We start from the raw sequence: 72,089 nt of genomic DNA on the forward strand, positions 1-72,089 counted from the left end.
CGACCGATTTGATGGATCTGGCAATCCCATAGTGCACCTCTGGTTGTTTTCAGACATACTAAGGCCGATGAGCCTCACCAGGCTACAGAAACTTTCATTATTCGGTCGGACCCTGTCGGGTGTGGCCGCTATCTGGTATGCAAAATTAGAAGACGATGTCAAACGAAACTGGGATGAGATGGCCGAGGCCTTCGTTGCGCAGTACTCCTATAACACGCAAATCGAGGTCACAACCCGTGATCTGGAGACAACAAGGCAAGAGCCTAAGGAGAGTTTTTCTGATTTTGTAGCCCGTTGGAGGGCCAAGGCCTCGATGATAACCCTTAGGCCCACTGACAAAGATCAAATTCGGATGATTGTGCGCAATCTCCAGCCCAAGCTTATGTAGAAAATGATCGTTCTCCCCTTCCTCACCTTTTCAGACTTACATGAGATGGGAGTACAGATCGAGGACGCTATGAAGCAAGGCCTTCTTGACCAGGAGAAGGAGCAGCCCAGGAGGGCGTTTTCCCGTAGTTCGAATACGACCACCAGTGGTGATACAGCTGCAAGATCTTCTGAAGTGGGCATGGTTACCACCACCGCATCAAAAACAGCTACCCCATTCACCGGTGCGTTTGGAAGTAGCTCACAAAAAACCAAATATCCGCCTCGGGTCAAGAGGGTTTTTACCCCACTTTATATGCCTTTGTCAAAGGCTCTAGAGGCCTTACTCCGAAAGGGATATCTGAAACCATTGGAACAACGGCCTCTACCCGATCCTCTCCCTCCAAAGCATGACCAGACTAAATATTGTGCGTACCATCAACAAACCGGTCATGACACTGACAGTTGCTTTCGTCTTCGCCACGATATACAAGATCTGTTTGATAACAAGGTCATCGCCGCACCAGCTCAGCAAAGTCTATCGGCACTTGATTAGTAAACTTGTGGGGGATAATGTGATGTGATCAAGGGATGAACCACCTGCGGGCGACACTTAGTTTACTCTAGATGTGGCGCGTGGCACGCACTATTTTGAGCATTTGTGAATACTAGTTTTTGTAGCTTCTGACTTGGGTGTTGAGTCAGTTCTGTGGTTTTGTTTTGAGTCTGTTTCTTTGTTTTGAGTCGGTCTTTTTGATTAAGGGTCTGTCTTGTTGTATCGAGTCAGTCCTGTTTTGTTAGAGTCGGGTGATTCCGGGGGTGTTACTTCGGATATCACTATTTTGTTTTGTGTTTGTCCTTTTGTTTTCTTTTGAGTCTGTTTCTGCCGGGGAGCCAGTTGTGCCAACAGATTTGAATGAAACAGCAGTGATTGTCACACTCTTGTGTTTGCTTCTGCCTTGCGCCATTTGTGCCAGAAAGTTTGAATGAAACAGCAGTACCTTTTGCCTGCTCTTCTGTGCCTTGAATCGTTGTATTGACCTAAGCTTTTCAAAACTTTTTCTAACACTGTGGTGAAAACAAAGAGGAACAAATTCCTCGGGATTTGCAAAAATTTGATCAACTGAGAGAAAGAGAGGCGTGCTAAGCCCTTAATGAATGAGATCATGCTTGTTAATGTGAGTACTGAGAAGGATCCTGGCTTGATCCAGATTGGTTCTACATTGTCTTCAGCGCAAGCGACTAGTCGCTTTCTTAAAAGATTTCAAAAAATGTTTTGCGCGGTCCTGCGAAGACCTGTGTGGAATCGCTCTTGAGATTGTGCAGCCTAGGATCACTCTCAACCTCGAGACTCGACCCCATGCTTTCAAACCTCGAACTCGGACTCAGAAAGTTCAAAGGTCAACCATAATGTGAGGCCTGCGTGGCCAGATTCGAAGTAGCCCTCGAACTAGGGGCAAGAAAAGTCAGATCAAAGAGATCAAGTGTTTTCAAAGGAAGCTAGCGAAGTTAGATCAAAAGCCCTCAAACTAGGGGCAAAACTGTCAGATGTGCTCGAAGAGTTAAAAAAATTGGGATGTTTCTCAAGCTAACAAAGATCGGCAAGAATGCTAAACCCCAGAAGGGAGGAAAGAAGAAGACATTGCTGAAGGACAACCGAGTTCCTATCCACAACACTAGGGGCAAATTCACCCTCCATTGGATGGACTTCTACATCGTCAGCGAACAACAGCCATTCTCTTGGATTCAGATGACTTCAGGATCTCGAAACCATTTGACATGGACAAAGCTGCACTTTTACCCTTGAGAGGCTCGCTGGGTCGAAAACCCGGAAAGGCGACCTAGGCAAAACTTAGAGCAAGAAAAAGAACAAAAAAAAAAAGAAGAAAAGAAGAAAAATGCAAAGAACAAAAAAAAAATGAAGAAAAAGAAATGAAAAATTCTGAAAAAGAATGAACAAAGTAGAAAAAAAATGAAAAGAATTGAAAAGGAAAGAAGAACATAGCTCGCAAGGTTGAAAACCCAAAAAGGCAGCCTTGGCAAAAGTTAGAGCGCAAAAGGAGAGGTTAAATACCCAAGTGTACCTTAATCCCGAACTACGTAAGGCTTGATTCCCATCTTTGGGATACGTAGGCAACTTCATTCTGAAGTCCAGCCGTAAAACACTTCTAATTGATTGTGCTCATGTAATGGTTTTGACCATCTTCGCCTTCTCTGTATCCGAGAATTTGGTTGTGTTCGTCACTCTGAGGACTGACTACAATGCGCTGCAGTGCCATTCAAACAAGGGGCAACTTTCCGTTGCCATTCAATGCGCCGCGGTGCCGTTTAAACAAGGGGCAACTTTCCGTTGCCATGTAGCTCTCTTCAAGCAAGGGACAATTTTCCTTCGGATCTGAAGTTGTGCATCTCAAGAATAGGTTCTGTGCTCGTTGAGTAGTGACCATCTGCAAAAACAGTTTTTGAGAATTTTTACTGAGGTTGACTAATTTTCTCGAAAAATTATTCCATTTTTCCAAAACTGGACCATTTCTTAGACCCAAAAAGGAAAATGTTCAGTGCTCATAACCTACCTTGCATGATTTCAAATCAGAAAATCGAACAAGCATGTTAATCTAACTCTCATGTCGGTCAAAATTGTTTTGGTCAAAAACCAAAACAAAAAAATTGGTCAAAATGATGAACTAGGGGCTGTAGACACCCCATTTTTGACCGTTCTCAAGACTTGGACGTCATCGTTTGAACACTCGGTGATCATCCTTGTTCGTGTTCGCCTTGAGTTCCCGGAGGTCTCGGCTACGCGCCCTGCCTCAAGATCTCTCGACTCGACTGTTTTGTGTCTGGTTTTGCACCAAACACTTGTTGTTTTGCTTCTGAGGGTGGGAAGTAGTTTGTAGGCCATCCCCACACCTCACCGGCCATGGCTTGAGGCCACCGGCCTTGTTTCCTTGCCACCGGCCATTGGTGATAGCCGGTCGGCACTATTGATGGTCGGTCGGCATTGTGTTTGGTCGGCCGGCCACTGTTTCTGATCAATCGGCCACTTGTCCTGACTGAGACCTTTTCTTTAGGGAGCTTGACCCTTTTGAACCTTTTTTTAGCTTCTCCAAGAAGCTTGACCCTTTTTTAGCTTCTCCAAGAAGCTTGACCTTTTTGAACCTTTTTTTTAAGCTTCTCCAAGAAGCTTGACCTTTTTTAGCTTCTCCAAGAAGCTTGACCCTTTCGACCCTTTTTTTAGCTTCTCCAAGAAGCTTGACCTTTTTTAGCTTCTCCAAGAAGCTTGACCCCTTTTTTTAAAGCTTCTTGAAGAAGCTTGAACCTCTTGACCCCTTTGCCTAGCTTCTCCAAGAAGCTTGGCCCTTTTGCTCCAAGCTTCTAAGAGAAGCTTGGCCTTTTTGCTCAAAGCTTCCAAGAGAAGCTTTGCCCCCTTGGTTTCTCTATAAAAAGAGAGCCTCTCCTCCCCTTTAGGAGGTTAGAAAAATCAGATATATATGATATATATATCACTCCCTCTCTATATCTCCCTCTCTCTCTACATTTGGGTGGGTTAGAGGGTCCAAAAAGGTCTAGTTTTTGGCCATTTGAACTACAACTCTTGGCCTAACACCTCCATCATCAACCTAAGGAGCTTGGAAGCCATTTTCAGAGGCTAAGGGACTATTTTTTGGGATCAAGGGGCTGCTGTCCCCTTTTGGCTACAAAGGTAACCCCTTTTCCCTCTTTATTTTCCGTTTTTGCACACACTTTTAGCCTATCTTGCTTGCTGTTTTGAGCTTCGTGTATAACATAAAAAAGTTCTGTTTTTTTGTGTTTAAGATACTTCATTAAGACCACTTTTGTGTTTGGGGTCGTTTACCCCCTCTTAGGCCTTGTTTGGCCCCATTTTGTGCTATTTTTGGTGAGTTTCGGGACCACCTTGTTTGGGCCTCCTCACCACTGAAATCTTGAGGGATTTCAGTGGTGAGGATGGTGGTTTAAGGTCCTAAGAAGGAGAGGGCCATCCCCTCTCCTTGTTGTCTTCAAAAAGTGCCATTTTAGCCTCGTGAGTGAGCACCATTTTTAAGTTCATGTTGGCCATGTCTTAAATGTTATTTGTGCCTATTTTTCCATGATATAGCACTGTTTTTAATTGGTTTAGACACACCATGCATGCTTAGCATACTTGTCTTGTAATGCCATGAAATTGCCTTAACATGCTTTGTGCTTTGAGAATTGTTTCTAGCATGGTTTTGGCTTAGCTTTGTGAAGCTTTTATGCATATTTTGGCATGATTTAGGTCTGATTTTGGTTATTTGGATCATCCATGAGTTGCTTTGTATAGCTACCATGCAATCTAGCTTGTATGCTTTGAGTGTTGGCTCCTTTACCATGCTCTATTTGCATCATTTCAGTGGTTTGGCACCATTAGCTATGATATTTCAGTCCTTTCTCTATGCTTGTATGCTTGCATTTGATGCCTCTTTAATGCTTTAAAAGGTTGGTGTTTCATGCCCCATGTTTCGACCTTTGTGTATGCTTCCTTGTGTAGGCCATTTAGATGCCATCTAAGTGTGTTTTGGGCCTTGTCTCGACCTACATTGGGACTGTTTTGAGTCCCCTCAGCCCTTTGGGACTTGCTTCATATAGCCATGGTTTAAGCCCCTTGGCTTGTCTTGAGTCTTGAACATAATTGCATGCCTTGCTTGCATTGATAGGTTGACTTGGCATCATCCCTCATGTATTTTTCAGAGTTTAATGTGCTTGCCATTTGTCCATAATAGTCTCTTTTAAATGTGTTTAAAAGTTGCTACTTTGCGCTTAAGTGTTGGACCATGTGTGCATGCATGTTTGTATGAACATTCGCCCTCATTTCCATAGCATTTGACCACTGTTTTGAGCTTATTTGAGAGCTGCCCAAATTAGCCTAAGTCCACCTTTTGCATGTTGCTCAAATGTTGTTACATTAGTTCATGCCTTGCATGCTTGTTTGCTTAGGTTGTGTGCCTAATGTACATTACTTGCTAGCATGCTCATATTGCATATTTAGCTCACATGCCTAGGTTGTATTCCATTCGCATGCATGCTTGGCCTCTTGAAATGCTTGTGATAGAGGTTGAGTCCCATTGGTTTGTTCATATGCATTGCATTCCATATAAAAAAATGCATAACTTGGTCTCTTGGCCCATCACGCATTGAAATGCGCGATTGATGGTCCAAGAACCAAGGATCATGGCCCTTTGAGTCATAAACATGATAAGGGGTGTGATTGGTGCATACATTGCTTGAATTGCTTTGCCATACTCTGTCTTGCCCTCTGTTGCTGTCAATTGCAAATTCTGCAGGAACTTTCTGCCGACCGGCAGTGTTCAGTGCCGACCGGCAATCCTTCCTGAGCCGATAGCTTCATCAACAGCCGATGATTACACACTACTGTCGGTGGTCATTATACTCAGCCGGTGGTGTCTCCCAATGTCCAGGGAAGCAATCCTGAGACTTTGGCAGTCTTCAAATAGGCAGAGCAGGGAAAACAGAGGCAGCTTGTGTATGGCAGTGTAATTCTAAGCAGGACCGAGCATGCATTGCATTAGGCTCTCTTCCCGAGGCAGTTTATCTGTTTTCCCTAGATTAGTTAATTTGTTAATTAATTAGGTGATTTGTAATATTTAATTAGCTTGTAGGTTAATTATCTGTAATATTTATTCGGTCCCTCCGAGCGAAGGCTAATTTGTAATAAGTGTGGGTGCGTGTGTGCGTGTCTTCCAACCCCCACTTTTTTCTCCCTTTTACTTACCCGCTTTGATGGTTAGTATTAGGACACGTTTAATTTAGCATACCTTATGCAATGCATGCGTGCATTCATACATTTGTCTTGCATGCACCGGGCTCGGCGCATCATTCTAACTGCATTTGTACTTCAATTCCAAGTTGAACACGTGTTTGTTGTATCATCATTATATGCCATCTTAGAATAGCCGAGCCTGTCTAGATTGCATCTTTGCATGTGTTGCACTAGCCATTTTTAACATGAACTAGGATCATGCATGTGATTACTAACTAGTTTTTGTTTTGGCACGGAGTACGATGTAAGTATTTATGCTTTAGCATCCTTGCATGCGTGTGAGTGTTGCCATGATAGCATAATTACCATGAGGCTAGCTGCTTATGTGATATAACTGCTTGAATGCCTGTGGGTGGAGGTTGAATTACCTAAATTGGAATAATGCATTAAAACTGTGAGTTTTAAACCCACTAGATAGTGGCAAAACCATCTTTTCTAAAGCCCACTTGAGAGTGGCAAAACTTGCATTTTAAGCCTACTTGCGAGTAGCAAACCATTTTCAAAACAAACATGCAATGTTTTGTTCCAATTTAGGCGACTTGGTCTATACTTGTTTGCTGTGCGCACAACATAGTAATTCTAGGCTAATAACCGGAATAAGAACACATAACGTTTTCAAAAACGGATATCATGGTTAGTAGAGGTCGATCTTCGGATCGGGCGAGAGGGGGTGCTCATAGCTGACCTTCCCCAATCGTACCCAAGTTCCTGAGCCGAGGCAACTTTGGTGATGACGGACACGTGGCCTTTGGCACCGAGTCAGGGTTTCCTAAATTTCCCCAAAAATAAATATTTAGGTGGCGACTCTATATCTGGCAAAGCAGTCCATGTTTGGCACTTCTTTCAAAAAAATCTGTTTTCTCAAAACGATTTGCCAGATTTGGACTCTTTGGTTCAGATTAAGAACCGTGACACAAATCGCGTCCGAACTGTAGTAGCGAGGGCCCCCCACACGGGCGCGTCTACAGTTTCTGGCGACTCCGCTGGGGAAGTTAGAGAGCTTGACTCGAACTCGTGATATCCTGTTTTGATTTCAGTTATGTGTTTCTTTGCATTGCATGTGCATTGGTGCGCCTAGGACACCGTGTTTGCCATCTGCCATTCCTGGACAGTTTGCCGGAGGCTTGTCTTGTCAAGACATGACCATAAGGCTGATCGGTTATGGGCTCTGACAGTATGGGAACACAAACCCCGATTTTTTCGGGGCACCCTTTTCGACCATTCAACCTAGTGCATATTCGAATCCATAGCTACCATTCCAAACTAGGACAGGTTGCTTACCCGATATTAGGTTGTTTGAAACCGCTGTGTGCGTAGTGAAATCCTAGCTCCTGACAAAATAGGACAGGGAAACCCTACCCCAACATAGGGGTGTTTTGGCTCTCATTTGCTTGCTATGTGCTTTTTGGAGTTGGCCTCTACAGGAATGCATATATCAGTTTGCAAGTCTGGGTATCAGGCCTGCGGGCATCAGTGTTTTGAGAATCAGTTATATCTGCGGGTATCAGATTTAGATTTGGGGCAGTGATTTTGGGGAACAATGATCAGTAGTAGAATACAGTTATTCAGTTATGCCTATGCCTGTTCTGATGAAATTGGGCTAAGATGCTGCATGTTTTCTCTTTTGCTAGGTAGTCCTGGAACCATAGCTTCAGAAGGCTCCAATATCCCCCGAGGTTCATTGGACTTGTACTGATAGACTTTGTCAGGTCAGAGACTCAGTTCAAGGGTAATCAGGGCCAGAGAAGGCTAGTCAGGCACAGACCACCAATACAACAGCTACCAGATCAGTGATCTTTGAGCAGTCGGGCTGAGATTTCCGAGCCTATTGCCGACACGGATATACCGGTTGCTCAGTTAGATTAAAACAGTATGTCGAGTCTGGAAGAGATGGTACGCCAACTCCAGGATAGTATGAAAGCCATGCAGCAAGACACTGTCCGTCAAGCAGAATTCGCCAAGTAACAGGCTGTGGTCATAGCCCAACAGGCAGAGACAATTGCCAGATTGGAGCAGCAAACTGGAGTATCTACTTCGCACCAGGCTCCTCCCCCACTAAGAGTTCCCATACTCGGGGAGGCAACCCACGTCCAGGATGATACGGACATTCCAGTCGGGCCAGCTCCGCCCCCGGTTCTACCCCAGCTATCCAAGACACCCATCAACCTACCGGACTCCCCTTTTTGAGTTAGAGACGGATCCAACGGTGCTAAAGATGAGCAAGCTTGAAAGGTTGTTCAAGAAGACTCAAGGCATGAAATCCGTCCCGGACATCGAGGATGGGTATACCGATGCAGCTGTGACGCTACCAGACAGATTCAATATGCCACATATTGACCGTTTCGATGGGTCCGGGGATCCTATAGTGCACTTGCGGCTGTTTTCAGACATTCTAAGGCCGATGGGCCTCACCAGATTACAGAAGCTATCATTGTTTGGCCGGACCCTATCTGGGATAGCCGCAATCTGGTATGCGAAATTGGAGAACTCTGTGAAACAGAATTGGAAAGAGATGGCTGAGGCCTTCAGTGATCAATACTCCTACAACACGCAGATTGAGGTCACAACTCGTGATCTTGAAGTCACCCGCCAAGAGCCAAAGGAGGGTTTTTCAGAGTTTGTGGTGAGGTGGAGAGCAAAGGCCTCGATGATGGCTACAAGGCCTTCCGACAAAGACCAGATAAGGACGGTTGTGCGCAACCTCCAACCCAAACTAATGCAGAAAATGATCGTGCTCCCCTTCCTTACCTTTTCGAATCTGCATGAGATGGGGGTACAGATCGAGGATGCTATGAAGCAGGGCCTTATTGATCAGAAGAAGGAGCAGCCTAGGAGGGCGTTTACCCGCAGTTCGAATGCGACCACTAGCGGTAACGCAGCTGCAAGATCTTCTGAAGTGGGCATGGTCGCCACCACCACACCAAGAACAGCCACCCCTTTTGTTGGTGCATCCAATCCAAACCCCCGAACTTCGGACTATCTACCCCGAGGCAAGAGGGTTTTCACCCCACTCTTTATGCCTTTGTCTAAAGCCCTGGGGGTCCTACTCAGGAAAGGACATCTGAAACTGTTGGAACAACGGCCTCTACCCGATCCTCTCCCTCCAAAGCATGACCTGACTAAGTACTGTGATTTTCATCAACAAACCGGTCATGACACCGACAGTTGCGTCCGTCTCCGCCACGAGATACAAAATTTGATTGACAACAGGGTCATCCCCGCACCAGGTCCTGCAAAGTCTATCGACACTTGACCAGTGAACTTGTGAGGGATAATGTGATGTGATCGAGGGATGAACCACCTACGGGCGGCGCTCAGTTTACTCCGGATGTGGCGTATGGCACGCACTGTTTTGAGCATTTGTGAATGTTGGGTTTTGTACGTTCTGGCTTGGGTATTGAGTCAGTTCTGTTGTTTTGAGTTTGTCTCTTTGTTTTGAGTCAGTCTTTTCATATCGAGTCAGTCTTGTTGAGTCTGTCTCGTTGTATTGAGTCAGTCGGGCCTGTCTTGTTGTATTGAGTCAGTCCTGTTTTGTTAGAGTCGGGTGATTCTAAGGGTGTTACCTCGGACATCACTTGCTTGTTTTGTGTTTGTCTTTTTTTCTGCTTTCTTTTGAGTCCGTTTCTGCCTTAGAGCCAGTTATGCCAACAGATTTGAATGGAACAGCAGTGATTTTCACACTCTTGTGTTTGCTTCTGCCGTGTGCTAGTTGTGCCAGAAGTTTGAATTAAATGACAGTGCTCTTCGCCTGCCTTTTCTGTGCCTTTGAAGTCATTGTAATGACCTAAGTTTTTCAAAACTTTTTTCGAAACACTGTGATAAAAACGAAGAGGAAGGAATTCCTCGAGTTTTGCAAAATTTGATCAATTGAGAGAAAGAGAGGCATGCTAAGCCCTTAATGATTGAGATCATGCTTGTTAATGTGAGTACTGAGAAGGACCCTGGCTTGATCCAGATTGGTTCTACACTGTCTTCGGCGAGAGTGATTTGTCGCTTTCTTAAAAAAAAAAAATTTTTACGCGGTCTTGCGAAGACTTGTGTGGGATCGCTCTTGAGATTGTGCAGCTTAGGATCGCTCTCAGCCTCGAGATTCGACCCCTCACTTTCAAACCTTGAACCTGAGTTCAGAACGTTCAACGGTCAACCACAACGTGAGGCCTGTGTGGCCATTTTGAAGCAGCCCTCGAACAAGAGGCACCAAAGTCAGATCAAGAAGATCAGATCAAAGGAAGCTTGTAAAGCTAAATCAGAAGCCCCCCCTCAAACTAGGGGCAAAAATGTCAGATATGCTCGAAGAGCCGAAGATGGATCCTTCAGTAAATCAATACAATAGCCACTCTTCTGGATACGGATGGCTTCAAAACCCTAAAACCATTTGGCATGGACTTGTTACACGTTTACCCTTAAGAGGCTCGCTGGGCCGAAAACCCGAAAGTGCGATCCAGGCAAAAGTTAGAGCAAGAAAAAAAAGAAAAAAAAAATGCAAAGAATGAAGAAAAGATGAAAAAAGAAAAGGAAAAAAGAAAAGAAAAGATAAGAAAAAAAAGAAGAATGAAAAAGAATGAAAAGATACAAAATTTGTAAAAAAAAAAAAAGAGAAGAACAAAGCTCGCAAGGTCGAAAACCCGCAACGGGTGCCTTGGCAAAAGTTAGAGCCTAAAAAGGAGAGGTTAATACCCGAGTGTACCTTAACCCCGAACTACGTAAGGCTTGATTCCCATCTTTGGGATACGTAGGCAACTTCATCCTGAAGTCCAGCCGTAAAACACATCAAATTCGATTGTGTCCATGCGATGGTTTTGGTCATCTTTGTCTTCTCTGTATCTGAGAATTCGGTTGTGTTCGTTGCTCTGAGGATTGCCTACAAAATGCTGCGGTGCCGTCCAAACAAGGGGCAACTTTCCGTTGCCATTCAATGCGCTGCGGTGCTATCCAAACAAGGGGCAACTTTCCGTTGCCATTCAAAACGCCGCAGTGTCATTTCAAACAAGGGGCAACTTTCCGTTGCCATGCAGTGTCCTTCAGACAAGGGGCAATTTTCCATTGCCATGGATCCGAGGTTGTGCATCTCAAAGGGTAGGTTCCGTGCTCGTTCAGTAGTGACCGTTTGCGAAATAGTTTTTGAGAATTTTTACTGAGGTTGACTAATCTTCTCGAAAAGTATTCCATTTTCAAAACTGGAACATTTCTTGGACCCAAAAAAGGAAAACTCTCAGTGCTCATAGCCTAACTTGCATGATTTTAAATCAGAAAATCGAACAAGCGCGTTAATCTAACTCTCATGTTGGTCAAAACTGTTTTAGTAGAAAGCAAAAACAAAAAATGGTCAAAATGATGAACTAGGGGCACAGTTGAGTCAGGTGTTCTGTCTTTTCCCCTTTGTCAAAATACTTGCCAGAAAAGGCACTATACTTGTCGGAAAGGGCACCGTATTCGCCAGAAAAGGGGACAACAAAGGGCAGAAAGCTCTCACATCCTCCAAGCAACGAGGTATCAAGCAAAGTGCGAAGCACGAACTAGAATGGGGCAAGATATCCCACTCCCTCACCTGGACAGGTCTAACCACGTCCAAACTCCCCGACAGAGCATCATCAATCGATGTTAGCTGCAGATTTGCTACACATCCTGTTGTAGCATAACCCCTCTGAGAGAGGAACTCACTAGCTGCGCGCAGGAAAAGAAGAATCTAGCAGAATGCTAGGGGCACGAGCCCACAGTTTGCTGTTCATCCATCAACCACCCAGGGGATGGATGAAAAATGAGAGATTGAAAAATAGAGAGATGTGCGATGAGAGGAAAAGTGAGAAGAGGGCTTTTTCAGAAAAACAGAGCTTGAGGGCCGAGTGATGTGAGAACCACAAATGAGAAAGGGTGGGGAACATTACCCGGTGAAACAGGCTCCCTGTGCACGTCTGAGTGTCGTGTCTTTTTGTTTTATCTCGATTCTTGTTTTGAGTCATTTCAAGTGTTACTCGATGTGTCTAGGTTGTGTGCCTTTTATTTCCTTGTTGAGTCGTTTTGCTGTGTTCAGTCGTAGGCTCAATACTTGGTCGAAAACTCATATTTCAATTTCAAATAATAAGATCGTTTTGTACTCCGAGTGCCGTGCCATTCACCACATCTGTGCAAAACGAGATTTGTTCTTTCGAAAACTGCAGGGTTTAACCCAGGTCATGTGAGAATAGTGAAATCAGGGCCTATCTGAAGCTATATAGGTTCTGGACTACAAAGCAAAAGAAAAGAGGGAAAATCGAAGCACCTGAGTGTATTTCACCTTCAGCGGATTCCGTGATTGTACTCCGGATGTACCTCCTCAGGCCTTGTCACTACTCCGAAGTATGAGTGTATCTCGACCCCAAGCTTAAGCCTGCTTCAAGCCAGAATGGCAATTAAAGCAGCAACAGATGAACATGGTATGCCCGTTTTTGAGCTAAATGTGTTGCAAACCCCTCCAAAAGGTAAATCGAAGGTCGCATTTTTATCTGGTCTGGTTAAGGCTTGTATTCCCTTATTCGGCATTTTGTTTCAAATATGCGTCGTCACGCACATTCCACTTGCATTGTTATGCATCCTTCCACCCGCATTATTATGCACTTCTCATGCTTGCATTGTGATGCACGTTCCAATTGCATTGTTATGCACCCACTTCACTAGCATTGTTATACCCATTCATTGCATTGATTATGCACATCTATCTCGCATTATTATGCTCATTACTTGCATTTTTATGCACCAATTCACTTGCATTTATCATTCTTTCTCCTCGCTCGTGCGACGGGTTAGACCCTCTTTGGTTAAAAGCATTCGGAATGCGTTCCAATGCTTACACCATTCTGAAATGCCGGGATACGTCCCTATGTTTCTCCCTCTTCGGTTAAAAGTGTTCGGAATACGTTCCAATGCTCACACCATTCTGAAACACCGGGATACGTCCCTATGTTTCTCCCCCTTCGGTTAAAAGTGTTCGGAATACGTTCCAATGCTCACACCATTCTGAAACGCCGGGATACGTCCCTATGTTTCTCCCTCTTCGGTTAAAAGTGTTCGGAATACGTTCCAATGCTCACACCATTCTGAAACGCCGGGATACGTCCCTATGTTTCTCCCTCTTCGGTTAAAAGTGTTCGGAATACGTTCCAATGCTCACACCATCCTGAAACACCGGGATACGTCCCTATGTTTCTCCCCCTTCGGTTAAAAACGTTCGGAATACGTTCCAATGCTTACACCATTCTGGAACACCGGGATACGTCCCTATGTTTCTCATTCCTTGCGGAACACCGGGATACGTCCCTATGTTTCACACTCCTTGCGGAACACCGGGATACGTCCCTAACCCTTGGGATACGTCCCTAACCTTGGGATACGTCCCTAACCCTTGGGATACGTCCCTAACCTTTGGGATACGTCCCTAATCCTTGGGATACGTCCCTAACCCTTGGGATACGTCCCTAACCTTTGGGATACATCCCTTCGTTTCTCCCTCTTCGGTTAAAAGCGTTCGGAATACGTTCCAATGCTCACACCATTCCAAAACTCTAGGATACGTCCCTATGTTTCTTTCTCTTTTTCCCAAACACCGGGATACGTCCCTATGTTTCTCTCTCCTTCCGAAACTCTGGGATATGTCCCTATGTTTCTTTCTCTTTTTCACAAACACCGGGATACGTCCTTATGTTTCTTTCTCCTTCCGAAACTGTGGGATACGTCCCTATGTTTCTTTCTCTTTTTCTGAAACACCGGGATACGTCTCTATGTTTCTCTCTCCTTCCGAAACTGTGGGATACGTCCCTATGTTTCTTTCTCTTTTTCCGAAACACCGGGATACGTCCCTATGTTTCTCTCTCCTTCCGAAACTCTGGGATACGTCCCTATGTTTCTTTCTCTTTTTCCGAAACACCGGGATACGTCCCTATGTTTCTCTCTCCTTCCGAAACACCGGGATACGTCCCTATGTTTCTTTCTCTTTTTCTGAAACACCGGGATACGTCCCTATGTTTCTCTCTCCTTCCGAAACTCCGGGATACGTCCCTATGTTTCTTTCTCTTTTTTCGAAACACCGGGATACGTCCCTATGTTTCTCACTCCTTCCGAAACTCCGGGATACGTCCCTATGTTTCTTTCTCTTTTTCCGAAACACCGGGATACGTCCCTATATTTCTCTTTTTCCGAAACACCGGGATACGTCCCTATGTTTCTCTCTCCTTCCGAAACTCCGGGATACGTCCCTATGTTCCTTTCTCTTTTTTCGAAACTCCGGGATACATCCCTATGTTTCTTTCTTTTTTTCTGAAACACAGGGATACGTCCCTATGTTTCTCTCTCCTTTCCGAAACACCGGGATGCGTCCCTATGTTTCTTCTCCCTTCTTTCCGAAACACCGGGATACATCCCTATGTTTCTCCTTCTTTTTCCGAAACACCGGGATACGTCCCTATGTTTCTCATTCGTTTCGAAACACCGGGATATGTCCCTATGTTTCTCCCTCTTTGGTTAAAAGCATTTGGAATACGTTCCAATGCTTATACCTTTCCGAAACACCGGGATACGTCCCTATGTTTCTTGCATGATCATAAGTTATGCTCGGCTTTGTGCATTGTCTTGCATTTTGCCCCTGCCCTCGGGCGCATACCTTTATTTGTAGCTTGTATGCTTTTGTCTAAGTCTTCGGCCTTGTCAAAAATGGGTCGTCTATGGGCTTTGACACTCACTCCCGTCATTTTTATGACTTTCGAGTTCTGCCAAAGAGGGGCAACTGTAGACACCCCATTTTTGACCGTCCTCAAGACTTGGACGTCACCGTTTGAACACTCGGTGATCATCCTTGTTCGTGTTCGCCTTGAGTTCCCGGAGGTCTCGGCTACGCGCCCTGCCTCAGGATCTCTCGACTCGACTGTTTTGTGTCTGGTTTTGCACCAAACACTTGTTGTTTTGCTTCTGAGGGTGGGAAGAAGCTTGTAGGCCATCCCCACACCTCACCGGCCATGGCTTGAGGCCACCGGCCTTGTTTCCTTGCACCGGCCATTGGTGATGGCCGGTCGGCACTATTGATGGTCGGTCGGCATTGTGTTTGGTCGGCCGGCCACTGTTTCTGATCAATCGGCCACTTGTCCTGACCGAGACCTTTTCTTTAGGGAGCTTGACCCTTTTGAACCTTTTTTTAGCTTCTCCAAGAAGCTTGACCCTTTTTTAGCTTCTCCAAGAAGCTTGACCTTTTTGAACCTTTTTTTTTAGCTTCTCCAAGAAACTTGACCCTTTTTAGCTTCTCCAAGAAGCTTGACCCTTTCGACCCTTTTTTTAGCTTCTCCAAGAAGCTTAACCTTTTTTAGCTTCTCCAAGAAGCTTGACCCCTTTTTTTAAAGCTTCTTGAAGAAGCTTGAACCTCTTGACCCCTTTGCCTAGCTTCTCCAAGAAGCTTGGCCCTTTTGCTCCAAGCTTCTAAGAGAAGCTTGGCCTTTTTGCTCAAAGCTTCCAAGAGAAGCTTTGCCCCCTTGGTTTCTCTATAAAAAGAGAGCCTCTCCTCCCCTTTAGGAGGTTAGAAAAATCAGATATATATGATATATATATCACTCCCTCTCTATATCTCCCTCTCTCTCTACATTTGGGTGGGTTAGAGGGTCCAAAAAGGTCTAATTTTTGGCCATTTGAACTACAACTCTTGGCCTAACACCTCCATCATCAACCTAAGGAGCTTGGAGGCCATTTTCAGAGGCTAAGGGACTATTTTTTGGGATCAAGGGGCTGCTGTCCCCTTTTGGCTACAAAGGTAACCCCTTTTCCCTCTTTATTTCCCGTTTTTGCACACACTTTTAGCCTATCTTGCTTGCTGTTTTGAGCTTCGTGTATAACATAAAAAAGTTCTGTTTTTTTGTGTTTAAGATACTTCATTAAGACCACTTTTGTGTTTGGGGTCGTTTACCCCCTTTTAGGCCTTGTTTGGCCCCATTTTGTGCTATTTTTGGTGAGTTTCGGGACCACCTTGTTTGGGCCTCCTCACCACTGAAATCTTGAGGGATTTCAGTGGTGAGGATGGTGGTTTAAGGTCCTAAGAAGGAGAGGGCCATCCCCTCTCCTTGTTGTCTTCAAAAAGTGCCATTTTAGCCTCATGAGTGAGCACCATTTTTAAGTTCATGTTGGCCATGTCTTAAATGTTATTTGTGCCTATTTTTCCATGATATAGCACTGTTTTTAATTGGTTTAGACACACCATGCATGCTTAGCATACTTGTCTTGTAATGCCATGAAATTGCCTTAACATGCTTTGTGCTTTGAGAATTGTTTCTAGCATGGTTTTGGCTTAGCTTTGTGAAACTTTTATGCATATTTTGGCATGATTTAGGTCTAATTTTGGTTATTTGGGTCATCCATGAGTTGCTTTGTATAGCTACCATGCAATCTAGCTTGTATGCTTTGAGTGTTGGCTCCTTTACCATGCTCTATTTGCATCATTTCAGTGGTTTGGCACCATTAGCTATGATATTTCAGTCCTTTCTCTATGCTTGTATGCTTGCATTTGATGCCTCTTTAATGCTTTAAAAGGTTGGTGTTTCATGCCCCATGTTTCGACCTTTGTGTATGCTTCCTTGTGTAGGCCATTTAGATGCCATCTAAGTGTGTTTTGGGCCTTGTCTCGACCTACATTAGGACTGTTTTGAGTTCCCTCGGCCCTTTGGGACTTGCTTCATATAGCCATGGTTTAAGCCCCTTGGCTTGCCTTGAGTCTTGAACATAATTGCATGCCTTGCTTGCATTGATAGGTTGACTTGGCATCATCCCTCATGTAGTTTTCAGAGTTTAATGTGCATGCCATTTGTCCATAATAGTCTCTTTTAAATGTGTTTAAAAGTTGCTACTTTGCGCTTAAGTGTTGGACCATGTGTGCATGCATGTTTGTATAAACATTCGCCCTCATTTCCATAGCATTTGACCACTGTTTCGGGCTTATTTGAGAGCTGCCCAAATTAGCCTAAGTCCACCTTTTGCATGTTGCTCAAATGTTGTTACATTAGTTCATGCCTTGCATGCTTGTTTGCTTAGGTTGTGTGCCTAATGTACATTACTTGCTAGCATGCTCATATTTCATATTTAGCTCACATGCCTAGGTTGTATTCCATTCGCATGCATGCTTGGCCTCTTGAAATGCTTGTGATAGAGGTTGAGTCCCATTGGTTTGTTCATATGCATTGCATTCCATATAAAAAAATGCATAACTTGGTCTCTTGGCCCATCACGCATTGAAATGCGCGATTGATGGTCCAAGAACCAAGGATCATAGCCCTTTGAGTCATAAACATGATAAGGGGTGTGATTGGTGCATACATTGCTTGAATTGTATTGCCATGCTCTGCCTTGCCCTCTGTTGCTGTCAATTGCAGATTCTGCAGGAACTTTCTGCCGACCGGCAGTGTTCAGTGCCGACTGGCAATCCTTCCTGAGCCGATAGCTTCATCAACAGCTGATGATTACACACTACTGCCGGTCGTCATTATACTCAGCCGGTGGTGTCTCCCAATGTCCAGGGAAGCAATCCTGAGACTTTGGCAGTCTTCAAATAGACAGAGCAGGGAAAACAGAGGCAGCTTGTGTATGGCAGTGTAATTCTAAGCAGGACCGAGCATGCATTGCATTAGGCTCTCTTCCCGAGGCAGTTTATCTGTTTTCCCTAGATTAGTTAATTTGTTAATTAATTAGGTGATTTGTAATATTTAATTAGCTTGTAGGTTAATTATCTGTAATATTTATTCGGTCCCTCCGAGCGAAGGCTAATTTGTAATAAGTGTGGGTGCGTGTGTGCGTGTCTTCCAACCCCCACTTCTTTCTCCCTTTTACTTACCCGCTTTGATGGTTAGTATTAGGACACGTTTAATTTAGCATACCTTATGCAATGCATGCGTGCATTCATACATTTGTCTTGCATGCACCGGGCTCGGCGCATCATTCTAACTGCATTTGTACTTCAATTCCAAGTTGAACACGTGTTAGTTGTATCATCATCATATGCCATCTTAGAACAGCCGAGCCTGTCTAGATTGCATCTTTGCATGTGTTGCACTAGCCATTTTTAACATGAACTAGGATCATGCATGTGATTACTAACTAGTTTTTGTTTTGGCACGGAGTACGATGTAAGTATTTATGCTTTAGCATCCTTGCATGCGTGTGAGTGTTGCCATGATAGCATGATTACCATGAGGCTAGCTGCTTATGTGATATAACTGCTTGAATGCCTGTGGGTGGAGGTTGAATTACCTAAATTGGAATAATGCATTAAAACTGTGAGTTTTAAACCCACTAGATAGTGGCAAAACCATCTTTTCTAAAGCCCACTTGAGAGTGGCAAAACTTGCATTTTAAGCCTACTTGCGAGTAGCAAACCATTTTCAAAACAAACATGCAATGTTTTGTTCCAATTTAGGCGACTTGGTCTATACTTGTTTGTTGTGCGCACAACATAGTAATTCTAGGCTAATAACCGGAATAAGAACACATAACGTTTTCAAAAACGGATATCATGGTTAGTAGAGGCCGATCTTCGGATCGGGCGAGAGGGGGTGCTCATAGCTGACCTTCCCCAATCGTACCCAAGTTCCCGAGCCGAGGCAACTTTGGTGATGACGGACACGTGGCCTTTGGCACCGAGTCAGGGTTTCCTAAATTTCCCCAAAAATAAATATTTAGGTGGTGACTCTATATCTGGCAAAGCAGTCCATGTTTGGCACTTCTTTCAAAAAATCTGTTTTCTCAAAACGATTTGCCAGATTTGGACTCTTTGGTTCAGATTAAGAACCGTGACACAAATCGCGTCCGAACTGTAGTAGCGAGGGCCCTCCACGCGGGCGCGTCTACAGGGGCACAGTTGAGTCGAGCTTCCTGTCGTTTCCCCGTTGCCAATGCATTTGCCAGAAAGGGCACCATACTTGCCAAGAAGGGCACTCTTCTTGCCAGAAAAGGGCACAGCTGAAACTGTCAACAAAGGAGCTGAAAGCTCTCTTGTCCTCCAAGCGACGAGATATCAAGCCAAGTGCGAAGCATGAACTGGAATGGATCAAGGTATTCCACTCCCTCATCCGGACAGATCTAACCACGTCCAAACTCCCCGACGGAGCATCGACAGCCGATGTCAGCTGCAGATTCGCTACACGCTTAGTTGCAGCGCAGCCCCTCTGTGGGAGGAACTCACTAACTGCGCGCAAAAAATTAAGAATCTAGCTGAGTGCTAGGGGCAAGAGCCCATAACTTTTTGTTTATCCATCAACCACCCTGGGGAGGGATAAAAATGAGAGAATAAAGAATAGAGAGATGTACGATGAGAGAAAAGTGAGAAAAGGGTTTTGTGAGAAAAACTGAGCTTGAAGGTCGAGTGATGTGAGAATCACAAATGAGAAAGGGCGGGAAACAATACCCAGAGAAACAGGCTCCCTGTGCACGTTTGTATGACAGGTCTTTTGTTTTGTTTGTCTCAAATCTTGTTTTGAGTCGTTCCGAGCGTGTCTCGTTGTGTTTAGGTCATTTTACATTTGTTTTCCTTTTTCTTTTTTTTTTTTTAAGTCGTTTTGGCTGTGGTCAGTTGTAGGCTCAATACCCGGTCGAGAACTCATTCTCAATTTCAAAAATGAATCATTTTGTGCTCAGAGTGCTGTGTCGCTCTCCACATCTGTGCAAAACAAGATTTGTTCTTTCATAAAAATCGCAGGGTTCAACCCAGGTCATGCGAGAACAATAAAACCAGGACCTATTTGAAGCTATATGGGTTCCAGACTGCTGCAAAAGAAAAGAGGAAATGTCAAGCATCTGAGTTTGTTTCAACTTCAGTAAGTTCCGAGACTACATTCCATGTGTACCTCTTCAGGTCTTGCCAATGCTCTGAAGAACGAGTGTGTCTCTACCTCAAGCTCAAGATCAAGTCTGCTTCAAGCCAGAATGGCGATCAAAAGTGCTCTCTCTGAGTACCATTCCCTGCCAGAGGCATCGTGGCCATGTTTGCAATGAGTTCCTAGGAGACCAACTGCGATGGTGGAAACTAGAGTTCGAATGGCTGTTGCCTAGAATGCAAAGGCTCGGGATTTCCGAGACTAAAGTCTGGTTTAAATACCCAGAGGCGTGTCCTCAGCTTGAAATCTGTATGGAAGCCCCATAGGTTGAGATAGCGTGTATGCACCTCAATTCTGGATATCGAACCAACCTAGTCTGTCACCCTGTTGGAGAATAGAGAAAGTTGTGAATATGATCAGGAAGAAAGGCAACATCCAAAGTGTTCTACGTGAAGAATCCTTGTCAGTATTTCAGAGCCTTTGTACTGTGAGTTGAAGGTAAGCGTTCGAAGAGCACGAGGGGAGATCCCCGTCAGAGTAGAGCGGTTCATCGCCACTCACCCCATGAGGTGCTTTCTAAAGCGCCGCTATGCTTGTTTATTGTGTTCCTTAAACATCATGCATTGTATTGCATTATACTTATCAAGTTTCTTTCTCATTCATGCACGATATTGTATGTACGGTTCATTCAAAGAAGTTCCGTTTGAGATCCTTTATTTAGTGTATCAATCACACTTCATTCAGTTAGTGTATCAATCACACATCATTTCTTTAGTGTATCAATCACACCTCATTCGCCCTTAGTGTATCTATCACACTTTCTTGTGTTCATTTAGTGTATCTATCACACTCGTTCACTAAGTGCATCTATCACACTTCGTGTTCACATTTAGTATATCAATCATACTCTGTTCACATAGTGCATCTATCACACTTTGTGTTCATTTTCAGTATATCAATTATACTTTGTTCACTAAGTGCATCTATCACACTTCATGTTCACATTTAGTATATCAATCATACTTTGTTCACATAGTGCATCTATCACACTTTGTGTTCATTTTCAGTATATCAATCATACTTTGTTCACTAAATGCATCTATCACACTTCATGTTCACATTTAGTATATCAATCATACTCTGTTCACATAGTGCATCTATCACACTTTGTGTTCATTTTCAGTATATCAATCATACTTTGTTCACTAAGTGCATCTATCACACTTTGTGTTCATTTTCAGTGTATCCATCACACTCGTTCACTAAGTGCATCTATCACACTTCGTGTTCACATTTAGTATATCAATCATACTCTGTTCACATAGTGCATCTATCACACTTTGTGTTCATTTTCAGTATATCAATCATACTTTGTTCACTAAGTGCATCTATCACACTTTGTGTTCGCTTTTTAGTGTATCAACCACACTCTGTTCACTTAGTGCATCTATCACACTTTGTGTTCATTTTCAGTATATCTATCATACTCTGTTCACTAAGTGCATCTATCACACTTCGTGTTCACATTTAGTGTATCAATCACATTTCATTCATTTAGTATATCAATCATACTCTGTTCACCTTTTGTGTATCCATCACACTTGTTCACTAAGTGCATCTATCACACTTTGTGTTCACCTTTTGTGTATCCATCACACTTGTTCACTAAGTGCATCTATCACACTTTGTGTTCACCTTTTGTGTATCCATCACACTTGTTCACTAAGTGCATCTATCACACTTTGTGTTCACTTTTAGTGTATCAATCACACTTTGTTCACTTAGTGTATCTATCACACTTTGTGTTCACCTTCAGTGTATCAATCACACTCTGTTCACTTAGTGCATCTATCACACTTTGCGTATATCCATCATGCTTTGCTTCACATAATACATCTATCACACTTTGTATTCACTTTGTGTATCTATCATACTTTGCGTCACTTAGTGTATCAATCACACTTTATTCATATAGTGTATCCAACACACTCTCTTCACTTTTGTGTATCTATCACACATGCTCGCTAACATTGCATCATAACTGCATGAAATGTAGTTTGATTTGTCTTCCCGCTTAAAACTGTCGCATTTATTGTGAATATTTGCTTTGTTACAGCTTTATTTACATTATCCTTACTGCATGAAATGTAGTTAGATTTGTATATGCTTGCTACTTTGCAAAATCATGAGTTACGTCCGGCTTTGTGCATATCATTTTGCATCTTGCCCCCTGCCTGCGGGCATGCCTGCGGGCACATCTTTGTTATCTTGCCTATTTGTCTAAGTCTTCGGCCTTGTCAAAAATGGGTCGTCTCTGGGCTTTAACATTCACTCCCGTCACTTATGACTTCCGAGTTCTGTCAAAGAAGGGCAACTGTAGACACCCCATTTTTGACCGACCTTAAGACTCAGACGTCACTGATTGAGCGCTCGGTGATATTGCATATTGTGCTCGTTCAGAAGTTTCAGAGTCCTGGCTGCAAGCCGTGTTTCTGAACTTCCGGACTCTTTCGTGCCTTGCCTCGGTTTGCGAACCAGGCTCTGTTTTCTCTGTTTTCTCTTTCCAAAGGGAGGGAGAGGTCTCATAGACCATCTCTCAGTGGCCGTAGGCTACGTTTCGTGGTCGTAGGCTATTTTTCCCGTTTGGAGCCCGGTTTCTGGTTTTTCGGAGCCGACGACCATGTGCCTCGGTTCGGGACCACCTAACCACCTTCGTTTGCTCCGATTTTTGGTATACACCTTATTTACTCCATTTTGGGGGACACTGTGGCCTGAGAGACCAACTTCGTGGTCGAATGCCACCTCCGGTGCTTAACAGCCCATTTTCGGGGCCCCGGGCCGCGCGTTTCGGTCCCCGGACCTCCGTTTTGCATCCGTTTTGGTTCATTTTTGGTGGAGACCTTATTTTCATAGTTAGGAAGCTTGTAGGAGGGTGGGAGGCCAGCAATTGTTTGGAAAAGCCAGTTTTATTTCTTCATTGCTCTCCGACGCCCGTTTTCCCTCACTTGAAAGCCAATGTTGACCATCCCGTGGCCACTTTCTTGAACCCTAAACCCCATATTTGTGTTGTACACACCTGGGAGGCCACCAATATTTGGTGGCCGACCAGTAATTGTGCTTGAACCTTTTGAACCCCTCTAAAAAGTTGGCTTTTCTCTCTCCTGGTTCACATTTTCTGGGTTTTGACCACATAGTTGTGTTGTGCACACATGGAAGGCCACCTTTTTGAGGTGGCTGTAGACGCGCCCGTGGGCCTCACTATAGTTCGAACTCAGTTTGTGTCACGGTTCTTAATCTGAACAAAAGAGTCCAAATCCGGCAAATCGTTTTGAGAAACAGATTTTTGAAAAGAAGTGCCAAACATGGACTGCTTTGCCAGATATAGAGTTGCCACCTAAATATTTTAAAATGGGAGAATTTAGGAAACCCTGACTCGGTGCCAAAGGCCACGTGTCCGTCATCACCAAAGTTGCCTCGGCTCGAGAACTTGGGTACGATTGGGGAAGGTCAGCTATGAGCACCCCCTCTTGCCCGATCCGAAGATCGGCCTCTACTAACCGTGATATCCATTTTTGAAAATATTATGTGTTCTTATCCCGATTATTAACCTAGAATTACTATGTTATGCGCACAATAAACAAGTATAGACTAGATTGCCTAATTTGGGAATAAGCATTGCATATCCATTTGTTTTGAAAAATGTTTTGGAATTTGCTACTCGCAAATAGGCTAAAACACGGATTTCAATGAGCTATTCCAACTCAGACAATCCAACCTTCACCTACAGGCATTCAAACAGTTTATCACATAAGCATCTAGCCACATGGTAAGCATGCTATCATGATAGCATTCACACGCATGTGATATGCTAAAGCATGAAAATACTTACATCGTACTCCGTGCCAAAACAATATACTAGTTAGCCAACATGCATGGTCCTAGTTCATGCCAAATTGACTAATGCAGCACATACAGGATGCAATTAGAGTGGGCTCGGCTAACCTAAACATGGGATGTGAAATGCAATCAATTAATGCACGTATTTAATTTGGAATTGAAGTACAAATGCAGTTAGCATGATGTACCGAGCCTGGTGCATGCAAGACAAATATATGGATGCACGCATGCATAGCATAAGGTATGCTAATTTAAACATGTCCTATTACTAACCATCAAAGCAGGTAAGTAAAAGGGAGAAAGAAGTGGGGGTTGGAAGACATGCACACACTCACCTACACTTATTACAAATTCGCCCTCGCTCGGAGGGACCAAAAGAATAAAACAATTCGAATAATGAATTAACTATCCTAGCTAATTAATTATTACAAATTACCTAATTAATTAACAAATTAACTAATCATAAGAAAAGCAATAAAAGGGACCTCGGGAAGAGGGTTCGATGCGCGCGTGCTCGGGTCTTGCTCGGAAGTACACTGCCATGCATAGGCTGCCTCTGCTTTCCCTGCTATACTCCTCTGGAGACTGCCAAAGTCTCAGGATTGCTTCCTTGGACATTGGGAGACACCACTGGCTGAGTAGAATGGCCACCGGCATTAAGATGTGATCATCGGCTGTTGATGAAGCTATTGGCCCAGTAAGGATTGCCGGTCGGCACTAAACACTGCCGGTCGGCAGAAAGTTCCTGCAGAATCTGCAATTGACAGCAACAGAGGGCAAGGCAGAACATGGCAATGCAATTCAAGCAATGTATGCACCAATCACACCCCTTATCATGTTTATGACTCAAAAGGCCATGATCCTTGGTTCTTGGACCATCAATCGTGCATTTCAATACGTGATGGCCCAAAGAATCAAGTGTGCACTTTGATTTCAAATGTAATGCATGCAAACACATAAGGGCCCAATCTCTATCACCAAATCAAGGGACAAGGCATGCATGTTCGATGCCACCTAAGCATGTTAACTAACATGCAACATGGTATAAAAGGGAGCATGCAAACATGAAATGCACATTAGGTACACAACCTAAGAAACAAGGCAAACAAGCATGCCACAACTATGCAAACTACTTAGAGCATGCAAGATGCAATCTAACCATGCGACATGCTAGCAACTTGACCAAGGGAATGCATGCCAAATGCAAATGATTTCAAGCATGCAACACATGCAACCAAAGCATGCAAACATGAGATAATGTAATAGCACTTGAATGGCATGTAAGGGATGGACTTACACTAATTGGACAGCTCTAAGTTAGGTCCAAAACAGTGGCCAAAGTTTAAGAAGATGGGACCAAACACACATACACACATGCACATGTTAAGGCCTAAACACTTAAGCATCAAAGGGTATCTTTTAAGCACACTTAAAAGGGAATGATCATGGACATGGGGCATGCATTAAGCTCTGAAAAATCAAGCAAGAACATGGTGCCAAACCAAGCAAACAAGATAGGCTAAACATGCAACAAATGGCCCAAGCATTCAAGGCAAGCTAATGGAGTATTGAACTACACTTGATATGACCACACATGGCAAGACTTAAATGACCAAAAACAGAGCTTTAGCACATAAAACAAAGCCCAAAAGACCACTTAGATGGCATCTAAATGGCTTGAATTCAAAAGCATGCACAATGACCAAAACATGGAGCATACAACACAAGCTTTCAAAGCATTAAAGAGGTGTCCAAGGCAAGCATACAAGCATGTCAAAGGGACTGAAATGATGCTACAAATGGTGCCAAACCACTGAAATAAAGCAAGTAATGCATGCTACACATTCACACACTTAAGGCCAACAAACCAAAAATGCAAAGGGGGTATATAATGCATGTCATGGCCGACCAAAATGACTAAGGACAGACCTCAAACATGGCAAAATAAGCACAAAAGCTTCACAAAGCTAGGCCTAAAACATGCTAGAACCATGGTTTACAACCTAAGGCATGTTAAGGCCTAAACATGACATTACAAGGTAGGTATGCTAAGCATGCATGGTGTACCAAAACCAACTAAAAACAGAGGCATATTATGACATAATAAGCACAAAAATCAGCTAAGGCATGGTCAACAAGAGCCTAAGCTAGGTGCTCCCTCAAGAGGCCAAAAATGGTCCTTTTCAAGGACAACAAGGAGAGAGGGTGGCCCTCTCCTTCTTGGGACCTCAAGGCACCATCCTCACCTCTGAAATCCCTCAAGATTTCAGTGGTGAGAAGGCCCAAACACCAAGGTCTCGGAGCTCACTCAAAATGGCACAAAATGGAGCCTTACAAGGCTTAAGAGGGGTCAAACACCTCCAAACCACAAAACACTCTAAACAAACTATTTAGAGGGCCCAAAAACAAAACTTTTTTATATTATACACTAAGCTCAAAAATAGTTCTAAGATAGGCAAAAATAGTATACAAGAATGGGATAAAAAGGGGTAAGATTGTTACCCTTGTTGACCTTCTTCACAAATGGTGGACCAGCCCATTCCTTGAGCTCAAAACAACTCCAAAGCTTCAAGAACAAACCTCTGGCCCTTCAAGAACCAAAAAAAGGTGTAACACTATGTGTTTGTGTGCAATAGTAAGACACAAACACACTTATACACACACAAGAGAGAGATATAGAGATAGGATATGTATAAAACCCTAAACCTAGAACTCAAACCCTAAAATGACTGTCTAAAATGTCTAACCCTAAAGCCAAGAGAGGAGGGCTCCTCTTATAGAGCTTTTTGTCTTGTAAAGCTTACAAGACAAGCTTCTAAAGAGAGAGATCCCTCCATACACGTGTATGGAGGGGAGCCAAATGCAAGACAGCTATGTCAAAATATCTGCAAAAACAGATGCACAGTAGTCGGCCGGCCAAAGATGCAATTGACCAAAAAAAGATAGTCGACCGACCATGTATAGTGCCGGTCGGCCAAATATTTGGCCGGTGGCCACAAAACACAGCCGATGGCCTCAAGCCACGGTCGGTGATGGGTGGGGATGGTCTACAAGCCCTACCCTGCCTCTCAAAGGCAAAACACAAGTGTTTGGTGTCAAACCAAGCACAAAACAGTCGAGTTGAGAGGTCCTGCGACGAGGCGCGCTGCCAAGGCTTCTAGGAACTCAAGACGAACACAAACATGGATAATCACCAAGTGTTCCAATGGTGACGTTCAAGTCTTGAGGACGGTCAAAAATGGGGTGTCTACAGTGGCCGACCAGCAATTGTCATTGACCCTTTTGACCCTTGGTCGGCCGGCCATGGGGAGTGGCCGGCCGCCCCCCTGAACCTTCTGAACCTGGCCGGCCATGACCCTCTCACCTGGTTCCTTACAGCTGCACCCTCTGTTTCCCCCTAGATCCTGTATCCGATGGGGGGTCTTTTGAGGGGGAAATTTGAATTTGATTTTTCCTCCTTTTTCTCGACTCCTCTCCTCTATAAAACCAGCCCCTCAACTCCTTGTTTGAGGGTTACAAAATTGGTTTTGAGCCTTTGCCTACAACTCTCACTCTCTCTCTACTTCAACCCTCTAAACCCTAAAAGCCTTGCACCATTTACACTACAACACATAACACAAGACCTCCACACTCCATTCCAGAAACTTGAGGCTATTTTTCAGAGGATAGGAGCACCATTTCTTGGTCCAAAAGCTGCTGTGTTGCTGCTCTACAAGGGTGAGTCTTCTTCCTCCCTTTTCTAACCTTTTCTTGGTTCATTTACAAGTCATACTTGAAAGCTTTTTTGGGCTCTGACCCAAACTGTAAATAGTCATGTTTTGAGCCCCTCTTCAACATTGTTGAAGGGCTCTCCTCTATTTGAGGTCTCATACTATCACTTGCCTCTTTATCTCTCTTTTAGGCCAATTTTTGCATAGTATTTTAGGCTTATTTGTGAGTTGTTTTGGACTTGATCATAAATTGTAAAATAACTTGTTTTGAGCCCCTCTTAAACATTGTTGAGGGCTCTCCTCTGTTTGAGGTCTCCTACTATCACTTGCCTCTTTATCTCTCTTTTAGGCCAATTTTTGCATAGTATTTTAGGCTTATTTTTGAGTTGTTTTGGACTTGATCTTAAACTGTAAAATAACTTTTTTTGATCCCCTATTCAACATTGTTGAAGGGCTCTCCTCTGTTTGAGGTCTCTTACTATCACTTGCCTCTTTATCTCTCTTTTAGGCCAATTTTTGCATAGTATTTTAGGTTTATTTGTGAGCTATTTTGGACTTTTCCATAAACTGTGAAATATCTTGTTTTGAGCCCTTCTTCAACTTTGTTGAAGGGCTCTCCTCTGTTTGGAAACATAAGCTTCCACTTGTCTCTTTACCCCTCTTTTAGGCCTTTTCTTGTATGATAGTTTGGCCTTATTTGTGATTATTTTCGTGGCTTGATGTAAACTGTAAAGTGCCTTTTTTTGAGCCCCTATTCAACTTTGTTGAAGGGATCTTTGCCATTTGGGGCCAGCTTCTGTCCCTTTGTGTTTAATCTCTCTTTTAGGGCCATTTTTGCATGATAGATTAGCCCTATTTGTGTTCATTTTTTAGACTTGTTATAAACTAGAAATATGCATGTTTTTGGACTTTCTTGCATTTGTATTCATGCTTCATGATCAAATAATGCATGATTTGTATAGCTGTAAGTCATTCCGTGTGCCTAGTTTCGAGTTTCGGGGTTCATTCCATGCATCGGGTGCCATGTTTTCATGTTTCGGGACTGCTTTGTATCATATTTCAGTGCTGAAATTACATGCTTATGTGCCACATTTCATGCCTTTCCATGCCTTGTTAGAGTTGCATACTATGCCTTAGGCTTGGTCATCGATTTGCGTGCATGCGTGCACGTATTTTGAGAGTCTCATTTTTCATCTAATGGCTACTGATGTGAGTGTGGCAGAGGTCCACTCATGTTGCTGTAAGTCCATTATGCATTGTGTATGCCATTTCGATTCATAGCATTGCGTATGTTAGGTTGTATGTTAGAGCATTGTGTATGCCTTGCTACATCGTGCATTGTGTATGCCATCTCATAGCATTGTGCATGCTAGGTTGTATATTAATTGCATTCATGCATGTCATGCATATTGCATTGTGCTTGGGATAGGAGTTAGCCCGAGCACGGGAAACGAGGGACGTTTCGTACTTCGAGTAACGGAACGTGTCTCAATTCGCAGTCACCGACACTCCGGATTATCCATGATGGAGTTTAGGTCTTATTGTGTTTATATGTGCATTCATTTCATATTGAGTCATGCAATTCGACTCCTCGACCATCATGCATCGATATGCGTGATTGATGGCACAAGGATTGAGGACTACACTCCCCGAAGAGTAGTCATGCATACATATGTGAAAATACTTTGCCATGCTCCTTTGTTGCTCTCTGTTGCAGTAAAACAGAAATCGGTAGCCTTCCGGAGCTTGGCATGCATTCCAAGAACAATTGCAAACAGAGGCAAACCGGGGCATCACAAGGGATTTTCCGACAAAGGCAACCGGAGCATGCATCATTCATCATCCGGAGCAGATTTGAGGCAGTCCCTGGCTTGCATGCCAATTTATTGCTTTCCTAATTTAATTTGTTAATTAATTAGGGTTTTGTACATATTTGGACTGTAATTATTCATTTGGGACTGTATATTATTTATTCGGACCCTCTGCGCGAGGGCAATGTTGTAATAAGTGTGCGTGTGTGTGATATATGTCTTCCAACCCCACGTCTTTCTCCCTTTTATTTACCCGCTTATGATGGTTAGATTAGGGCATGTTTCAATTAGCATACAGTATGATAGCATGTTTGCATTTATTTCATCTGTCTTGCATGCACCGGGCTCGGCGCATCATACTAACTGTATTGTATTTTCAATTCCAAGTTGAATACATGTTAGCTGTAGCATTTCATATGTCATGTTTAGAATAGCCGAGCCTGCTATAGTTGCACTTTTGCATGTGTTGCATTAGGCATTTCTGTATAATTAGGATCATGCATGGATTTCTAATTAGCTTCTGTTTTGGCTTGGAGTACTCGGTAAGTTTTATGCTTTAGCATCCTTGCATGCGTGTGAGTGACTGCCATGATAGCATGCTTACCATGAGGCTAATTGCTTATGTGATATATCTGCCTGAATGCCTGTGGGTGAAGGTCGGATTATTTGGATTGGAACAATTCGTTGACTGTGAGTTTTAAGCCCACTAGATAGTGGCAAAATCATTTTAAGCCCACCCGAGGGTGGCAAATCCACGTTTTAGCCTACTTACGGGTAGCACCATCAAACTACTTTAAAAAATAAACATGAAATGTTTTGTTTCAATTCAGACGATCCGGTCTATACTTGTATGTTGTGCGCATCACATAGTAAATCTAGGCTAATAACCGGAATAAGAACACATAATATTTTCAAAAATAGATATCATGGTTAGTAGAGGCCGATCTTTGATCGGGCGAGCGGGGGTGCTCACGAAGTGACCTTCCCCAATCGTACCCAAGTTTCCGAGCCGAGGCAACTTTGGTGATGATGGATACGTGGCCTTAGGCAAACGAGTCAGGGTTTCCTAAATTTCCCCAAAATAAAACATTTAGGTGGCGACTCTGTATCTGGCAAAGCAGTCCATGTCTGGCACTTCTTTCAAAATCTGTTTTCTCAAAACGATTTGCCGGATTTGGACTCTTTGGTTCAGATTTAGAACCATGAAAATTTGAGAGTCCTGAACTGTAGTGAACCCCAATATGAACAGAACCGGGGGGGGGGACTCATTCCTCCCGGGGCGTTCGGGGACGTCTACAGTTTCTATACAGACATCAAATGATAATAAACATAGGCATAATCTTATTCATTTCCTTCAATTCATTTGATTCAAATGTACATTTAGTTTTTATATTCAGTTGCATTACCACACACTTACATATGCAGATGGAATGCCCCTACCTCTTATTTGGACATCCTAAGCTCATACAGACCTGTGTGTGCAGTAGAACACGTGCTCTGATACCACTCTGTCACAACCCAAACCCGCCACTGTAGGTTTAGCACCGTAACTGGCCAGTAATCCGTGGATTACCAAAGGCCTCTGAGCAGATTAGCAAATAATAAGGGGCTACGGAAGCAAGAATACAAAATAGACAAGGTCCAATGAGTTGTGATAACGTACATAGGACAGAACATTTCAAAACTTATTTATATATACATAAACATGCCAGTCCAGATACACAATATTTACAAGGTATTTACAGAATGTACTTCCCAAGACCTGACTTTACAGAGCATACACAAAGACTAGCATGAATACAAAAACAGTCATGGCATTAGGCTTCGTTTGGAACCTCCTCGGGAGGCACAACAGTTGGCTGACAAAAACAGAACAGAAGGCCATCAACTCTGGCCCTGGTCATGTGCCGGCTCACCTACATACATAATATAAACTGTGAGCGAAAGCCCAGTGAATAATAATAGGGTAAAGGGTTTCAATGAATGAGTTCGTACAGATTCAGAAATCATAATTCAGATTTGTATCAAATTCATCATTTGTCCAGATCATATACAGACAGAAATCATAAGTCATGATTAAGTTTACGTGATACATCCATTAGCATTAACAGAACAGAACAGAACAGAACAAAATGTATACATGTGAGGTTACGAATAACCAGTTCTATAAAGGAACCTCCAGATCCGGGCAACAGAACAGAACAGAAGCTGAGCCCCCGTGACAGGGCCTCTGGTACGGGTAACAGAGTGCAGACAGAAATAAGTTTCATAAAGGAACCTTCGATACCGGGTAACAGCTAACAGATATCACATGATGCTAAGGATGTCACGAATACATATCAGAAATTGAACAATCATTCATTGTACAGAACATATCATTTCGGAAAACAGATCTTGTTTTATCACACAGAAAGTAGATACAGTTTGAACATAACTTTACTAAATTATTACTCACAGTTGACCTTGAAACAGACAGACGGAGCAGATTGATTACACGATACGTGGCACGTGACCTACATAACACATAACTGACACACACTTGAAACACACATTCTAATTGCAAAAAACTTACGTCGCTAGTTCTTTGTGTGTTTCTAACCTTAAATCCTCACTATAGAGTCTTAAACATGGCCTAGGAATGCCTAGGATGGAATGAGGATGCAAAGATGCCTTGGAAAACATTTTTCAAAACTTGCTGAAAACATGGGTCTCGCTCGAGCGTGGCTTCCTTCGCTCGAGCGAGCTTGTCAAAACAGAGGGGTCGCTCGAGCGTAGACTCCTTCGCTCGAGCGGTCTATAAAAATGAAAAAGTACTGGTTGTTGAAATTTTACGCTCGATGCCCGCTCAATACTCGCTCGAGCGTGAGACACAACTCTTCGCTCGAGCGTAGGTCTCATCGCTCGAGCGTGCGTCTGCGTGCACCAAAAACCTGAGAGCTTACAATTTACACTCGAGCCACCATTTCTTAGCTCGAGCGAAGCTCTGAACAAACGATGGCCGCTCAAGCGTGGAATCCTTCGCTCGAGCGAGGAAGCCAAATTCTGGAATTTCCAGATTTGCCTCCCAAGCTCAAACCAAGCATTCAACACCTCAAATCTCAACCTTTTGGGCCCATTTTCTGGAAAAACACTTGTAAACTCATAGTATAAGATGTTTCAAAGATCAATTTGTAAAATCAAAGTCCAAGGGTGAGTCAATTAAACACAATTTCAAATAAAACTTCAAGAACAAAACTTAAATGTAACATGCATGAATTCTCATGACTTCTAATGCTCCAAAACATGATCCAAAGCAAGATTAACCTCAAGAATAGGATGAATTCATGGATTATAACAAAAATATGGACATGCATGTGAGGATTCTATGAGAACAACCTCACAATTCAAGAATGTAGACATGCATGCATGATTTAAGCCTCAATTCAACATTTTCAACCAATTCTTGACTTTAAACTCTAATCTTCCATGCACCATGCAAGAATTAATCTTAAATTCACAATTGAAAGGGGAATCTCCTACCTTAAACCTTGAATTCCAAGTCTAAGAGCTCAAATTTGCAAAGCGTCTTCAATTCTCCTAAGTTCCAAGCCAAATCTTGATGAACTCTATTTTCTCCTAACTCTCTCTCACTCTCTAGTCGGTTTTGGCTTAGGAAGAAGGTTGAAAATGGTGTATGAATCAATTCTAAACAATGTATGAGAAAGTGGCCCACTCAAGGGCAATGACGTAATTAACTTGCATTCACTTAATCGATGTTTAATCTAGCATTATTTAATCTAATTTAATCATACCAACCAAATTTTAATTAAACATACCATAAAATCACATATATTCTAATTAACACAAAACACTAATCAGTTTCGGAATTGGCCGTTGATAAGGCCTTCCATTTGCAGTTTAAAACATAAAACATGAACAGATCATTTTATGGTAAACAGATAAAAACACAAAGATAATGCAATGCATATGCAATTTAATTCCGGATTCCTTCTAAATTACTGTTAGGCATAAATAATCATGGTTTAGCATTAATCGGAGGTCGAGGTTATTACAGTTGCATGTGATGCTCAAATTCCCATCCGCTTTGCTCGATGGCAAAGAATTGCCATACTACCTCTACGCGGTATATGAAGATGCCTGCCTTGTAACACCACAACTGTCGTCCTATGATATGCACATGTACCTCCACATACGTCGTCATGTCACCAAAGTCAATCGCCTGAGTATCAATTAGGTTTTGAGAGGGGAGGGACTCTTGTTTGAATGTGATCACTTAAGAAGGCATTTCGTTATCGAGCCATAAACTCTGAAGGTAAAGGTGCCACTAAATAACGAGGATATCCCTGACTCGGGGCCATACCCACTACCCGTGTAGGTCCTAAAAACCTATCTAAGGTACTCATAGCGTCAACCCTCCACCACTCTGTGTCTACTTCTGTGGGGACGGCCCTTAAGTATACTAGTCGGCCCATAAGTCGGTTGAGGTTTGGGTCTTCCTGCCTAACTATTGCTTTTGAATCACCTATTTCCTGTGGTAAGTTTGGAACGTAATTGTTATTTTCAAAAATTCCTTCAACGTCTGGGAGATCAGGCTCATACCAAAAAGAGTCACCGAAGTTAAGTTCTGACATTGCCTGCACCACAGAATGCCCAACTTAGCTATAGAACTAAGAAAAGACTTATCACTATAACGACTAAGGTGAGACCATAAGGACTAAGGTAAGATATATATATATATATATATATTTTAAACCATTGCTCTGATACTACTTTTGTCACGACCTATCCCAGTAACTGGGGCTGGATTCACTACTAGCTAATTCTAAAATTTCTTAGATTAATTCCAAGTAATTAAATTAAATAATGCAGCGAATTAAAATAAAAGAAGTAGATAAATAACTAAATCGTACATAGAAATTATTATTTATGTAACAATGTAACATCAGTCAGATAATGATTACCAAAAAAAAAAAAAACATGATATCCATATCAAATTTGAGGTTCTGATCCACAAGGTAAAACCACCATTCTTTAAATTTCTTCACCTGAAAGGGGTTTTAACAGCTATAATCACATGGCAGAGTGAGAAATATTATACTGAGAACAGAAGGGTATAAAATCACCATGGATAATTATTTCGGCTAAACGATGAATAATTTGGTTTGAATAAATTATTTTTAATAACAGACATATAACACAAAATCATATAAACAAAATAATCATAATCACAGTACATAACAGAATAGAGGGTCAATGGATCCATGATAGACAAAGGGTCACGAGGTGACTAATCAGAGGGCAAAAGGTTATTTAAATCCGTCAAGGCATGAGACTGTCAGAGAGTCACTAAAGTGACAATTCAGAGGGCCAATGATTATTTAAGTCCCTAAGGCATGGGACCTCCATGGTGGTACTTATTCAAAACAAATGTTTATAAAATCATTGTCAAATATTTTCTAAAATTTAAACAAACTTATCCATGAGTTTCAATTTAAGCAAATAGAGTTCAGAAAATAATCCACGTAATTGAAACATTAACATAACCATAAAGCATAAATTATATAAAATAAATTTATGGTAACTCAAAACATTCTTAAAATATATTCTAGTAACTCAAGACATATATAAAACATATTATGGTAGCTCAAGATATAATACAACTCACTTAAATAGTAATTTCTAATTGTGCTTCCCTTCACCGCGAGCTGACTCTCTCCCCGTGGTTACGTTCGTTTTGTGTGTGTGTTTTTTCTTTCCTTATTCTCCTATTCACAGCAACTCTCCCCTTTTATACTAAGCCTCCATACTTGCTCAGCATGTTCTAGGGTGACACGTTGCCTCTCTAAGCTACAGCCATTATGATGCTCTAGAAGGGAACTTATCCCTCAGATATGAACTTATCCTTCAAATGGATAAGTTTAAATAGTTATTGTTTTCTTTCTCTCTCTTTTTTTTTATTTTTTTTTATCTTTGGACCCAAATTCTAACATAATTAAACTATCGTAATTAGATTACATTTTAGCACACGTCATTTAAATGTTTTCCTAGTATTTGATTTACTTTTTATTTATTTACTTATTTACTTATTTTTATTTATTTATTTTTAAAAAATTAATTAAACAATTAAGGTGTCACAGAAGTAGGTGAAAATGTAGAGAGAGAGAGAGTGTGTTTTAGAGAGAGAGTGTCTCAACTTTAGGTTTTAGGGAGAAAAGATCTGAAAAAGTGATGTAAAAAGTCATTTCTGCAATCTGATATACGCACAGTCCGCTCAAGCACAAGAGTTGATGCTCGAGTGTCAGACACAAAGTTGTTCCGCTTAAGCGCAAGAAAGGCCGCTTGAGCGCCAAGACACAATGAACAAGACGCTCATCACTTAAGCGCGAGCGCAAGAAGTGATGCTCGAGCGTAGAAAACACACATCTAGTAGTTTTGCAGACAACAGACCAACGCTCGAGCGCAAGAAAGGCCGTTCGAGCGCTCACCTGCTCGAGCGTAGAAATCACCCTCCCAGTAGTTTTGCAGACTTGCAAAAGTATTGAGTGTTTGCAAAGCCCGCTCAAGCGCAGGAAGTGTCGCTTGAGTAGATGGCCAAATTCTGGGCAACACAAGGTTTAAAAAAAATAAGTGACTAACCGACCCAAACATAACCACAACAACCCCAAAGCGAATTTCAAAGAGATACAAGGGAAAAAAGAGGTAAACAACAATATGAAAGCACTAAACCTGAGTCCGGAATACCACAAGAGTCGGATCAAAATCGGAATCGCTATAATTTTTTTATTTGTATGTCAATACGGTACTTAAATCAAACAAAAAACTAGACAAACATACTTCCGTTGCACTTTATATATTGATTTTTATTTTTAAACTCATATACCTAGCCTACTATACGTAGGATGTAAAAAAATTTAAAAAATCAACAAAATCGATTGAATTGGATCGAATCGGTCATATTTGTTTTTTTTTTCTTTCCAATAATTGGTCTGTGTGATTTTTTAATTTAATTTTTTTTCAATTTTTAGTTCGGTATCGGTTTAAGCACCTCGTGTACTAAACTAAATTGAAACCGATTGCTTCAATATATATTGTATATATAATTTATATAATCTAATAATATAATGATATTAATAAGTATAATAAATTTCTATATTAATAAGTATAATTTATCTTTCCAACTCAGCGTCGTCGTTTTATTCTATGTGGGCCCGAGGTCGTTTTGTATGTTTGGGCTGGAGATTGTTTTGTATAATTGGACCCAAGGTCATTCCGCAATGTGTTGGACCCAAGATTGATTGTCAAATTTGAATATGAAAAAACTATGGATCGTTTTTACTTCCAAAAACATATTGTTTATGTTAAATATGTTCGATGGTTCAAACTCATATATTAGCCCTTTGCACTGTTATTACTCATTAAGTTTCGCTCACTCCCTATTTTATATGTATGTAGGTGATCAGCAGGGAGATTAACCTTAGAGTCAGCCTCAAGAATTGTCTATATGGACCTGTTATACCAAGCCTTCAAGATGGAACTTTTTGTCTTTTTGATGTTATATTTTATGAATGCTAAGATTTTTTTTTTTTAAATCAAAAAATCAGGAAATTTAGATTGGGAGATTGGAGCTCCCACAAGGGTTGGGGTTAAAAACCCCCTTTTGCTTACTATATAGTATAGATGTTAAGTCTTCTGTTTGCTTTTTGTAAAATGGGTTTGTGAATATGTAAACTTAATGTTAATGACTCCTATGTATATAAGTTTTGTTTGGAAGTCATGGTATGTGTATGGGAGTTATCCTGATCATATAAGCACTGCTCAGTGGACATTATACATAATATTTGCTTCCGCTTAAGACCCCATTATTAAAAACATTTGTTTTCTATATGAGACTGTACGTAATCGTGTGATTACTGGCCAATTATGAACCAAACTTTTAGGGGCGGGTTTAGGTCACGACACTAAGAGTGTAGATCTACATTTTAAAAGCCTAAAGGAGCCCGAGATCTTCGAACACGTATCTCTCTTTCTTCCATCACCGAAGGTCAGTTGTAGATCAACCATCATAGATCAGCTTCGTCAAGTCCATTGCCGTCATAGTTCCACGCATTTCACCGGAGAGAGTTAGGGTTATAGATCTCGATCTTGGTTTGGAGGATTAAGGTGATTAGTAACTCGATTGAGAGGGTTTGAGTATGCAATTTCCTTAATCTCTCTTTATCTCTCTCTTTTTCTCTCTCTGTAACTTTTTTTATCTCTTCTTTCTCGCACTAAGAATCAAACCAACATCCACTCTCCAAACCATTCATAAGCATCTTTACTCATAGCAAGTTTCAGAAAGTGAGAAAGATGGAAGCGAAAGAGAGATATAGAGTAAGTTGTGTCATCGACGCAAATTTGATGTGTGTTTATTGTTTACTGATCAAACTAAATGATAGATTATTTTTCTGAAGTTGTTAATCTCAGAAACTAGATTTTGAAGTTTGAACAAACAATTCTTGCATACATCTTGAAAATTAAAGATCATCTGCATTAAGCATATGGATTATGTGTCGCATTTAAGACATTTTTTGAGCATCAAGATCAACACATCTAAGAGCAACCAACAGAACGTGTTTCAGTACTTTTGAAGATGGCTCTCAAGCAACTTTAGATCTACAACTTCCTCAGATTTTTGATTTCCAACCATTGTTTTCAACCAATCAACTAGTTCACTTCTTAATTTGTTTAATTTGGATGGATAGATGATTCAATTTGTTTTTTCTTGTTGTTGTTGTTTATTGCAACATATAATTTTTTGTTTTTCGTACAGATAAATTTGTTTTGTTTATTGTTGTTGAATTTGAATAGAAAGCAAAATTGAATAAATAGGTTTAAAGACAGAGAGAGAGAGAAATAGACAGAGAGACAAGAGAGACATAGAGAAACAAATACAGAGAAAGTTTGAAAATGGTGTGAATTTGAACAAATAGAAAAAATAGATTATAAAAATTTAACAAATAGACAAAAAATTTGAATAGATAGACCAAAAATTTAAATAGATAATCAAAAAAAATTAAACGGTAAAATTAGAAACAAAATGTCATTCCAGAATAATAAAAGAATTTTTCATTAAATTATTTCATAAAAGGTGAATTTCTTACCAATAAAAAAAATATTCACTGAACCTAATTCTTTATATAATCTTTTAACTTGTACGTTTTAGCAATTTTCAATATAAATTTTATGGGATAAATTATAAACACCTCCCCTGAGGTTTACTTAAATTATCAATTACCCTCTGTGGTTATATAATTACATTACGCCCATAAGATTTTTAATTTCATAATAAATATGTCTTTTTATTAATAAATCATCAAGTTAATTAATAGTTTTTAATAATGTTAAAATTTTATTTCAATTAATAATTCAGATAATTTTATTAATGTATAGGTGAACAATTAGAAATTTCACATTTTCAATTAATTCTGTTAAATAAAAAATTCTGACAAAGAAATATTTGTAATTTTCTAAATCATAAGTAGCAATTCATATTATAAGCAAATTTCATGGGTGTATTTGTAATTTACCCATTTTATGGGTAAAATGAAATTTGAAATTGTGATTTTCTTCAAGGTCCCTTGAATAGAATACAGGGTCACTCTCAACGCAGCATTCGGTGGTGTATTGAGGTGGAGTTGTGAACTTGTGCGAAGAAAGAAACCCGGAGGCCGGACAGCATCATCGGCGATGATGATGATGATGAGGAGGAGGCTTCCATTGGCGGCTCTTCGCCACCGCTGTTTGGGACCCCCTACTTCCCTCAGCTTCCGTTTCATATCCTCCTCTCATTCCTCCTCCACCACCACCAAAACTGTCCCCCTTCTCTGGACCACCACCACCGCCGCCGCCGCCACCACCGACCCCAACGACGCAGTCACAGTCCAACTTCTCTCATGGGGCCGTGGTTCCTCCGGCCAACTCGGCGGCGGCATCGAAGAACTCCGCCTCTACCCTACCCCTGTCGCCTCCCTCCTCCTCCCTCCCTCTTTCCGCCTTTCCCTCCCCATCCCCGGCCGCCTATCTCCTCCCCTGAACCACCACCAAAACCCTAATTCTTCTGATCCAGTTGATGTCTCCATTTCTTGCGGCCTTTTCCATTCCGCATTGTTAGTCAATCGCAAGCTCTGGATTTGGGGCAAAGGCGATGGCGGCCGTCTCGGACTCGGCCACGAGAACCCATCTTTCGTCCCCACTCTAAACCCTAATTTAGATTCCCTCCAAAGCATTGCCCTTGGCGGCCTCCATTCCGTCGCTCTCAACTCTCTTGGTCAAGTCTTCACTTGGGGTTATGGTGGTTTTGGAGCTTTAGGGCACTCTGTTTATCACAGAGAATTGTTGCCCAGATTGGTAAATGGTTCTTGGGATGGTAAAATTAGCCACATTGCAACTAGTGGGACACATACAGCTGCAATCACTGAGTCTGGTGAGCTTTATACATGGGGTAGAGATGAAGGAGATGGTAGACTTGGACTTGGTCCTAGTCGTGGCCCCGATCAGGCTGGTGGTTTAAGCATTCCTTCTAAAGTAGCAGCATTGCCTGTACCTGTGGCTGCTGTTTCCTGTGGTGGATTTTTTACGGTGGCTCTCACGGAGGAGGGACAGATTTGGAATTGGGGTGGTAAGGATTTTAACTTTCTTTACTCACGGTAGAGTATTGGGTTCTATTTCAAATACCGAGTTGAATGACTAGTTACTACATGATACATGTGAATGCAAGTAAGAAAAGTTAGTAAAATTTGTTAGTTTGGATAGTATTTTCCAATGGCTAATCTCGGGAAATTCTATTTGCGCACATTAAGTTTCTTTACTCCACACACTTAATGAATTTTTTCAAAATCACAATTTTATTCTTTAACAAAATTACTATCTCACCCACCACCATTTCACCCACACATTTCACAATTTCTCCATACACATCTTACCCACCACCATCTCACCAGCCACTTCACCGCCGGCCATCGCCTCCCATGCCCAAACCTCAACCATACAAAGCGGGAAACAACACCAGATTGTATAACTTCTTCAATCGGCAGACTTTATTCTGAAAATGAAATTTGAACAATTAATCTTCCAAAAGTTAATAAGAAGAAATATAGTCCCATATATCAAAACATGATCATATACTTATTGAAAGCAATTTACGGAATTGTGTAGTAGCCTCCAGTTGCAGATTGCTATCATTTGACCAACACCAACAACCAAGGAAGGAAGACTCTCTAACTGCAATCAAATCAACAGACCCCAAAACCTCAAACAAACCATTAATCACACCTGAACCTTGTGTGTGTGTGTGTGTGTGAGAGAGAGAGAGAGAGAGAGTTGGGATTTTTAGTGGAGAAGATTGTGATGGAGGTGACGGCAACGTGAGGAGTTGTGTGAGAATGGCTGAGCTGGAGAGGGGTGGTGGTTGATGTCATCGTTGGTGCCATCGTCGGTAGCTGGTGTAGTTAGGGTCAAGGTTTTTGGAGTGAGAGATGATGGAAGAAGAGGATGTGCATAGAGAAGGTGAGGGTATATTTGGAATATAAAGTGTGTGGACTGAGATAAAGAAGTAAAACCAAATTACTAAATGTGTGGATTGAGAAAAGATGTACACAGAGATAATTTGGTGTGTGGAAATAGAATTTCTCATTAATCTCATGCTTTAACCTAGCTTCATGGACTGGGATTGCTAAATTTTATTTCGCCTACATTGAATACATACCATAGGAATTATAAGAGATGTTGGGATATTGCTTATTAAAAAAAAGAAAAGAAAAAAAGTCGGTATTTTTAGTAAAATGAATTCAAAATTTTGAAATTCCAAGGTTTGGTATATAAAATGACATGTGATGTGGCCTCTTTAAAATAAATCAAATACTCATGTCGGATATCTAATACTTGGACAGGAGTGTGTGATATGTATCCATACTTTTTCTATTGGACATTTCTCATATATTTGCATTTAACATTATCATTATATGTATTTGTTGTTGTATAATTGCTACAAAAATGAGTGAAATACATTTTTAGCACTGTATGTTATATATAACACAATTTTATTTCACATAATACGTTAAAAATATTAAATATAACCCCTTTTTTTTGCCCAGTCCACCCATCCTTTAATTTGAAGTTTGATGGGTTTGACATTTAGATATGCAACTGCACCTGAAAGCCGTATCTGAGTCCATGTAAAATAGATAAAATGATAGTATTTCTAATGTATATTTGAAGGAGCATAATAGAGTTGGTTATTGTTTCAACAAATAAAATTAAAAAAAGAAGATACAATCACGTTTCAATCGAAGATTAAATTTACTATTTCAGTGGTGTTAGAATTGATAAAGACATATTTCCTCCTGATGAACTATGATTCATAATACCTTTTCGATTTGAGGAGTTGATATTACTAGAAATTGTGTCATGATCTGATTCTTTGACATCAATCTTGATGGAGTATTTCGCTGTTCTCCCATTTTTTCTTTGTTGGCTGTGTGAAGATCATGGCATCTTATTAATACCATCAAATTGATGTCTTTGAACAGCAAACTCCAACTATGAGCTTGGAAGAGGTGATAAGTTTGGTGGGTGGAAACCAAAACCGATTCCTAGCCTTGAAGATACTCGCATCATTCAGATAGCAACTGGTGGATATCACTCTCTTGCTTTGACTGATGAAGGTAAAGTCCTTTCGTGGGGTCATGGTGGGCATGGTCAGTTGGGTCATTATTCTATTGAAAACCAGAAAATTCCTGTACCTGTTGAGGCTTTAGCTGATGAAAGCGTTATCTATATCGCTTGCGGAGGTTCATCATCGGCAGCTGTAACTGATAAAGGGAAGTTGTACATGTGGGGAAATGCTAAGGATTCACAATTAGGTCTACCTGGGCTGCCAGAGGTACAACCATTTCCAGTTGAAGTTCTGTTTCTAATGGAGGATGACGATCTCGGGATTCATAACGTACTCTGTGTCGCGGTCGGTGCATCTCATGCAATGTGCTTGGTTTCAAGATTAGGTTGCCAAGGAGTGTAGTGGGTTTGTGCATGTGGTCTCATATGTAACGAGACAAGGAACAAATGAGATTTTCCAGAAACAGCTCAAACAGAGGTGAAGTAAAATAGTCACTCTGGAATGTTTTTTGCAATAGAGAATTTAACTTCAAAATATAGGAGAAAAAGCAGATTCTTACGTGTGACAGATTGCTGGCTTTACATCTTCCATAACATAGTGTGACGTGGAATGTCTTGCTGATCTTTGTTTCTCTGTGGCTGACCTAAGTTGCGCAGCTGCAGGTCTGACTTTGTTGAACTGCTACAACCTACTGCTGTGGCTGGCTAAATGGATCAGGACATTTGGTCAAATGGATTGCGTTGGATGATAGCAGTTCCAAATGTTGTAAACCAGATGCAAGTTCTGTTTATCTTTCAAGTAAAGCCCTCAAAAATTGCGTCTCACTCCTTTGTCTTGTAACAGTGAAAGCATTTGGTTATTCAATGTTAAAAAAAAAAAAAAAAATAGTAAAAACTAACAAGGATGTTAATGTTCTCATGGAAATGCAATTTTAAGAAACCTGGATTGCGATCAAGAGGTTCCGCATCTGTTTCTTTAATTTTGTCTTTTTGTTACGCAGGATGTTGTTTGTTTAATTTGTTGGGTAGACAATTATTGAGCTATTAATTGAGATGAATATAGCTTCAACTAGCTAATTTTGGGATGGCAATTTTCAACCCTCGTTAATTTTGCTTTCAACTTGTGGAAAACCTCTAATTTAAATTTGAGGCACACAAAGACAAAATCATTTGTGATACTGCCTGCATTTATTGATTTGAGAGCCCAAGAAAATCTTTGTTGTACCAAAACCCTTTCTTTCTTCGGGGGAATACTTCATTTGAATCGATTATTGCAGAAATTCATTGTTGAGAATTTTGAATTATTCACACCAGACCAGCCAAGCACCAATCCCTTTTCCCATGAGATATGGACCTAAGTACTTAGGCCAATGTTGATCCATTCTCAATTGAACCTTCGATGTTCGTTGCTCAGACAATTGCTTTCAGGTTCTTATTTTGCAAGTCAATATCACATTTGAGGCATCAAATCTTTCATTTGTTGTTATATTACTTCTATAGAGTTAAGGATTATTTGAAGAGCTATTTGACGCCCATGATCTCATGGCTTCATCCCTGAAGCCCACAATGGATACTGGTATTGGTGAGACAGACTTGTAGCTTTCTTGTTGAAATGTCAAACTAATATGAAACTGAGGACTGAGATGGCATATCAAATGAAATTTTGGAGGAATATGATGAGAACTGCCTTAACCTTCTAGGAATGGGCTCATGCTACTAAGAGACCCCCAAAATGAATGAATCAGACCTTTATGATGGAGAATTGGTGAGTGATAAGCTCCAAGAGTCTTGGCTCTCTCTGAGATTATATTTTGTATGCTAGCTGATCTTGTCAGAAATCTCAGTAATATGTGCAACCCTGAGCTTCACAAGGGTAGCTTTAAGTGGCCAAACTTGTAGAGTATATCGATGGGGTTTCTACATTGAACTCAGTTTGAGAATGGTTTGTGATTCCAATTTTGAGGAGCTTCTCTTGGAGGAGAAGCTTGCTTTTATGCATCAAACAATACATGACTTTGGAAGAACAACTTTGCTTTTAAGAAGGGGGTGCTTTGCTTGGAGCTTTCCATATGGGTGTTGTGAAAACCTTGGTAGAGCATACGCTTTTGCCTGGACAATTGCAATGTTTTGTTGTAGCCACTAGGTCTTTGCCCAAGCTAAAAAGTTTCTTTGAGGATTTTTGTCACTCTTTGCAATTTTTTTGACCAGATGGGTGAGATTTTTGTAGTTTTTAAGAGGGTTATGTCTCAAGGAGCAATTCATGAGGTCAGACTGTTACAGATGATGTTAAGGCATCTCACTAATAATCTTACATTCCAGGAAGATTGTGACTTGACTGAACAAAGCTCTCCAATGAAGCATGAGCCTCCCAGATGCCTTAATTATTTAACTTCACCTCATGTGGTCTTATGGAGTGCAGTGGCTGCTTTATGTACCTTTGCTGGTTTGTTTGAAGCTCAAGAACTAATGGTAAAGGATAGTTGTGAAGAAATTGCTTTATATTGCCCGCCATTTCATTTGGATCCTGATAATGCTTCTGGCTCATCTGTGGTTGTGGAGCGCTGGCAGTGTGGAGATTGATTTACCCATGGTACAGTTGAAGGAGCTTTTCAATATCAATCATTTTATTGTGACTCAGTTGAAGGAGATTGTCAGAGATTATGGAGGTAACTTTTCTACTAAGGTGCGTGCTAGTGGAAATGAGTTATTGATTTCTTTTATGATTTATATTCATATTGCTTAACTTTTGTTCTGGCATTTGTAAATGTTGTATCTATACACTCATATTTCACTTCTCTATTTTGTATATATTGTGCTATGTTATATTTTAGGTGTTTGATTCATCTAATTCCATGTGCAAGGACACAAGCTGATAAAATATTTATATTTCTTAGTAGTACTTTTTGTTTCTAGGATGAAATGGTGTTCATAAGGTGCCATAGTTTCGTGCATAATATGGGACTTTTATGCATAGGTTTACGGTAGACCCAATTTGTTTATGATTGCTAGGTGAATGTCCAACGGCACGAACATATCCCATGCCTTTATCCAAGTGTCGAGTATCGAACACGTCATTCATACATTTAGAAGAGTCCAGCTAACATATATATTGGGAATAGAGAATGAAAAGAAAAGGTGAGTATGGAGGGTAGTAGATTGTATTTTTGTTCACTTGTTGTCAAATAGTACATAACTTTAAATCTCACTAGGATGTGCTATCAATGCAGCTCAAAAAGGATTTCTATAATGATTAAACTATATGGCCGAGTTATTACCTTTAGAAATCTGGCTCGTAGACAAGTTGAAGACATATAGGCCCTAAATTCTTATTATTCATTGCTGTAGCCCTAGTAAACCTGCCTTTTGAAACAAATGTCGAGCCACTTCTTCGTTGACTTCAAAGCAAATTGCTTTGGTGGTAAATCATTTGTCATCATTTGGACTCTTCTCCCATGTGTTGACCCTCCAGCTGCTAAATTTAGGCCTACGAAATTGACAATGATTACATAGGCTAATTGATTGGATATTTATCCTACATCTCCTTGATGTGCTTTGCTTTGACGTCAGTTTGTCAAGCTTTTCATTTTCTTATTCTATTATGATTGGTGCTTTACGCATATCGTGTATCGCTTTATCTCTTTTATTTTATGTATCACATATAATAACTTTGAGGTTATGGGTTCAATTCACGGGGCAATCACTTTGTGTACTATGTCAAAGGTTAGGTGTGTATCCAATCTTTTCCCTTCCAAATACACATTTATGTGTACTAATTGGGTGTTGTTTTTATATTATATAGTATCATAAGATACATCAACATATATGAATATATATTGGACAACATATCTTTTCTCGCATAATATATAAATATATTGAAGTACTAAATCATATAACCAAAGACGTGAAATATTCTCTCTAAGAAACATAAAAATTGGTCAACGAGGTAAATATACCTTCATAAAACAGAAGTATTCCAACTTATAATTTATTAGGAAAAAATTGAAATTTTAATATGACAAATGATGAATGAAGTTTCATTGCAAATGTTAAAAACAAAATAGAAGGTTTATTCATTTATTTTTTCAGTCAGGCCTAGCTGCTTTAGGGGTTGTTTGGGATGTTCTAAATAAGTACACTTTTTGATTTTTTATGAAATATGGGTTGGGTATGGGTTGGGTTTGAAGTGATGTGGTAGAAAGGTGATGTGACTTAAATAAGATGATGTGAATTAAATAGTATAGTGACTTTTTGACTTTTTCAGGGGATGACAAACTAGGCCTTAATCTCGGGTCCATCTGCTTCATGATTTGCAATCAAAGACATTCTTCTGAACTTATTTGGATTTTGGTAGTCTCAAATTTCTTATATGGTGTGTTATTATCGTGGTCCAAAAAAGTGCACAGAAATATGGTGTGTTATTATCATGGATTTTAGTTATGTTTTCCTTTATTTATTTATTTATTGATTTTTATTTTTAATTTTCAATTGAGTCCCAGGCATCCTTGGGATGCAGGATCGGGAGTAACCTTCACCATGTTTAACCTCCCCACCTCTAGTTGAGTCTGTCACTTCATGTGTAGGTCTTTATATTTGACTAAGACCATTATATGGGAAGCAATTCATAGACAAAGATAAAACAAAAATAAAAAAATATATTTCATGATACAGAATTCTTTGTGGTCTTTGACTGTAAGAACTACCCATAATACATGATATAGCATTACTGCAGTCTCCTTTTAAGTCAAGAGCTGGAGTTGTTTGTTTAGTTGCAAGCTGTCCAAAGCTCTCCTCTGACAGAATTTCTCCAATCATCCAGACTTGAGACAGAAAAATGGTATTTTCTTAGGCAACATTTTATATTCCTATCTCAGATTCTCCAAAGAAAACTGCTTTGATATTGATAAAGCAAATGGTAAACTGTGAAGAATGTTGCATAATTAATGATGTAGAGCATGGAAGAAGAAAAATAACAAATCTAAAATTTCACATGGAGCACAATTAGGGTATCAAGGAGTGAAGTTTTGGTAATTTTATGATTTGCTGGTCATGGGTTGCAAGGGAGCTTCTATTGGCAGATCACAGAAAATTTCAATTCACACCATTTTTTTTTTGTTTAGATGATCAAAAATTAATTATTCAGATATCAACTACCTGAATAATTATTTTTTGTTCGGTAGTTGATTTCCAAACAATTGATTTTTGTTCCATAGTTGATATCCAAATAGACAAAATGGTGTGAACTGAGAAAAAAAAGTGGTGTGTAAATAGAAGCTCCTAGGCTATGGGGGTCACCCATAAGTTTTGTTATGGGTCGAATTATGTCATTGGGTTTTCTATGGAGTCTTTAGTTCTAAATTGTCTAGTTGGTCAAAGTTTTTTAACTTCTAATTATAGAATCATAATCCTTGCAGGAACACAAAAAATGTAGTAGCTAATAAATATGCATGAATTTTCTTTATAATAGAGATTTGAGTTTGTGAATTTTTCAGCCCCAAAACTCTGGCCAATCAAACTCTAATCATCCCCAACCTTTTTTTCCTATCAGTTGGCAAATAAATTTATACTTAAATCAACCATAAAATAGTCTGTGTCTAGAAAAATCAACTCATAAATCTTTCCACACCTTATTTTTGTAAATCCTGCAACCTGATACTTCAGAAATTGACTTAATTCCACCTTCTTACTTATTACAAAAACAAATCTTTCTTCTAGCTGTTAGAACCCTAACCTTTCCAAAGCCAAATATTGTAGGCAGCAATACTTTCCTGCATCAATTAAACGACAAATGTCTTCAACCTAATCATCCTAAGCCAGGTCCGATTCTACATGTAAGGGTGGGTGTTCAATTAAACACCTTGGAATTATATATATATATATATGTAATTCTGGCCAAAGTTTTATGTTGAACACTCTAACCCTCTTTCTTGAACACCCAACCTAGTTGAACATCCATCCAAGCCCACTTTCTTGTACACCCAACCCAACCCAGACCATAACTCTTTAATCAATATATATATATATACTTTGTGAAGTGAACACACAATATGTTTTGAAAGCTTTGCTTCCTTAGCTTGTGCAAAGTGTTTTTTTTTGACAAAAGTTTGTATTTTGCAATTCTCAGCCAGTGTGCCACTTGAATGTTAATGTTAATCAACAGTTTTTTAACTTATCTTAATTTTAATTAAATGAGCTTTCTTCATATTTTTTTATCATTCTAGTGATAAAAATAAAATATATTTATGTAAATTTTTGTATCTACATTTTATTTTTTGAAACAATGATATCAATATATTAAAATTTTATTTTATTTATTTATTTGTATGTGATTTGAAAAGTCTAAAAAAATTAAATTTTTGAATATCTACCTGAAAAAAATTCCTGGAGTACCCACTGTGAACATCCTGAATAAGCTCACTTTCATTGGGATTTTTTATTTTTATTTTTTTGTTAGAACTGCACTTTTCATTTTAAAAATCTTTTCAAATTAGTCAAAATAAGTTCTAAGTTCTGTCTATTGTTTTGCTCTTAGAACTTTTGATCTTGATCATGTGTGTGTACATGTGTGCACACTTGCATGTCTCTGCATCTATTGTTTTGGATATATTGTATGTATATTCTGGTAAATTAACTAATTATTTGTTTTCAATTTCAGTACTCCAAAATACAGAGGTACACTTTGGGAGAAGCTCTCAGCCGTAAAAGCCAATTGTGGGATTGAGCTTGCTTTGGAGTGTGTTGCAATTCTCAGCCATATGCATAGATTGAAATGGAGTGCTGAGAGAGCTGCTGCTTCTTCTCATGGCCTATCAAGCTCTGTCTGATCCAATGCTTCTAAGAGGATTCCTTAATGGAATTGCATTGCTTGGGAGAACTCAACAGGGTCCCTTGAGGAATACTTCATTGCGGATGTTGCCACCTCGCTGCATCAAGGAATTGCAGGGTCCACAGGAGGTCACACTGGCTGGAACTTCGCAGAGCCACCTTCACACACATGATGGTAGTGATGTTAAATCTGAAAGTGTTGATCTCAATTCTTGGACAAGATCTGGTGGTCATTTGATGAGGACAACTTCAGCAGATAAGATCATTGAATTTGCTCAAAATTTGGACGTTGATAGCAAATTGAGCAAAGGAATGATGGGTCACCACAATAATTTTGTGATTCAGATGGTAGGCAAGGATCCATACTATCAAGTTTTGAAGGTAGCAACCCCTGATAGAAGTTCAGACATGGAGTTTAACCAGAGGGATGTCAACAACACAGTTCCTGTGAACAATTCTAGCATTATGGTTGTCGCTGCCTGAAAGTATACGTAATGGGATCGTTTTCGATGTTGTGAAAAGGATTACTTGACCCCAACAAATAAGAGTCCTGATTGAGAAAACAATGGCCCCTCCCAGATTTCAGTTGATGAGTGTATGCAACTTGACTGTGCAGAAAAGGAAATAGATGCAAGCTCGGTGTCTGAATGCGGCGACAATTTTGGTTACATAGAAAATTGTCTCAGTGAAGCAGATTCTGGTTGTGATCCCAAATAATCATTCTGGTTTGGGTGGTTAGATTTGAGGTTGGTTTGTGCTTGGTCATTTTGCATGGTGCAACTGGAAGGATTGGATTCAATGCCGAAGACGAAACTGAAGTGTGTTACTAGTAGCAGAAGATTGGGGAATTCTGACTTCACAACAGAAATTGAATTGACAGCAATCAGGACAACAAAAGACATGACATGGAAGTGTCGCCATATGAGTGAGTAATATCACCATCAAAGCAACTGTATGTCAGCTTATGCCAGTTTTATCGAATAATTCTTGAAACACTACCAAATCCAAAAGCATTGACGGAGTAGTATCACCATATATTATCCTCGATAAAGGCTCAGTACTTGTTCAGTTCCCCTTGTTTTCTGGTGCTTTAACCAAATGAAAATTCACCATTGGCCATCAAGAATAAAGTTTGTGTTGTGGCATGGAGTGGGATATGATGATAAGTAATGGGGGGAGATGTGATAAGAAAAAGTGAATTTGAGTAGGAATTTATAAAGGGGAAAAAAAAAAAAAGTTGTGAAAGGTATATGAAATGTAGTTATATTTTATTCATTTATTTTTTTTTCCTTTTCATATTTCTCATAAAATCCGTGAACCATAACTGTAAATTAAATGTTGTTTTTGAGGACACAAATAAAATGGCCAAAGACTAAATTAAAGGCAAACTATTATGGATTCAAAATTGCAAAACAACTAATTCAATTTGGACAGAAAGGGGGGTGTGATGGGTAGGACAATCACCCATTATCCCTAATAATATACAAAACAAAAACAGGACACCCCAATATTACAAAAGTTGGAAGGCACATTGTATGGGAGAGAATAACTACGGGTTGTGACGTAAGATTCGTTTGGACGTGGATTGGTTTTTTGACTTTATTAGTTTGGAGTTAAAAGTCTCGTTTAGGATATATTTTTTGATTTTTTTTTATTTTTGTGAGAGTAAAAATGAAATGATTATAGTTTAGATGTAATGTTTTGTCTTATTAATTTTTTAATTTATTTTATCTTTTTATGATTAAAATAATTAAAAAATTAAAAAATTTAGCATGTTAAACGAAGGCATAAATCATTTGCTTACTGGACCTTCAATCTCAAAGCCCACCTTGTTGGAACTTGGGAGTCTACACAAGAAAGTCTTGAGAAGATTGCACCAAATACCAAAAAGGAGTGGATACTACTAGGGTTCTAAACGAGCTGAGTTGAGTTGAGTTTGAACTTAGCTCGTTTTCTTATTGAACTCATTTATTGAGTTCAAATTTGTCTTGATAAGTAACTGGGTTTGAGCTTAGTTCGACTTATTAATATTAATGAAATTTGAGTTCGCCTCAATTCGATAAATTTTTTTTAAATATTTAAATAAAAAATATTTATTCAAATTGACTCGTTTACTAAACGAACCGAGTTGAGCCGAGCTTGTTCGTGAACAATTTGGTTTGTTTGCAACCTTAGATACTATTATATATATATATATATTTTTTTTTTTTTGTTGACCGGGAACCTCCAAGGTCGGGCTCATTCACGATCTGACCCTACAAGCCAATTCGAGGGAGATGTCAAGAAATCCGCATCTCATCCCCCAATTTCAGTCAAGGACTAAAAGAAAGTTGGCATAGATTTCGAACCCGAAACTTTTGGCTACGTGAAGGGTTGTCTCACCAATTCATCAAACCCTTGGAATTAAATACTACTAAATCAAGGACTCACACCCATCATTTATCTTTCCAATATAGTTTGAATCTTAAAAATTAAAAAAATACTAATAATAAAGTACGCTTAATTTGGTTTGGATTTGAAAAGAATGATTAGATTAGGTACATAATTTTGGAATAATTTTTTTGTTTTTTCTTGCTATTGAATATTTCATATATTGGAATTTGGAACCTTTACGTAATTTAGCTTTTACTTTTCTTATCTCTTCTAATTTATTGAAAAAAAAAAAAAAATACACTCAATTTAGTTTGGATTTAGGAAAAAAAAAGAAAAAGAAAAAAAAGTAAATTAAACCTTCATTTGGCATGTGAGTTGATTTTTTGGTTTTTGACTATTTTAACAACAATGCTGTGACCCCAGTGGAGGGTGACCCCAGCACCCTCACCTCCACGTAGGGGGCTGTGAGAGCAAGACAGAAAAAAAAATATATATATATTTTGAGCCAATCAAAAAATAGTGGGGGTGCTGGGGGTTCAAGTCTTTTTTGCTATTTTAGCCCAGGGTTAAAAAGTTTCATTTGGGATAGACTTTTGACTTTTTTGATTTTTGTAAAAGAAAAAATAAAATGATTATGGTTTAAATGTAATATTTTATCTTATTAAATTAAAAAACTTATTTTATTTTTTTTGGTTAAAATAACCCCAATCCAACCCAAACTTTCATGTCAATGATAGCCTAGAATGAATTCAAGTTTTGACATAATATAATTAGGGATGTGAAAATCTGATAACTTAGGTGTGAATTAAGAAAGAAGCAACTTAATAATATCTTTGGTCACATCATATGAGCTTTGAAAGCAAAAATAAGACTATAAATTTCTGAAAAATTTTATTATACACTCTTATGTCATATGCACATTTGTCATTTTTTTTAATTATGATAATTTTTTTTAATTATGATATTATTTTGAGATTTTGGTTATAATTTTTTTATGTTTAATTCTGACTTTTTTTTCATTTTAAAAAAAATTATGACCCAAAAATATAAAATTATGTTTATTTATTTATTTTTTATTTTTAAAATTACATGATACACCTATGTATCATAATTTCTAAAACGTGGGATAGAAAGCTGAAAGAAAAGAAACCAACACCACTACAACTAATGTGTGGCCTCCATGGTTTCTACAATCTAATTAATTATGTCTCACTCACTTGAAAAAACTTTCATAGAGTTCATATTTTCTGGAACCTCCACGGCTCTGCAATGCCTCCGTTTGGGAAGTGGGTTGACTTTTTGGCTTTTTTGGTTATTTTAGCCTGGGTTTAAAAGTTTGGTTTGGGAAGGACTTTTTGGCTTTTTAAAATTTTTTTGTGAGAGAAGAATGTAATGATTATGGGTTGGATGTGATGTTTTGTTTGTTATGGCTAAAATAGCCTATTTTGTCTTTTGTGGCTAAAATAGCCAAAAAAGCCCAAGAACCAACTTGCCAAACGGAGGCAATGACTTTTTCTCTCATTAGTTATTAAGTAATTGGTTATTTTAATTAATTTTTTAAATTTTTACAAAAAAAATATATAAAAAAATAAAGATAATAATATAACAATTTATAATGATTTTTGAATTAAAATTTCAAATCTCCAAATCGATTTCAAAATTGGTATAAATTACCGGTATTGCTCCTTTTTATATCATTTTCTTTTATATTTTATTTTGTGGCTTTACTTTATGTTCACAATAATAATTCGAACTTGTAAAAAAATAATTTTATTAAATATCGATAAATAAATAAATAAGATTTTACTTTATAAAATTGACTGTTTAAGTTTAAAATTATAATTATTGTTCATTTTTAAAAATAAAATATAAGTTATTTATATATTTAGTGATATTTGATGAAACCAAATTTTTACGCAATTCATTTTTACTATTGTACCTATAAAATAAATAATTTAAGGGCATGGTTTCTGTCTAGTCCTTAATCGAACTGGATCGTGCTGTTGGGCCCGTAGAGGCCCACCACGGGTCTCGTTTTGATAATCTGAACCGTTCAATTTGTAGAACTCGTTGAGTACTATATATTTGTAAAAAATCACATTAATCGGATATCGATAGCTATGTGATCAAATCAGTTTTGTATTAAAAAAATAGACGGTGAATAAATTAACGGTTGACAAAAATCTATTTTGATCACGTAGTTATCGATATCTGATCAATGTAATTTTTTACAAACATATAGTACTCGACGAGTTCTACACATTGAATGATTCAAATTATCAAAACGGAACCTGTAATAACCTCCTACAAACCCAACAACACAGTCTAATTCGATTAAAGACTGGACAGAAACTATTCCCATAATTTAAATCATTTTTATAGACTAGAAATAAGACCCATGCAAATAGAGGGCTATTTTGGGAACTTGGCTAAAAGCCACTTTTTTTGGTTAGTAGCAAAAGCCAAAAGTTGGCTTTTTTGGCTTTTTTTTCATTTGGCAAGTTGGTTTTTAGTCAACGGTGAAATTACAATTTTACCCCTCATGGGTCACAATGTGTTACATAGGTTTAGTTGTAAATATTTTAAATAAATAGGGGTAGTTTAGTCATTTTATTATGATTTGACATCATAAACAAATATTAATCAAAAAAGTTAAAAGTCACTTTTTACCAACTTTCCAAATCATTTGTCTAAAAAAGCCAAAAGCTTAGTTAAAAGTCAAAAAATCACTTTTAACCATCTTCCCAAAACAACCCAGAGTATGAAAAGGTGTGGGAACTAGATTCCACTACTTGTCCATCGTTTTCAGACACATTAATCAAGGTTTTTGACTCAGTTGTTGGGTATATTTATATCTTATTAAAATGAAAAATTCTAAAGGATACAAAAGTCTATCACAAAATCAAATATAATTTTTTTTATATTGGGTGAGACTTGTCAAATATATAGATCTTACCTCGTGTAAAAGAATTATGGGTTCGTTTGGTATGATAGTTTGGGTTGGGATGGATTTATTTTAGATATGAAATGATAAAATAATTTTTTTAGCTTGATAAGATAAAATATTATATATAAATTATAATTATTTTATTTTTTTCTCACAAAAGTTAAAAAAGTCAAAAAATTCATCCCAAATGAACCTTTTTAACCTCAAGCTAAAATAACTAAAATGTTAAAAAATCAACCCATATCCCAAACGAAGGTTATATCTAATTTTACGCTAACAATATTAAGGGACTAGAGTCTTGTCATAGGAAGCAGCTCTCAAGATTTTATCGTCTCTATACATCTCAAGATTTCATTTCATGGGCTTCACATAACCAACAAAAGTGATCCAAATCATTTATCTCGTATGTCTCGTAAAGAAGAATATATTTACAAAAAATTAACTTAATTGAATATCAATAAATATATTAATTTATCATGTTTTATTTTATAAAATTAATAATTTTAATTTAAAATTTCTATTTACCATTTATTTTATAAAATAAAACACGATTAGTTAGTGTGTCTATTGATATTCCAGCAAATTAATTTTTTACAAATATATATATTTTTTCAAAATTTACGAGAGTAACCGTTCGAATTTCCTTTGTGGATTCCATCAAGCTCACAAAATCTATACTATATATATAATCAAATGTAGTGATTTTGTCAAAAATTTGTAAATATTCATTCCTAAATTCTCATAATTTTAAAATTATCTCTTTCCTACGTGGCAACCCTTTTTGATTGTCTTTCGTGTTTTCTATTTTCCTCCATTTTCTATTTGTTTGATTAATTAAAATGAAAATTAATTTCATGACTTATGGATAAAGATTTGAATTTCAAAATTCCTCCATATAGATAAACATATAAAAACTGATAAATAATTTATGAAAATTAATTTCATGGTGTACAGATAAAGATAAAAATTAAATACTTAATTTCATAACTTATAGATAATTTAAAATTTCTTCCCATAAATAAGCGTATAAAAATTGATAAATAATTTATAAAAATTAATTTCATGGCCTACTGATAAAAATAAAGGTTAAAAAATTGATTTAAAAAAAAAAATTACACATGTTTTTTGCCCTTCCTTTTGTACTTTAATTAATTTCATTATAAATAAACATATAAAAAAATCATAAATAATTTATGGAAATTTATTGCATGACATTTAGATAAAGATAAAAATTTAAAAAATTATTTGAAAAATAATAATTTCATGACTTATAGATAAATAAACATATAAGAATTGATAAATAATTTATAAAAATTAATTCCATAGTCTACAGATAAAGATAAAGATTAACTAATTGATTTACAAAAAAAAAAATTAAAATAATAAAATTTAGATAAATATATGATTTGTTAATCCATATCTATCAAAAACATATCTATCTAAATCTTTATTTTGGTTTACTTATATTTTTTTTCTCCTTTTATCACATATTATCTTTTTTTATTTTGAATTTTTTATCTTGTGAAATACGCTTATCTATAACTTCTTATCTCCTTTTAACCTACTCCTCATAATTTTTATTATTTGTTATTATCTACCAAGTGATAAAGATATATATAAAAAAAGAATGGCTGGCTATGAATAAGAAGAGTATTAATAATTAAATAATGAAAGCTGTATGGGAGAAGGCAATACAAAAATCTCACAAAATTATTTTCCGTCACTATATTTATCCAAGGTAATAATTTGATATTCTTTCCTTTAATTTTTAAAAATAGTTTACATTAGATCATTGCTATGTGTTTTTTCTTTTTCTTTCTTTTAATTTTTTTTATAAGATTGTCATTTGTTATAGTATTTTTTCAATCCCATCTCTAAATTTTCTCTTTGAAATTTCTATTTTTTTAATAATAAAGTTTAGAACTAATTTCTTATCAAATTTGTTTTCTTGGTGCTTATTTTATTGAAAGATTGAGACAAGTAAAACTTTCACATGATATATGAAATTAATGAATATAACACAAAGATGGTAGAGAAATACTACATATTTGTTGATATCTCTCTTTTATTATTAGTTGATTTATTAGATTATATTATCAATTTAGAGCCCATATGATTTAATTCCATATCCATGACTTTAGTTATATTCGACCATTTTGTTGTTGAGTAACCTATATAATTTTTTTTTTTTGGGTATATAATGATTAAAGCTATCAATTGTTATATTTCTTCAAATACAATTCAAATAATTTGTTATCATTTTTTTTTATAAATAAAATGGATTAAACTATTTTCTTATATAATTTTTATAATCCTACGAAATTCTTATCTTGATTTTTTTTTAAATGTTGTAGAAACTATGCAAGTATTATTCAAGTTATGGAGAATGATTACTTACAAATTATAATTAAAAGTTGAGATTTATTCATAATTTGGTCCCACAATAATAATATATTACTTACAAATTATAATTAAAATTTGAGATTTATTCATAATTTGATCCCACAATAATAATATAAATCATTGATTTAAAATAAGTAATTTTATGATAACTTATACAATTTATTTCTTTTAATGCTTTGTTTTTTTTTGTTTTTTTTTTTCATGACACTATAGTCTGATACAAATTATTTATGTTAGCAAGTGATTGTAATACTATTATCATAATAATCTTTATAATTAACAATTTTTTATGTATATCAAATTTTTATTGTGAAATTTTGTAGATTAATTATTGTTAACATCAACCAAGATGGCCTAACATCATGGCTTACTGCTATTAAAATATAATTCAAGATTAGAATAATTTATATATCACACAAAATGTATATAGTTTTATTTTTCCGTGCATCGCACGGGTTACCGCTAGTAAAATCTTAAAGAAATGTGAAGAAGATGTAGTCTCGAAGGAAACTAAGGAACTTCCTCCTCCCTTAAAAAGTTTAATGATTTGAGTCTCTAAAATTTCTTGTTTTTCCAAGTTACAACTCGGACGCCTAAAAAAATTCTACCAAACAAAAAGCTTTAAAACCACGATAGGTTTGAAATCTATAAATATTTAATTGAAACATTTTATAATACACATCAAATTTTGGGGTATGAACAGGGTCGATCTTGAGAAGAGACAATTAAGACAGTCGTCGCAGGCCTCTAATTTTAAACAAAATATAGGACTTCCAAATAATGGTGTATATCATGTCGTGTTATTTCATAATTATTTTAATATTAGCTCAATCTATTTATTTTCATGTTTACCATATTGTGTTATTTTTTTTCGTGTCCAATTGGTATTTAATATGAAAACTTTTACTTTTAATTAAAAATAACTTAGCAAGTATATAGTGAGATTAAAAAAATTTCTCACAAGTTAAATTTTATAAAATTTATTTCTACTAAATAAAATTAGGGCGCTAGAACGATAAATCTAATTTTAAATTTTCTTTGCTCAAGGTGCAAGCACTGAAATACTTTATCTATAAAGCAACAAACTCCTGTAAAATAATCAAACAATCTAGGTATATATATTATTGTCTAAACCAAATCCTAACCAAACCATACTCTTTCTCTCTCCGCAGCTCCTCTCCCCCCCCCCCCCCCCTCTCTTACCACCACTTCCTCTCATCCTCCGTCACTTCACCGCCTCCGCCACCTTGCCATGGTTGAAAATCTCAGATCCTGCTCCTCCGTCGTCCGCCACTGTGAAGCCCTGAAGAAGAAACAATTGGATCTCGGAACCTTTCCAGAGATCGCTGCAATCATGCTAGTCCAGTCGCCGGAGCCCTTCGCTAGAGTCCTACCAAGTTCGCCGAAGCCTTCGTCTTCATTGCCATCGTGGTCGACACTTTGTATCGAAATGAAGCACCGCCACTACTATTAGCTGTTAAACTCGACGGCAGTTGAGGTGGGGGGAGTTGAAGGAAGGATATGAGGGAATAGAAAGAAGTCGGTGATGAAGTCGATCAAGGCCGAACTTCAATTCCACGTCGGCTTTATCGCTCGCTATCTGAAGAAGGGACACTATGCACAATGCGTGGGCATCGGAGCTCCGATCTACCTCATTGCTACTTCGAAGTTGGAGGCTACAATTGTCACCTCTTGGTTTACTCTAAAGGCAACTCACAAGCTCTCCTTATTTATATCTCAATCTACAATCATGGAGCCTAGAGGCACCTTGTCACACCCCTAACTTGCCCCTAAAAGTTCGGGCATGACCCATTCAGAAACAGACAGATAACCTGGTATATATATATATATATATCATATGGGGCCTTGACGGAAGCATAAAACATACAAGAATACAAAATTAAGTAAATCCCATTGAGCTATTTCTAACATGCCAGGATCTCATGCATTACATGCACCATAAGAGGTTGATAAAATCCAAAAATATTCTTGGCAGTACACACATATACAAAAACATATACAGACTCAGCCCTGTAGTCGGGCATGTACAAAACTAGTGGAGTTATATACATTCAACCTTAGAAGGGTAGCCAAGATATAAGCTAATTATCTTAGTAGACTTTACAAAATGGGTGGCCTCATGAGTGCTTGGATACGCGAAGGTTGTCAAAAGGAACCGGGCATCATAGGTTAGGATTGACCACCTGGTTGGTTGCCTACAGAAACAGACATAACAGAGAGTGAGCCGGGCTCAGTGAATAGTAATACATAATGAAGCAATGCTCAACTTAAAACATGACATATATCAATATATGTGTAAATGCAGAGATTACAAAGTTAGCCTGATTCTGTATGCATCTTATAACGGCCTTGGGCCCAACCTTGAACATAAAAGCTTGATATATCACATTCTTAATTCATAACGGCTTAAAACCCTTAAACATGATGGCACAATGCCCTTGAACATAGTGGCACAAGGCCCTTATACAGATGGCACTAAGGCCCTTGAAACGTGTGGCACAAGGCCCTTGTAACTTGTTGGCATTGAAGCCCTTGAAAGTGGCATAAAGCCCTTGAAACATGTTTATACGAACTCAAGAGGTGTCTCACACGGATTCTAGAGGTGGCTCAAATCGTAGCACTTAGTTCCGTGTAGCACTTTGTTTCATATCATATAATAGCTTATATTGAGTGGCCGTAGGCCCAGAATCTTATAGAATAAAGGTCTTTCATCTTTCCCATTCCTTTCCTTACATACTTGAACATGCTTGAACATTAACATAATTTCATACATACCTAAACATTAGCATAATACTTGAATTATAAGCATAGTTGCATACTTAAAACATTAACATATTTGCGTGAACAGAATACTAATGAAGATCATTAGCCATATGCAAGACGGATAGTGCTATTACTACTCACAGTGTTGTGATGATGTGCTTGTTCCTCCCGGAGTGTGCCCTGCACACATTCAACCTTGACAATTTAGTTTCTCTTCATTTCAAATCATTTTCTGTTTCGTTTTACTTCAAAGAAATTTATACATATTAAAAGGCATCAAATACATATTCCGACAACATTAGAGGGTTCTACACGCAAAACGGAGCAGACAGCATTTTTCAACATGAGCCGCACGTGCGGCTATGAGCCCTGCACGTGCGGCAGTTGGCCCCGCACGTGCGGCCCTGAGGTCCCGCACGTGCCTTTTTAGCAGAACAAAAGCCCCAAAATTTGCCCTTCTCCCGCACGTGCGGCCACAACCCCCGCACGTACGGCAGCACCTCCCGCACGTGCGGCCATGACTCCCGCACGTGCGGCGATTCTGCATTTCCAGTCCGAAATTTGCTAAAAATTTCCATTCTTTTAGGAGTGTATTCAAGACTCTAAAATAGATCTTTTCATTACTAAATCATGGTTCAAAAAGCATGGAATCCAAGGTACAATATACAACATTTTCTAGCTTGAATTAAATCCATGCACATAACTCAATTCAATGGGCCAAAAATTGAAATTCATAAACACTCTTCCATATCTTGAGGTTCTTAGCTTCTCATGCACATGACATAACATGGATACACAAAATCATGTTCTACTCTTAAGTTCAAAGTAAAAAGAGAAAATATAACTTCTCCATATTCAATTTTAATTGAATCAAACAACCAAGGAATATGGAATCATAATTCCAACCCCTAAGTGACATGATTAAAAGGGTATCTCATACATCCTAAGAAGAGTTATGGAAGTCAATTGAGACAGTCTTATACATACCTTGTGCTTAATCTTCCACAAATCCCCAACCTTTGATGATCTTCTTCCTCTACCCTTCAATTTCTCTCACTCCTCACCTTCCCTTAGGAGAAATGTGATTCCCAAGTCTTATGAGTCATAAGACTCTTATAAACATATATACATATACATAGAAACTTGAATAGGGACAAAAATGAATCGTTTAAGCATCCCCAAATTGAAATTTCACAGAAGTGCTTAATATTACTTAAAAATTATGCTGATTATAGATATGACATCAGTTGTAGATAATTAAGCCTCTAAGGCTTCCAATTCCTGATCTAAGCATTCTCATGTAACAGATACTTTCCTTATTGAACAGATAGACATCCTTAATCAAATGGTTTACTTACTTAATTTACGTTTCCCATAGGATTCCACAATAAGCATTCAAAATCATGAAATAGGATCTGAAAATTTAATAAAGAACATGTACGAGGGTCGGGTTATTACACACCTCTTCTTCCAAATGAGACTGTTGCGCTAGCTATCCTCTCGCCGTTGTCAATCCTCTTGACAAATTGAAATCGATTCATAGAAATTCTTGGCATCGGTTCTCCAGCAAGAAGAAGTTTCATGGTTGATGTGATTTTACACTCCCTTTGCCTCGATTCTTGACCCTAAATCTGGGGTTTTTGTTGAATAATGATTCAATTCTTATTATTAATGTGAGGAAGTATTTTGAGAATGACATCATGTGGCCAAGGTGCCTTCAAAATGTCGGCCGAGGTGCCACGTGAGCGGGTTATGTTTGCTGAGGTGATTGTGGCGTTGTCGAGGTTCGGTATTGTAATGCCAGAATACAAGATATTTCAATAAGGGACTAGAGTCCTAGATAAAAGGAGGCTCTCAGTCTGGATAAGGATAAGGCTCTTGAGGAGTTTATCCCTATCTAGCTAAGAGTCTGAGATAAACATTGTGGTTGAGTCCTATGGAGTGAGACTTCTAGGGGACTAAGTCAATGTTGGCTATAAAAGTAAGGCACTTGCGTGGATCTAAGGGACATTTTATTTTGTAAATTTAGTACTTGTGTGATATCTTTGAGAGATTATTTGACTGACTTGATCATCTGAGTGCCCCCGGGTGGATGAACTGTCGTGGTATTCTCATTTTCTTGTTGGTAGGTTGTTGGCTTAAACTATTTTGCCGTGTGCTCTCCAGCTAAGTTCCCTGTTTGGTTGTGTGGTTGGACAGCAAGCTGATCAAAAACTGTTGTGCGAAGTACAAGATTAAGAACTATTATTCAACTCCCAGCTTTCCCCAGAGTAATGGTCAAGTTGAAGCGTCAAACAAGACCATCTTGGAGGGAATTAAGAAAAGGTTAGAAGTTGCCAAGGGCAAATGGGTAGAGGAACTGCCCAATGTCCTATGGGCATATTGAACTATGTTGAGAAGATCTACTGGTGAGTCTTCTTTTGCCATTGCTTATGGCACAAAGGCTGTCATTCCATTGGAAATCGACATCCCTGAAATTAGAACCCAAGAAGTGGAGAACGAAACAAACGAGGCATTCTTTGCCCGAGATCTAGACCTAATTGAGGAGAGAAGAGAAAGAGCAGCAATTCACCTGGGGGCATACCAGCAACAACTTGCCAGGGCATACAATAAGAAGGCTAATCTTAGGGAGTTTTAGATTAGAGACCTCGTCCTCAAGAAGGTCGTCGGCAATAAGAAGGATCCTAGGTAGGGCAAGCTTGGCCCAAACTAGAAAGGATCATATCGCATTATCTCGGTCGCCAGAAATGGCGTATATTGGCTTGAAGACACTAATGGCAAAGAGTTTCCAAGACCTTGAAATACCAGCAATCTGAAATTTTTCTATCACTGATTTTTAGTTTTTCTTTCCCTATGTAATTTGAATTTTAGTTGAAGTATTAATTAAATACTAGTATCGATTTTGGGTTTTACAAAATGTTGTTGAAATTTGTGATTGCGAGATACGACTGAGAAAGTATAAGGCAATGTTCCCATAATGAACAAGGTGATCAACTTAGACTTGCTGTGATGGTAGAGTTGAACTAAGTACAAGGTGATGTTTTAAAGTGAAACAAGGCGATGTTCCCATGGTGAACAATTCGATTTATAACCGTTATTTTTGTTAGAATACCTTATGTGATATTTAGTTATAAATTTTTTTCCCTTAGTTATGACTAATATTGGATTTAGTTACCATAAATGTCATAATTTACATATAATCCTAGTTTTTTTTTTATATAAATATACACATACATGCATATATATATATATTAACAAAAAAAATGATATGATCGGGATTGTATACAATTCTATATAATTTTATGACCAGAATCGTAATTATTTTTAAAATCTTATTAAATTTAAGATCCTGGTATGATTCTGATCGTTTGATGCAATTGCGATTGTAAAATCGTAAGATTATATGATCCAAAATGAGATTCTGATTACTATAGTTATAATACGTACAAAAGAATCAAATACAAAATATATAGATATGAGATAAAAATATTCATACCTATACATTCTATGTTTAATTATTTCTGTACAAACTTGTTCATTATAAAGTGGGGAACAAGTAAAATAATAATAAACAATAATTATATGGTGGTTTTGGTAGAGCTCTGACGTTCATTTGCCTTTATGGGCAATCGAAATTTGGTCCATATGCAACACAAGTGGAAAGGAAAAAAAATAGTGTAAGAAAAAGTATACCCCATTGAAGATCTCTGAGGCATATTTTAGCGGCCGACATCAATAAGACCACTAATTGACCAAGCCCTCTCTACTTTTGTTTTTTAGCCAAAGGTAAGTCAAGTTTTCTACATTTATAACACGAGCACTCATTGTCACTGTCACACAGCGTACATTAATAATTTGAAAATATTATGTATATAATGATATGACGTAATATAAACCATTCATTCTAAATCAAAACATATAAAAGAAGACATTTATTTATCAATATAATATTATCAGACCATTCTTATGATACTTCATGTATAAATTTTATGTATAAATTATATTTTTCTATATATATATATATATATAAAATAAAATAGAATGATTTTTAAAAATATTTCTCTCACATAATTGGTGAGAACGATTGAGATCAATCCATTTATAAGATTGGCTATTGGATTCGCTTGCGTAAAAATAAATTTTCCTCCCAAAGAAGGTTCAACTCTATCCTAACACTTTCCTTTTTTTTCCTATTCTTTTTCTCCATTCTCTCTTAACTACTTGCAATTCACTTCCTATTTCTCTCCATCTTTTTCCTTATTTTCTGCACAAAATGTAGGATTCCATATTTGTGTGTAAATTTGAATGAGTTAATATAATAATTGATTATCTGAGTTATCAATATATATATCTATATAATAAAGGAGGATGATTTTTGAATCTTCAACATATTTTTACCCTTCTAGGATACTTGAGTGGCTCAGATTTGTTCAAATTATAAAACAATAATTGAGATATATTTTTTAAAAAATGTCCAATATGTACATTTTTTATTTTCCAGCTTCTCTCTCTTACTTTTTTCTTTTCTCATCCATCTTTCTTTGATCCTACCTTCCTTCCTCTTTTCTTTTTATTTTTTTATTTTATCCCATTTTTATTTTTCTTTCTATCTGTTATTTTTTTTATTTACTCCGTTTTATTCACTTATTTTTATTTATACCGTACCTTCAAATACGGACATACACTAATATATATGTATATATATATATATATATATATATTATACTTTCATTCCTAATAGAAATATATGAGTTTATAAATTTTTGACTGCTTAGTATTGGACTTTCAACTTTGATGAACTTTTTCTTTTTGCACTCGTGCATGTATAGCAACCCATTCCCATCAATCCCTTATCATCACATAAAGCTTTGCCTCAATTTATTTTTATATTTTTCTAATTGAAGAATTAGATTCGAGAACAAGTCAATGTTGTTTTTTTAATCAGTTCTAAAACTCAATTTTGATCAATTTGGTTGTATATAATAATTTTTAATTTTATTGGCTACATATTTTGTATAAGCCAATCACAACTTAACACGTGACTTGTAAAGGGTAATATGGGGAATCAATGCAAGTCTCTAATTAGCGACAAACACGTAGCAGTTTATATTGGTAACAATGGATCTGCACGGCATTGGTACAGTTAAAAGGCGCAAAGGCGACATGGCCCAACGGTTACTCACAATTCAAATTCAAAATCAAAATCAAAATCAAGAGGAAAGTCCAACTGCAAGAATGGCGTAATGGAAGCAAACTGTTCAAGGCCATGATCGGTGATTGTGGAAGGGCATTTCGACGATTAGAAGACCACTTCGACAGTTACTGAGAGGGTGATTTATGCTCCGGTGTTGGGCCGAGGTATAAACCGAACAGGTTGGGGGCCCAGCAGAGCATTGGGCCGAGATGATCGACTGTTCACCCGGAGATGGGCTACCAGAACTTGGGCCGGGCAGAGTTTGGACTGTGTGCTGCCCCGGACCGTGCAGAAGCTGCTCGGCCAGGAAGTGACCGGTCAGACCGGGATGCTCGGTCCGAGGATTGTCGAGACCAGACAGACCGAGAGGCCGGCGCTCGGAAAGGCGCGGTCAGCCGAGGTAGTTGACTGACCGGCGAGAAAGCCGTCCAAAGGAGAAGCCCGGGCTAAGCTTTGCCGGGATGCCGCCTAGCCCGGTCCTTCATTCGGTTATCCGGTTAGGCGCTTAAGGTATGAAGCATGGTATGACCGAGGTAGGGCAGCTCGGCTGCCGAGCTCCAGCTATGCTGACAGGCAGTTGAGAGCAGGTGATGAATGGCATGGTTTATGCTGACAGATGGGATAGCAGAGCCACGTGTCAGGAGATGACAGGGAGTGGATATGGGGCTCAGAAGGTATATAAGCATGTCTGCGCCCCCCATACGCGACACACGAACATCTCTGTAAGAAATCCTTACACTAAAACACTCTCTCCCTTCTCTCTATTCCCTCTTAAGGTGTGTGCTAACTTGATCGTCGGAGGGTTTTTCCGGCCACACACCGCCGGGTAGCTCACCCATACTTGTGCGCAGGTGATCGGATATCGACGGAACTCGGAAGAAAGGAATACGGGCACGCCGGAATATTTGCTCCCCGTACAATTGGCGCCGTCTGTGGGAAGCTTGACAGACAAAACCTTGTCTTCCAGGTTCATCTGATCGCCGTCCATGGCGAACAACGACGAGTTTCCGTTGTCCGCCATCGATGGAGCCACCCCGGAGTATACCCGAAGGAGAGAGGGACCACCTGCCGTCCATCCAATGGCTGACTTGGGGACGCCCACTAGAGGACAGTCAGGAGACGCGCGGGATAAGCGCGGACGGAGTCATGGGCATTCACGGAGTCCTGACGGTCACCGGCGGAGAGACTCACACGCCAGGCGACTGGAAAGCAAGTTAAGGGACCAAGACGCTGTCATCAGGCGGATGGCGGCGGAGATGGAGGATCTTAAGCGGCATGTCAAAGGGAAAGGTGTAGCTGGAGTGGGTGACAACAGTGAGCGCGCCCCATCCCGCCGTTCAGGCGGACAGAGTCAACGACATACTCAGTCCATATCTATCACCAGAAGTTACCAGGTTGGTGATTCCGACGTGCGTGCAGAAAAATCCAGCGCGCAAGACAGCACCTACAAACCCTCACGTCCGGCGACGACGTCGAGGTATTCTTATTCAGCTCAGTCAGAGGACTTACGGGCAGTATTAAGGGAGCGGGCTCGCCGGCGCGAAGCTCAGAGAATACCAGCTTTCCAGCGGCTCTCCTACGGGGTTCATGCCAGCGAGGAGGTCGGAATGCCTCCACCCCGCCAGGCAATGCCGATATTCGAAGATACAGACTTGGCAAGGTTGAATGCCACTCCTTTCTCCCTGGAAATAGAAACAACGCCGCTTCCAGCAGGCTTCCATCAGCCTAAGTTCACACTTTACGACGGGAAAACCGATCCGTACATGCATGTGAGCCACTTCCGACAGGTTATGGCCGGACATCGGCGCAATGACGGACTTATGTGCCTAATCTTCCCGTCAAGTTTAGGCGAGCTGGGCTTAAAGTGGTTCGAGAGGTTGCCGGAAGGGAGCATACAAAGGTGGCATCAGTTGGCCGAGGCGTTTGTTACGCGCTTCAAAACCAACACAAAAACACCAAAGGAAGTCGATCACTTGCTAAGTGTCAAGATGGAACCGTGCGACACACTGAAGGCGTACAATTCAAGGTATTGGGAAACCTTCAACGAGATCTTAGACTGCCCGGTCAACCTTGCTATCACGCAATATAAGTGCGGTCTCCCGGTCGGACATAGACTGCGGGACTCGCTTACTATGCACCAACCGACCTCCATGGGCCAGCTCATGCAGCGCATCAATGAGCACATCCGAGTAGAGGATGATGCGTCGGCTTCCGCCGTGAAGGCCACTCCGGTCGGAACAGACAAGAAGACAGCAGGCAAGGTGCACGCAGTTGGGCAAGAGTCCAACCGCTCAAATGACCGAGCAGAGGAATCAGACCGAGGTTCAAATCGAAAAAACCGGGGTAGAGGACGTCGGAATGACCGGGATGATTACCCCCGAGATGACGTTGAGGACGCAAACAGAAGAATGAAGGCAAGGACTGGAATAACCACGGTCTTCAAGATTCCAATCTATCGCATACTTAGCGAAATCCGAGACGAGGAGTATGTCCGGTTTCCTGCTAAGTTGGGCGATGGACAAAAGGGCTACAATCCCCGGTATCGTTGTACGTTTCACCGGGAGAGGGGCCACCGGACTGAGGATTGTTTGCCTCTGCGACAACACTTGGAAGAACTGGTTGCGGCCGGGCATTTGGACCTTTACATTGATGGCGGAGTAAAACCGAATCAGGCTCCGGTCGATCCCAGGGGACAGGATGACCGAGATGCACCACCTCAAGGAGTTATTAATGTCATCCACGGCATCGTGGAACCGGAGCGTGTCTGCGAACTCCGGGGTATGATCAAGAAGGCCGAGCATATGAGGGAAGTGTTGTCAGTGCAACCAGCCATCAAGAGGGGGAAGACAGAAGAGAAAGACGTGATAAGTTTCACCTCAAGAGATTTAGAGCGTATCCAGACGCCGCACAACGATGCTCTTGTAGTAACACTACGCGTCAAAGAATTTGATGTTAGACGAATCTTGATCGATCAAGGAAGCTCGGTCGAGATCATGTATTATGATGCGTTCAAACAGCTCAAACTCCGCGAGACTGACTTGGCTCCGGCCACTTCGCCACTGGTTGGATTTAACTCGCAGCCGGAGTGGCCATTGGGAAAGATTATCCTGCCGGTCAAAGCGGGATCCGTGGTCAAGCAAGTGGAGTTTTGGGTGCTACAAGTCCCTTCAACGTACAACCTTATCCTTGGAAGAGGATGGCTTCACGCCATGCAAGCCGTAGCATCGACCTACCACCAGGTGATGAGATTCCCCTCGGCTATGGGGGCAATCGAGGAGATTTGGGGTGATCAGGTCATGTCCAAGCAATGCTTCGTGGCGGTCAACGGGAGCCGGGCTGCCAAAGGATTCGTTCAAATGATCGAGGGACCGGAGGACCAGAGTGTCCTGGATGATGTTGGCACCAAAGCCGAGGACAAGGCTGTTGAAGAATTGGTTGAGGTGCGGATTGATGCCGAGCAGCCAGACAGATTCTTCTTGCTCGGTTCAAGTCTCTCGGCCATGGAGAGAACCGAGATGATTGAGTTTCTGATGGCAAATATCGAAGTCTTTGCATGGTCGCCCTACGACATGCCCGGCCTTGACCCAAGTTTTATCTGCCATCACCTCAATGTCTTCCCTGGCGCAAAGCCAGTCATTCAGCGAACAAGGAGGTCGGCGCTGCATCACGCCGAGGTAGTAGCAGAGGAGGTAAAAAACTTGCTTGAAGCACGAGCAATACAGGAAGTGCACTACCCTCGGTGGATTTCCAACACGGTGGTGGTGCCTAAGAAGAATGGAAAGTGGCGAGTTTGTGTTGACTACAAGACAGTCAACCGAGCTTGTCCAAAAGACAGCTTCCCTTTGCCGCGCATTGACCAGCTAGTGGATTTGACGGCTGGACACAATCGGCTCAGTTTCTTGGATGCGTACCGCGGCTATCACCAGATTGCCATGCATGGGCCTGACCAGGAGATCACCTCCTTCACGACTCCACGGGGACTCTTTTGCTATCGAGTTATGCCTTTTGGTTTGAAAAACGCCGGGGCAACCTTTCAGAGGATGGTGACCAAAATGTTTGCTCCTTTGCTCGGTCGGACGATGGAGGCTTACATCGATGATATGGTGGTAAAGAGCCGTCATGAGGCAAACCATTTGTCCGACTTAGCCGAGATGTTCGCCATTCTAAAGAAGCACAAGCTGCGCTTGAACGCCTCGAAGTGTGCCTTTGGCGTGGGATCCGGGAAATTTTTGGGATTCTTAGTCACGAACCGAGGCATCGAAGCAGACCCTACTCAGATCAGAGCCGTGCAAGAATTGAAACAACCCAGCTCGGCTAAGGACGTGCAGCATCTGGCCGGGATGGCCGCCGCGCTTAATCGATTTATAAGCCGGTCATCAGATCGCTGCCGCCCTTTCTTTCAAGCTTTGAAGTCAAAGTTCTCATGGGATGACGAGTGTGATCGAGCTTTGGCCGAACTCAAAGATTATTTGTCTTCTCCGCCGCTGTTGGTTACACCAGAGCCCGGTGAGGAACTCTACCTTTACCTTGCTGTCTCCCAGCATGCAGTAAGTGCGGTGTTAGTCCGGGCTGAAGGAATCAAGCACTTCCCAATTTTTTACGTAAGTAAGACCTTGCTGCCGGCTGAGACGAGGTACTTGCCGTTGGAAAAGCTTGCGTTGGCACTGATGATGGCTTCAAGGAAATTGGCACATTATTTTCACGCCCATACCATCGTCGTACTAACCGAGTTCCCCCTCAAGGCCTTGTTTGAGCGCGCAGACTTTTCAAGCCGAATATTAAAATGGGCGGTCGAGTTGGGACAGTTCGATGTGAAGTTCCAGCCGCGCACCGCAATCAAAGCCCAAACCTTGGCCGATTTTGTTGCCGAGTTCTCACCTGGCACTCATCCGGTATGCCCGGTCGACATTGCCGAGGCAGATGGTGAGACACCCACAATGCCAACCGAGGAAATACCAGCTGCAGAAGGTCGCGCCGCGGAGTTAGCGCGCACCATCGAACTCCCCTCAGTTTGCACGGTCATATCTCCCGGTGCTGCGATGACGGAGTTGTATATCACCAACCCATCCACTCTGTCCGGTACCGCATCACCAAGGGGGGAAGGAACGGTTCCACACAGCTCAGAACTTGACGATTCGCCTACGGACTTGGGCATTCTGAACCAACTTGCTGAGTCCGGTGCCGAATCCTCAAGGGAGGGAGGAATGGTTCCAGGCAGCTCAGAACTTGCGACCGGCTTCATACCGCAACCTGGCGATTCGCCTACGGACTTGGGCATTACGGACAAACTTGCTGAGTCCGGTGTCGAATCACCAAGGGGCATTGAATTTGAACCGGTCAACACCAAACTTGGCACCGCACAGCCGAGCAGTTGTGATCCCATTGCCCTTCGCAACTCTCAAGACCCATCTGACTGCTGGAAGCTTTTTGTGGGAGACATGTGGAAGCTTTTTGTTGATGGAGCGTCCAACCGTCATGGTGCCGGCCTAGGTATTGTTCTTATATCCCCGGACGGCCTAACAATTGAGCATTCTATCACACTCGGCTTCCCGGCGTCTAACAACGAGGCTGAGTACGAGGCGCTTCTTGCCGGGCTCAAAAGCGCAATTCAAATGAAGGCTGCCGAGCTTCTGGTATATAGTGATTCCCAGCTTGTGGTCAACCAAGTTTCAGGGATTTATGAAGCGAAGGACGACAGGATGGCGAAATACCAAGCTCTGGTCAGGGACCATATCAAGCAGTTTGAGGCAATCCGAGTTCAACGGATTGGCCGAGAAGAAAACAGCCGGGCTGATGAACTCGCCGGCCTCGCTTCCATGGTCAGTAGTGCGTCTCCAAACCCTTTGTTGATTGACTTTCTTCCGCGGCCGAGCATTGAAAACTCTGGGCAGACGGATGTACTCTGCGCCGAGCTAGGCCCTTCATGGATGGACCCCTTGATCTTGTTCCTTAGAGACCGGATTCTTCCAACAGACAAGAAAGAAGCGCACAAAATCCGGGTGAAGTCAGAGCGGTTTTGGCTCTCTCCGTCTGGCGCGTTGTATAAGAAGTCCTTCACCGGTCCTTATCTCAAGTGCGTGCATCCGCACAGTGTGGAGGACTTCTTGTTTGAAATTCATGAAGGCATTTGTAGCAGCCACATCGGGGGCAGGTCCTTGGCCTACCGCGCTATTTCGCAGGGATACTGGTGGCCGTGCATGCAGGCCGACGCGCAAAAATATGTCCGCAAGTGCGAGAAATGCCAGAAATTCGCCCATCAGATCCACCAGCCTGCCAGGGAACTTCTTCCCCTCACCAGTCCTTGGCCTTTCGCCATGTGGGGGCTAGATATAGTGGGACCGTTGCCAACAGCACCGGGCAACCGGAAATTCTTCATCGCGGCCACAGATTACTTCACGAAGTGGGTTGAAGCTGAGCCCTTGGCAACCATCAAAGAGAAAGACGTGAAGCGATTTGTCTGGCAGAACGTTGTCACGCGGTTTGGTGTCCCCAAGATTTTGATCTCTGACAACGGCACCCAGTTTGACGGTCGCCTATTCAGAGGATTTTGTGAAGATCTGAAGATAGAATTCTACAACTCCACCCCGGCCTACCCACAGTCTAATGGTCAAGCCGAAGCATCAAACAAGACTATACTGGATGGGTTGAAGAAACGGTTGGAAAAGGCTAAGGGCAAGTGGGCTGAAGAATTACCGAGCGTTCTTTGGGCTTACCGAACAACCCCGCGACGTTCTACCGGGGAAACTCCATTTGCTCTGGCTTATGGCATGGAGGCGGTCATACCCTTGGAAGTTGAAATGCCCACCCTCAGAACTGAGAGTTTTGAGCCCGAGCTAAATGCCGAGGCTATTGCCTTGGAGTTGGACCTAGCGGAAGAGCGCCGGGAGAAAGCCCTCATCCATGTGGCCGCCTACCAACAAGAGCTCTCCAAGAAGTATAACAAGACAGTGCACCCCAGACCGTTCAAAGTTGGGGATTGGGTTTTGAGGAAGATTATGGGCAACACCCTGGTGCCAGGAGAAGGCAAACTAGGGGCAAATTGGGAAGGACCCTACAAGATCACTGGTCTGGCTGGCAAGGGGGCTTACCACTTGGAGGATATAGAGGGAAGAGCCATACCCCGGCCATGGAATGCGGCCAACTTGAAATTGTATTATTTTTAAGCTTTTTACTTCCCTCCTTTTGTAAAGTAATTTTTTGGCTTGCAAAGCAGAATGTCAATCCTTTTGTCAATATATAGATGTAATTTCGCCTAGCACTATCACTTGGATTGTTCTTTTAATGTTCAAAACCGAGATGGTGTACTCCGGTTGGAAGAGTTGGTGTTTTGTCCAACTTAGGATCCCCAACCGAGATGGTGTACTCCGGTTGGAAGAGTTGGTGTTTTGTCCAACTTAGGATCCCCAACCGAGATGGTGTACTCCGGTTGGAAGAGTTGGTGTTTTGTCCAACTTAGGATCCCCAACCGAGATGGTGTACTCCGGTTGGAAGAGTTGGTGTTT

General features: G+C 40.1%; 1 protein-coding gene and 1 pseudogene across 5 annotated transcripts; both read left to right on the top strand.

Moving 5' to 3' along the window:
- Positions 1-39,017: 39,017 nt before the first annotated feature.
- Positions 39,018-43,020, top strand: RUG3 (Regulator of chromosome condensation (RCC1) family protein). Of its 4 annotated transcripts, none has more exons than XR_014346244.1 (3): positions 39,018-40,070; positions 41,980-42,542; positions 42,714-43,020. XR_014346244.1 is itself a non-coding variant. In XM_028232257.2 (2 exons), the coding sequence occupies exons 1-2, from the start codon at positions 39,140-39,142 to the stop codon at positions 42,465-42,467; spliced, it is 1,419 nt and encodes a 472-aa protein (XP_028088058.2). In that variant the 5' UTR covers positions 39,047-39,139; the 3' UTR covers positions 42,468-42,632. The 4 variants fall into 4 exon arrangements, 1 of the variants encoding a protein (XP_028088058.2); XR_014346245.1 differs by having other exon boundaries at positions 39,047-40,070; positions 42,722-43,020; XR_014346246.1 differs by having other exon boundaries at positions 39,047-40,070; positions 42,728-43,020.
- A 139-nt stretch (positions 43,021-43,159) lies between these two features.
- LOC114288732 (triacylglycerol lipase SDP1-like) lies at positions 43,160-49,864 on the top strand (annotated as a pseudogene). The gene is made up of 2 exons (XR_014346247.1): positions 43,160-44,747; positions 48,717-49,864. The product of XR_014346247.1 is annotated as a triacylglycerol lipase SDP1-like (transcript).
- Positions 49,865-72,089: the final 22,225 nt, after the last annotated feature.

Source organism: Camellia sinensis, chromosome 12 (assembly GCF_055761805.1).
Source record: "Camellia sinensis isolate YWXY chromosome 12, ASM5576180v1, whole genome shotgun sequence".
Taxonomy (NCBI): Eukaryota; Viridiplantae; Streptophyta; class Magnoliopsida; order Ericales; family Theaceae; genus Camellia; species Camellia sinensis.

What these genes read in the sequence shown, in the direction of transcription:
- RUG3 (XM_028232257.2), top strand. Translation starts at nt 39,140, where the DNA reads ATGATGATGATGATGAGGAGGAGGCTTCCATTGGCGGCTCTTCGCCAC. An exon ending in ACAGATTTGGAATTGGGGTG is followed by an intron (nt 40,071 to 41,979) that starts GTAAGGATTTTA and finishes GTCTTTGAACAG; the next exon opens with CAAACTCCAACTATGAGCTT.